This window comes from Akebia trifoliata, chromosome 13 (genome assembly GCF_017979445.1).
Source record: "Akebia trifoliata isolate Shusen 1 chromosome 13, ASM1797944v1, whole genome shotgun sequence".
NCBI classification, from domain to species: Eukaryota; Viridiplantae; Streptophyta; class Magnoliopsida; order Ranunculales; family Lardizabalaceae; genus Akebia; species Akebia trifoliata.
The window spans coordinates 15,207,870-15,279,958 of NC_141387.1; the positions used below are offsets into that span (position 1 = coordinate 15,207,870).

Consider the following 72,089-nt stretch of genomic DNA (forward strand, 5'->3'; position numbering starts at 1 on the left):
ATAAAAAAAAATTGTATTGGGGCACACCACTCTAAAAATTACCAACAGTGGGTTGCTATTAATAGAACCTCAAAATCCTTTTTTTTTTAATTTTTTTTTCTTTCCTCTTTGCTGCCCATAGGCAGCACGACTTGCCTAAAAAAAAAAAATTCTTTTTTTATTTTTTTTTAAAAGGAGAAAAAATAACTAATCACACACTTTTTTTTTTTTAAATCTTAAAAAATTAAGAAAAGAAAATGTTATCTAAGGATCCATTGCACACACTCCTAAAAAAAACAAAATAAAATAGATCTACACCCGTAAAAAAAAAACGTCACGGTCCAACAATCATTATCTTCGATAAAACCAATCATCCTGAAACCCTGCATTATTTAGGATCAACTTAGATGATCTCTTGATTGAATCACAAGAATAATATGTCAAAGCCAAATATTCAACGTCAAAACACATGCTCAATAATCGAACCAAAGATAACAAAGATAAAGATAAAATAATAAATAAACAAATAAACAAACAAAATGAATAAAAAACATTCTAGATTATTTTAGCAATGCTCCTATACTTGGGTTTTTCAAGTTTGATCCTCAATGATCCCCAGTGGAGTCGCCACTGAAAGCGCCCTCGATCCGCGGGGTGCGCAGATCCGCTTTTGACCCTTGAGGTTTGGGAGTCGCCACCTAGTTATTGTGGTCTAGGAACCAAACTGACTCTAAAATGGATAAAAAGGAACTAATCTACTATAGAAATCTGAATCCGGAGATCATGTTACGGGGTTGGAAGGTGTTAGGCACCAACCCCGCCCGGCCAATGCCGGTCTCTACTTATTCCAAATATAACTACATCGCTAATGATAAAATCTAGATTAAAAAATAATAAAAAACCTTACCTTCGATCTGTAAAAGTACTATTCCCTCAGATCTGAAAAACAGTTCTTTGTACCGTACTCCTTGCTTCGTTTTGTCTCCGGATCTGATTTCTGATCTCCGAGATAAGGTGTCTCCTTCTTGGATCTGGATGCTTTGAATTTGTGATGGATTTTTGGGGTGTTTTTGAAAGGTTTCTAGGTGTTTTTTAGGCTAAAATTGGAGTAGGGGTGTTAGGGAAGGAGTTGGGACTCCAAAATTAGGGTTTTGGGGAGGTTGTGGAGGCTTCTTCACCTACTTTTCCTAGGGTTTTTTCTTTGATACGAAAATAGGGTGTGGAGGCTCTTATTTATAAAGTTTTTAGAAGCATTTAGGATTTGATTAGGATTTCTTTTTAGGGTTTCAATTAGGGTTTTGACTTAGTCTTTAGGGTTTTAGGGTTTTGACTTTAGTCTTATGAGATTGACTTGATTAGTTTTAGATTAGGGTTTGGATTTAGGGTTTTGACCTTAGTCTTATGAGATTGACTTGATTAGTTTAGATTAGGGTTTTGATTTAGGGTTTTGACCTTAGTCTTATGAGATTGACTCGATTAGTACCTTGACTTCAGTCTTGCTTGATTGACTTTAATTTTGACTTCAGTCTCACTTGATTGACTTTAATACCTTGACTTCAGTCTTGCTTGATTTACTTTTAATTTTTGGAGAACCCCCTTCTATTATATCTTTAATTCTTTGAACCCCAAATGGAGGGGTCCTTAAAGAAATATCCCACGAACCCTCAACAATTTTGCCTGAGAGTCCAATTAATCGATTTTTTAGGTTCAACTTTTTAAATTAATTTCATTAATGTTTCACTTTAATTATTTAATGTTTTATTTATTAATTTCGAATTTTTTAATTATGAAAATTGTGAAATTACCGTTTTGCCCTCGGAGAGGATTTTTTACGTTTTAAGTCGTTTTTCAATGTTCCAGGATGTTTTGGAATCAGTTTTTCGTAAGGAATTCAATGGGAATGTTGGTTTTTGTCATTTATGAAGTTTTTATATGAAATGATCGTGAACTTTATGAGGGGTATTTTCGTAATTTTGTCAAATTTTGTGAAAATTGGCGAAGTGGTTTACTTGGTTTCGATTTATTGTTTTATGTGTTTGAGTGGGTTTTCCTAAGCGTAATGCAGGCTCTAGAGTTGTTTTGATGTTAGGGGTATTTTGGTAATTTAGTGATTTTTATCGTGAAGCTTCTTTTTTATTTGCAAGATGATGATTTCTATGTTTCTGGGGTCGTATTTTCCTAGCGTAGCGTGGTTTCTAAGTTTTGTCAGTTCGAGATACCTCATCCGGATTTCTGAAACATATCTGGTAACAAAATCAAGCATTGGAATAGACATCCATCATTGGGAACCTTTGCGATTGGGTCGACGACTTGATTAATCAGGCGGATGCAAAAATGGGGTGTCTACAATTCCTTTCTATCTTTACCAGTAAACTTGTATTGTAAAGGTGGTTATGAATAAAATTGTTTGTTTTGGGAATCACATGCAAGCCTGATAGGCATAGATAAAGATGATTGGTTAGTGATCACTAACCATCTAGTAGTAGTCAAACGTTTTGACACATTGAAAAAAGACCCATCGCTTACGGTCATGTCAAACTATCAGCCTAAGCCGGATAAATGGTATCGCAAGTGCGGTAAACAGCAACCAACAACAAAATCAAGAAATAATACTATATTTTAGAATATCATGTCCCGACTAGAAGCAATCCAGTCGTGAATCCCATCTCTCTAATTCTACTACTCCACCATTGTGTATTATGTAGCTGTTGTTTTATTTTACAATATAAATTGAAAAGCATGCCTGTCATTTCAATATTGTCAATTATATTTGTATAAAAATGAAAATACATAGTGAGTACTGATGAGTGATGTTGTGTAACATTGTAAACTATTTAGTTGATCATCCTTGGCTATATGTACCAGTTGATTGTATTTTATGTTGTACATTTTTACATATATTAAAATATTTAGTATGCTTACTCGATCACATTTAGGAAAGATTATTAGTAAGAAGTGGTTGTGGACTTACTAGGTAACCATTATTACTCACTCTTTCCTTCCTATGTTTTTTAGTTTCAGAACTTGTAGTTATCGAGGCAGGCACAGAGTTCCTACTTAGTCAGATCGACGACCAGAGTCCGTTACATAGTAAGCACTAGGGCTACACCCTTCAATGTTGTTAATTTCGTCCAAGATGTATCTAGATTTTGGGGTCGAGTGTTAGGATCATGTTAGAGTAAGAGTATTTTTGTAATCTTGTATATTATTAAACTTCCGCACTTTGATCTACTTACATGTTCGATGTATTTAGTCTTCCGTTGTTATTTCATGTTTGTATTTTTTTTATACAGGATTTGTTGTATATTGGATATTCAGGTTTTCGAGTTTCGTAGAACGCTAACATAAACAAAAGGAGCCATGTCCAATTTTCAAGGTGCCACCTAGTACCTTGATATTTGACCTTGGGATTAGTGTTAATACTTGCTCAACTTAGTAGGACCAATACAAACATGAAATATGATTTCTTTTACTTGTGTGAAGTATTGAATATTGGTTTTAATGCAAAATGTTCATATTCCTTCTCGTTTTCATTGAACTAATGTATTGAAGAGTTCTTCTTTCAACAACATTTCTACTCATTTTGATTTTTCTTGATTGATTCTTAACATTATGTCCTTTGCACTAATCTTCTGGTACTTGAACTTTTTCACATTCTGTTTGTAGATATTTCAAAGGTCCAAAGCTTTTTGTTGATTTGCAAGACTATGATTACTCTTTAGACTTGTGGAGCCTTGGTTGTATGTTTGTTGCCATGGTGAGTCTTTTGTATGCCCATATTCATTGTGAAAGTTGTATTTCATATTATGGCACAGTATGAAAATTAAAACTTCCCCCAGACCAATCCACTGTCTCATATGGTGCATACGCAAGCATCTTTATGCCCTCCAATCTGTGGTACTGTTCTTGGATTAACTTTAACCTAATAATCAACCCGATCAAATGATCATTACCTACCCATATGTGGATTTTCTTTTTTCTTTTTATTTTTTATGTAATGGTCCAAGATGAACTTGTAGAGTTCAGGTTATCCAATGAAGATGTTTTCTCGAGAAAGATTTCTAATTAATGGAGGGATTTCATATAAAAGTAGATTATGAGAGCAAGGTCCTATTTCAATAAGGCTAGCCATTGGATGGTATTTTCATTCACTGCCTAGCTAACACAATTTGAGATGTATTAGTATGCATCCATTCCTTGAAACTGTAAATTTTACATGTATACATTTACTTTCATATATTTGCAAGAAAATATGGGCATATGTGTTTGTACTTGGTCCATGTGTTGGATGCATTTTGGATAGATGTGTACTCATGGCTTGATGAGTCTACTTTAACTCTTTATTTGATTTGAATATGTGTTTCTCTATTGAAAATTACTACTTTAGTAGGAATCGATTTACATTGCAACCTTACGCTCACATATCATATCTTTTACATGATTTTTATGGTATTTGTTTAGATGTTGATTATGTTCCTATGAATTTTTACTGATTGCAGGTAATGCATTATGGTGTTCGTATTTAAGTATGGGAGGACAACAATGTCGAAGGATCACATTTGCGTAGCTGATTTTTTATTTCTTAATTTTATTTTCTTTGTTTACAATGTTAGTGTTTCAATTAGTACTTGGTTTGTCACTATAAGAAATAACCCTTGTATGTTTTGTAATGTAAATGATGTGTTTTTATTCTAATTATGGTGTGATAATTAATTGAATTATAATAAGTAAAATGTGGGGTGCCAATAGCATTTCTTAAGAAATTGAAGTGTGATCAATGAAATCTGAGGTACTAATAACAACTCTTTTTCTTTATATAATTGCAGGTTTCATTTTGAAATGAAAATTTTAATAATTTTTATACAACATTAAAGGCGGTTTTGAACTGTCTAAAATAATATTTATTTTAAAAAAAATTTGTTATTAGGGGCGATTTTCAAACTGCCTGTAAAAATTTAACAACCGCCCATAAATAACATTAGTTAAAGGTGGTTTTAAAATTGCCCTTAAATTGTTATTATTAAAGGTGATTTTCAAATAGTCTCTAAAAATATAAAAACCGCCCTTAAATCATATTATTTAGAGATAGTTTTACATCCACACTTAATGTACTATTATTAGAGGCAGTTTTCAAACAGGCTCTAAAAATTTAAAATTTGCCTTTAAATCACGTTATTTAGAGGTGGTTTTAAAATCCCCTTTAAATTATTATTATTAGATGTGGTTTTCAAACAACCTCTAAAAATATAAAAACCACCCTTAAATCACATATTTATAGGCAGTTTTAAAATCGTCCTTACTTGGCCGTTAAAAGTAATTGGCAACACCAATATAATGGGTGTTTGACTAAATCGCCCTTATATATATTGGAGGCAATTTCCATGAAATTAATGGTAGTTTAAAACTGCTTAAAAAAAACTTTAGATTTTGTAATGATTAATCATTAATAAGCACGCTTCGATCCCTACAACACGATAAAAATTATAACATTATAATACATTCAACCAATTATATTTTTTCTAAAAAAAAAAAAAAATCTAAATCAGTCAATATTTTCAAGAAATTTACCTTTCAATAAAAAAAATAAGAGATCTCCAAGAATATAATAATCGAAAATTTTCACAGATCGATTGAATACCCTAGGTTTGACAGAGATAGGTCATGAGTATAAGGAAGAAAAAATTTTACATTTATACATAATATCATAGAAATAAAAAATCAATAAAATTAACAATCACATAAACATGATAATTTTATAAAATTACAAAAAAAAAAAAAAAAATTCTTTAATACCTACACCATCCCTAAATATTTAAATTCTTTATTATTCATGTGGATTTCCACATGCCACTCAAATCACTAGAATTTTCATAGTTTATGGAACTTTTTCCACTAATCTTATTAAAAATTCTTTTAATACCTTCATTATCCCTAAATATTTATAAATCCTATTTATGTTTAAGAGAGAATTCTTGTTTATATTGGTCTATCTTACGGATTGTAACCTCTATTTCTTCTCTTACATGCTTTGACATCTCATTTCCCATCTCTCAACATTGTGTCCCTCCTGCAATATGCGTATCAAGTATGAAATGTAGAAAAAATGCTGTCATTAAATTTCTGACATATCTTTACTTGTAAAAGATAAACAACAATAAATTTGGAAAATAACTGGTTTTAGGATGACAATTATACCCTCATGTATGGGTAAAATAATTGGATCATTCAATGTGTCATAGTGTGATTTGTTTAATGTAAATTTCAAAATTGTGGACAAAAATGCAACCAATGACTTGTAGACAAATACAGACCCAAATATTTTTAAAATACAGTGAATGAAGTTAAGTTACAAAGCACAATAAAGTGGCATCGCTAAATCTCTATGATCCTTTTCAAGAATTGAATCAAATATTCAAATCTCATAAGAGATCGAAATCATAAATCTCTAAAATTAATAGAGAGAGAGAGAGAATGATACATTGAAAAACTAGGGTTTGAGAGAAGGAGAACGATATAAAATTGTCTATGAAACTCGATCTTGTTTTCTTTTGACTCAGACCTAATTTTTTGTTTAATGAGGTCAAGTTAGTAATAAACAAATTAAGAAACTTTCATCGGTTGAGTTGTAAATATCTTACCTGTTTCACCAATCAAATTCAAGAGATGTATAATTTCGATTTTTATTAAAATCATCGTTATAATTAAAAGCATAATTACAGAAAAAAAAATACCATCAAATTATATGACGTCGATTTTATTGAAAACCAATGTTATAATTTAAAACAAATATTTCTATATAACGTCGGTTTTACTAAATATCAACATTATAATTAAAAATAAAATATTACAAAAATACTATCAACTATATAACGTCGATTCTATTCAAAATCGAAGTTACTTATTTAAAAATTAAATGTTATAATTAAAAATATAATATTACGAAAATGCCTTCAACTTTATAATGCCGTTTTGCTTAAAATAGACATTATAATTAAAGATACAATATTACGAAAATGCCATCAACTTTATAATATCGATTTTGCTAAAATAGATGTTATAATTAAAGATACAATATTACAAAAATGCCATCAACTTTATAACGTCGGTTTTTCATAAAATTAACTTTATAATTAATATAAAAAATAATGAAAACGCCATCACTTATAAAATTGCGAAATATACAGTTTATAACGTCGATTTTATGAAAAATTGGCATTATAAATCATATATATATAACGTGATCTAACAGATTAGATTGAATCTTGCAGTGATTTAACGTTTTAATTATAATTTATCGATATTTACAGCACCATCCGTATATTTCTTAATATTTAGTGCTACATCCCTTCTCTTTAAACCAAAACAAAACAAAGTAGAACTCTCTCTCTCTCTCTCTCTCTGAAACCCTCCGTTTCTCGTTCTCTCTCGCTCTCGCTGCACCCTCCCTTCCTCTCGACCCTCTCTCTTACTCTCTCATTCTCTCTTACTCTCGCTGACCACCATGTTCGAACGGCTTTGTAACGACGCCGCTGCAATTATATCCCTCTCAACCTAGCTACAGCTACAAAAGCCTCTCCATCCCTTGCTACAACTCTTGTGATCATGTGCTGCAACTCCCTCTCGACAAAGACAGGTACTCTCTTTCTCTCTCTCTCTCTCTCCTCTCTCTCTCTCTATCCTTTCATCATTCCTTTATATTAATTTGATTTCGAATTTCATTTTTTTGGATTAATTTGATTTCCGAATTGATGAAGACAAAAAATCTGTAATTATTTAGGATTTTTTTATATTCTGATTTGACGATATTTCATCTATATTTTCGAGGGGTATCTTTTTATGAGTTATTTCTTCTCTTAAGTTTTCTCCTTTTGGTTTGGAAAATCTCATTTCCTACTATGGTGGCATTCTTTTTGTAGATAACAACTTCAGCCCAGATTCCTATGGTTGATCAATGGTTTATTGAAAAATTAGGACCCTCGATGTGTGTGTTCCATGTGCAGGGGTGACTGAATCTGCCTTTACTTCTAATCTAATTTCTAATGGAGGAATTACAAGGATATTTAGACATAGATAGATGACCTACTATATCCACTTCAAGAGTATATTTATGCATTTTCTTATAATCATGGTTTAATTTCTTCTTTTCTTGAGGGAAATTTCAATATAGGTTATCACTATATATCCTGTTCACTAATTTTGTAACATTTTTAGGTCATCGTTTACGTATATGGTTTTTTTTTTTTGGCTATTGAGGTATGGAGGGACTTTTCTTATTCTTTACTTTATAGGATCAGTTGGATTATTCCGAGTAGTGTGCTCAATCTAGTATAAGGGTGGCATATGAATGCTTTCTCTTCTAGGGGAAGAACTTGGTAGTGAATTATGTATTTCATGACTTACTCTTACATTCTGATTCTGGAGTGAGAGTAACTATATATATTTGGTGGGCTTATTTAGCAAGGTTTCCTTTTTTTTAATTTTTAGGTGGGAGAGAGTTACCATCCCCTTTAGTTGTAAGCTTTGTAAGAAACATCCTAGGCCAAGTGAGACTTATCATATCTTCTCATTCTTTTTGTACTTGTCTTATCATTTAGGTTAATTCTAATTTTTTGAATATCTGCCATACTTTTGTTTGCTTTGATTCTTCCAGAAAACAATTCAAGTTTGACCATGTATTCGGGTGTTTTTGGCTCTTTCTCTAAAAATCCATCCGTAAAATTTGCATCTATAAACTAAGTTTCATTTTAAGCCTTACTATGTTTATGATCATCGGATATATCGGTATTTGTTGTTCTTTAGTGCAAAAAAGTAATCGAAGCGAGGAAAGGTAAGTCTTCTTTTTCTTTCCTTTCAACCCATGGTTAACAATTCAAACATAATGGTTATTGATGTTCTTTAGTGCATGGTGGTTTATATGTAAATGAATATTCCCTTTCAATGTACTAATGCAAACTTTTACACATCGAGCATATTTTTATGGTCTGGGAGATTCATGTATGCTTGATTAATAGGATATTATATGTGTCTGTGTGGGTATGCTTTGTCTGTTTTTATTTGTGGATAATGAGGTCTTGATTCCGAGTTTTGGGTTGAAAGTTATGTGTCTATAACATTTTTTCGTCAGATGTTATGTTACCCAAAAATCAGTGTTGAATGGATCTATTACACTAAAAGCTATGACGTTGTTCTTGACATGCCTAAAAGAATTTGTTGATTTTGCAAATTCTAATGATCATTAGAAAAATGTTTCAATCTCCCCTATAAGTAAGTTTGCTCTATTTTATTGAGACAATCATTCAATACTATCTGAATTTTATAGTGGTGCAAATTTGTTTGGGTTGAGTGACAAGTAACATAGATATAGAAATTGTTTTGGTTTGAGAAATGGAGATTTGAAACCATCTTTGAACTATTTCTGTTGTATATGTTTCTGATCATCAAGCGCTAATCTCGTAGGATTGAGAATGATAGAGTGGAAAACTATACCTTCACCCAGAGCATCAACAAGCAAGAGAATTGGACCAAGGCTCTTAAGTATACTCTTTGCAATCTCAAATGGGTTCTCTTCTGGTTCGTTGGGAACACAAACTTTTAGCCCCTCAATGCTATTGTTTCTTCTCATGCCGAAGTTCCAGCCATAAGCTCTTTGTACACAAAACACACAACAAGCTCTAAGTCTGAGTTTCGATCAAACCCATGACACAATAACAAGGTGTGTGCACTGAATGTATATAGATTATCCAAACATTGTTCACTTTGTTTTATGATTTGAATGAATTCTCAAGGCATGTTAAGGTGACTGAAATTTGCTAAAGCTCCCCCCCTCCCCACGCCTCAAACTTGTGAAAATGCATTTCAAATAGAAATTTTATTTTTTTATTTTTTATTGACTTAACAACATTGGGTTTGTGCATGACGTGTCTTGAGTGAATCCTCATATCTCCAATTTAACATGCATTCAATGTTTTGAGTCTGGATAACCCTGGTATGAAAGAGCTTTGGGGTACTTCTGTATGGTTTTGCTGAGCAAACAAATTGTTCTACAATAAGTAAATTGGTGTTTGAGTTTGCCAAGCATGAATTGGATTACACTGTTAGTCCTAACTGTAAATTTCTATCAGATCCTTAATCAATTCCATTTCTTAAGTTAAGAGCAGATTCTTTTCTTTTAAAGCTTTGTAATGTTAGATTTTAGAAGGCATTCACCTAGAGTATATATATATATAACATACATATGACTGAATGATGGCATTCAATTTTAGTTTCATGTTAATTCGGAAGTGTGTAATTATACTACATTGTGAATTTCCAGATCTCCATACAAAAATGTGACAAGGATGAAGATAACAGGCTTCGAGTATCTTACTCGGCATGCCAATCATACATTGCAGCATTTGGAGCATGCCTTGACCGCTCAGACTAGACTATTTTTAGCAGTGAGGGGGAAGGTGAAGAACAGTGAACGGGCTTTGGCGAGATGCAGCCTTGGTGGCTGCGTCGCTTCTGGAGTTTCTAATTGTGATCAGAAAGGGGGAACATGTTCCCTTGCACCCTTCTTCCCCAAAAACATTAGTGAAGAATTTGGTGGTGTATTGTTGAGTTGGACTCTCAAAAGATGAAAGTCCAAAGTAGAGTAAAGAATGAAAGGAAGAAAAAAGAAAAGAAAAACAAGTATGGTTTTAGACAGCATCAAGGCTCAGTAATATGAAAGGCCTTGATACTTTTTCCAGTTCTCAATTTAAATCCCATTTCTTTCTTGTCTATTTTTGGTTCTCAATTTAAATCCCATTTTTTTTCTGAAACTAATTGTAAATTGTGATGAACTAGGTTCTAGCATTCTCTTGCTTAGTGGGATGTATGGTCTGCCATTTTCATCCATATGGCATCCTTCCATCAACAATGATGTGGTTAGATATGGATGGGACTTTGCATAAGCATCTCTTGCTTTCCCATAGCATTTATGAGAATGGGAAAAAGAGATAAATCAACTCCACTAGGCAATATAGTAGCCTCTACTAAAAGAATTGCAGCTGACATGCAGCCAAAAATTAGAATATGTTGGTTATTTAGATTAATGAGCCTCTGCTTAATTAGATTTGCTGAATCATGCAAACCCCAAAATTAAATTTTCCATTTTGCTGAATTTTTTTTTTCTAAACTCCTATATGGGCCTTACACTACTAGGAAAAAAAACAAACAAGCATTCAAATCAGGTAGGCTCTCATATGAATGTATCAACTTATATTATATTGGATCTAAAATGATCAACCGTGGAAACGATGATTACACAAGGAGAGGATTCAAAAACTATTATTTTAGAAGGACCGAGTTCTTGATGATCCTCATTAGTGAACAACAAATCACATTGAGAACTCGAAATCCAACTATTTATTACAAACAACACGGTAGACTTGCAATGCAACAGTCCATCTTCTCTGGTAATACAAAGCATTTTAAAGCGTGGGATATCTTTTACTTTGGGGCCAGTCTGATTGGATAGATGGAAAATGTAATACATCGAACTGTATGAAGTAAGGCCCTCGCATTTCATGAATCCACCACAAAACTTTTGGAAGGACACGAGGAATATCTTCCTTGAGAAAAACATCCAGCCACTTTCCAGCAACAGTAGTGTTTAAAACAATCAAATCAGTTTTAAGAGCTATATCTATAGCTTCTTGGCCCTTTGCAAAAAAGACATAATAATGTCAGAAAACCTGTAATTAGAAGGGTATATAGCATATTGACAAAGCAAAAACCATTTAAACTTACGGGATGAGAGACTAAATTTGAAAAATAAAATTGAAATAAAATTAAAAAAACAAACTCATCATGAAAAAGCTAATTAATGTCTACTACATTAGATTAATGGAATTTTTTTATATATATGTTCACTCAATTGGTCTCTTTATACAAGAGTGTTTGTAAATGAATTGTGAGAGAAACCTACCTCACCATACAAGACATTAGGTTGAGGATGAGTTTTAATGAGGTAATCAGTCCCCCATTTAACAACTTCCATGGCATTACTAAGGTCACCACTTGCAGCCATTTGTTTTCCATACTCAACTATGCTTCGTGACATCATGGTTATAGTGAAGGCCAAGGGTAGTCCAAACTTCACATTGTCCCCCTGCATCATGGTATCCTCCCACTAGATCCACCTAAATCACAAACAATCAAAATAATTCAAATCCCCTTAAGGAGCAAATTTAAATTAAAATTTTCAAAATGGGTTGAATAAAAAGTTAAATGCTAACAACTACAACACCACACAGTAGCAAGAACTCAGTTGTGAGATCAGTAATGAATATTAGTGTACTACATTCATTCAACACTGATTTTTGGGTAACATAACATTTGACGAAAGTAAAAGCAACTAGTATATGGTTGAATAAAAAGTTAAATGCTAACAACTACAACACCACACACTAGCAAGAACTCAGTTGTGAGATCAATAATGAATATTAGTGTAATTGATCCATTCAACACTGATTTTTGGGTAACATAACATCTGACGAAAAAATGCTACAGACACATCACTTTCGACTCAAAACTAGGAATCAAGACCTCATTATCCACAAATAAAAACAGACAAAGCATACCCACACAGACACATTTTATATCCTATTAATCAAGCATACATGAATCTCCCCGACCATAAAAATATGCCCAATGTGGCAAAGTTTGCACCAGTAAATTGAAAGGGAATATTCAATTACACATAAACCCCCATGTACTAAAGAACAACAATAACCATTATATTTGAATTGTTAACCATGGGTTGAAAGGAAAGAAAAAGAAGACTTACCTTTCCTCGCTTCCATTACTTTTCTGCACTAAAGAACAACAAATATTGATATATTCGATGATCATAAACATAGTAAGACTTAAAATGAAATTTAGTTTATAGATGCAAATTTTACGGATGGATTTTTAGAGAAAGAGCCAAAAACACCCGAATACATGGTCAGACTTGAATTATTTTCTGGAAGAATCAAAGCAAACAAAAGTATGGCAGATATTCAAAAAATTAGAATTAACCTAAATGATAAGACAAGTACAAAAAGAATGAGAAGATATGACAAGTCTCACTTGGCCTAGGATGTTTCTTACAAAGCTTACAACTAAAGGGGATGGTAACTCTCTCCCACCCAAAAATTAAAAAGGGAAACCTTGCTAAATAAGCCCACCAAATATATATAGTTACTTTCACTCCAGAATCAGAATGTAAAAGTAAGTCGTGAAATACATAATTCACTACCAAGTTCTTCCCCTAAAAGAGAAAGCATTCATATGCCACCCTTATACTAGATTGAGCACACTACTTGGAATAATCCAACTGATCCTATAAAGTAAAGAATAAGAAAAGTCCTTCCACACCTCAATAGCCAAAAAAAAAAAAAAAAATCATATACGTAAATGATGACCTAAATGTTACAAAATTAGTGAACATGATATATAGTGATGACCTATATTGAAATTTCCCTCAAGAAAAGAAGAAATTAAACCATGAATATGAGAAAATGCATAAATATACTCTTGAAGTGGATATAGTAGGGCATCTATCTATGTCTAAATATCCTTGTAATTCCTCAATTAGAAATTAGATTAGAAGTAAAGGCAGATTCAGTCACCCCTGCACATGGAACACACACATCGGGGGTCTTCATTTTTCAATAAACCATTGATCAACCATAAGAATCTGGGCTAAAGTTGTTGTCTACAAAAAGAATGCCACCATAGTAGGAAGGGTAGCGTTCAATGGCAAACTTTTTGGCAAAACATTTTTCAAAACATGAGTTAGAAGTTTTGGAATGGGTTGATTTTTGGTGAGGATGAGGATGATCTCTACGGTGAGGAGGTCATCCTCACCAAAAATCAACCCATTCCAAAACTTCTAACCCATGTTTACAAGCTGAAAAATATTGGACCGTCCATTTTTTGTAAACTATTTTTGATGGGGTTAGAAGTTTTGGAATGGGCTGATTTTTGGTGATGATGATCTCCTCACCGTAGAGATCATCCTCACCAAAAATCAGCCCATTCCAAAACCTCTAACTCATGTTTTGAAAAATGTTTTGCCAAAAAGTTTGCCATTGAACGCTCCCCTAGTAGGAAATGGGATTTTCCAAATCAAAGGGAGAAAACTTAAGAGTAGAAATAACTCAAAAAAAAGATACCCCTAAAAAATATAGATGAAATATCCTCAAATCGGAATATAAAAAAAACCCTAAATAATTACGGATTTTTTGTTTTCATCAATTTGGAAATCAAATTAATCCAAAAAAATGATATCGAAAATCAAATTAATATAAACGAATGATGAAAGGAAAGAGATAGAAAGAGAGAGAGAGAGAGTACCTGTCTTTGTCGAGAGGGAGTTGCAGCACACGATTACGAGAGTTGTAGCGAGAGATGGAGAGGATTTTGTAGCTGTAGCTAGGTTGAGAGGGATGTAATTGCAGCGAGGTCATTGCAAAGCTGTTCGAACAAGGTGGTCAGCGAGAGCGAGAGAGAATGAGATAGTAAGAGAGAGGGTCGAGAAGAAGGGAGGGTGCAGCAAGAACGAGAGAGAACGAGAGAGAGAGAGAGAGAGAGAGAGAGAGAGAGAAAGAGTTCTACTCTGTTTTGTTTTGGTTTAAAGAGAAAGGATGTAGCACTAAATATTAAGAAATATATGAATGGCGCTGTAAATATCGATAAATTATAATTGAAACGTTAAATCACTGCGAGATTCAATCTTGTCCGTCAGATCACGTTATATCTAACGATCCACAAAAGTTTACTAAAGCGTTGGGCAAACCGTGAGGCAGCGAACAGCGAACGGGACCCATATATATATATATTGCTTTTTAACTACAATATATTATTCCAGAAATTGAACTTCAACAACTAGCACCTATTGACTATTTCTGTCATGTTGCTTTCCTTCCTTTTTCAACTTATCAAATTAAAGTTTACTTCCACAATTTCCTAAACCCTTCCTTACCAATACAGTCTTAATGAAATTAAAATTTATTTTCTTTTCATCATGGTCTTCAATATGAAAATGATTTAAGGTTAGATTCAAAGCATAGAAAAATAAATTGAGACAGGAAAGAAAGCTAAAAATATATAATATTAATGTTTTTATAACATTGGTTTGAGGAAAAACCATCATTATAAACTTTTCTAGAATTCGTGCGAAAAATCATGAAAATAAAAAAAATTTTAACGTCTACTTTTGTAAAAATTGACGTTATAAACATCTTTATAATTTTTTAGTAAAGTTTATAACGTTGATTTTATGAAAAATTGACATTATATACCTTTACAAAATTTTCGCCCAACTTTTCGCAAAAATTAAACCTTTATAATGTCATTTTACTTCAAAGTCGACATTAAAGATTAAAATACAAGTGCCTCCTATTTCGCTTGGTGTAATAATAGATATAATGTGTGAAAGCGACTTGACACCTTTTTACTAAATAATAAAAAGGCGTCTCATGATAAATGGGAAATTTTTAGGGAATGGGGAGTTGTCATCTAGTTTAGGTCTAGGAACCAAAATAACTCCAAACGGATCCAGATCGATCCACGAGTAAAAGAAATGGGTAAGGGTTACGGGTTTCGAAAGATATTAGACTCTGAACCCGCCTAATCGAGGAGATTGATCTCTACTATGATCAAAGAAAATCTTAAGGTCAAAAATAGAATACTAGGGCCAAGCTAAGGTCCAATCATCATTACTTCAAGCCATGTTAACCAATTAAATTTGTATGACTATGACTTCATCAAAATCCATACACAAGGAAACAATGAGTAAATTGAAAATACTTCACATTACGTGCAATGCTCTAAGGCTCACGTGACAAGTTTTACAAAAATGAAATTAAATTAAATTGTCACATGTATCAATACTTTTCAAATTGGTCAGATATTACCATGTGCACAAACAAATGCCAAAATAGTCAAATGTCATTATTTGCACGAATAATTACCAAAAAAGTCAAATATGCACAAATCTCTTCCAAACTAGGTGAAATTCCATGTGCATTAATAATTATCAAAATGGTCAAAGATTCAAACGAATTTAATCTTAACACATGCATATATAATTTTTCAAATTGCTTAAATATTCATGCATTCATAATTTCCAAATTGATACAAATCCTCTAATGCATAATAAATCCATAGCTGATAGAAATGTCATATATAATAATTTCTTAATCAGGTATATATTATCACATATACAATTAATTTTTGAAATAATAAAGTCATCATACGTATAAAATTTTTCTGAATTAGTAAATGTTATCACATGCACAATTAAGTCTCAAATTGGTAAATGGTATCACATGTACAATTAATTTTCTAATGGGTAAAAATTGTAGTATGCACTATTAATTTTCCAAAAGGGTAAGATATCACCATGGACATGAATATCACTAAATTAACCAGATCATCATATGAATATGAATAATATCAAATCGACCAAATTATCATAGGTATGAATATCACCGAATTGATCATCATAAGTTTGAATATTACCAAGTTGATCATAACGATGTACAATATCACTATGGGCATGAATAACGCCAAATTGATCAAATACCATTATACACATGGATATCATCAAATTAATCGGAACATCATGAATGAAAATATTATCAAACAAGGAATAACATCATTGAACCAATGAAATCGTCATTCACATGAATATTACCATATCATATAAATACGAATATTGTTGAATCAACAATAAGAAGGGCAAAAAAAATTATGAATAAATAATATGAATGTGGGGATCATTCAACAATAAGATCACCACATTTGCATAAAAGCATGAACAAGAAGATAGAATAAAACATGTAATAATAGGGACCCATTGGCAAATATGAAAAGAAAATGATCGAAAACTTACCTTGAACGAACAACGTAGATGGGGTTGTTGTGGAAGTGCTCCTTCAGACCTACTTGACTATTTTTTATAGAACATCGATAGTATTGTAATCGAACTAGAATGAAATAGAAAAATGGAAGGGAGACATCATAGTGGCTACTATAAGTCATGCATGGTTGGGGTCGTACTTAGCTACTGAACCAAAAAAAAAAATAGGTCGAAAATATAAGGCGGAGGATGGTTGGTGCTATGGGATGTAAACAGAAGGAGATGAAGATGGTACTATGGGCAGAAGAGGCCAAAAGGATTGTGAGTGTGGTTAAACTAAAGAGAGATTGAAGGATGGCTACTTGGGATGGTTCAAATCGAGAGGAATAAAAAAGAAGAGAGTAGGGGAGGCTACGATTGCTAGTATGGTAATTTAGTAAAAGATAAAATATAGAGGAGGCATTTTTAGGTCCTAGAGAAGTGGAGAGGAAGGTGGTTTGGCTATGATAGTGATGGAGGTGAAGAAAAGGACGGATGAAAATAATGTTAATGACGTCAATGGGGAAGAACCATGACTGAGATATTGAGGAGGAAAAAGAGAAAAAAATGGTTGAAACGAAAGTTTTACTAGTGACCAATGAAGAAGAATATGGAAGAGGAAGGTCACAGTATTCGTTGTGATGATGATGATGATGAAGGGGTTGTTGAGGAAGAGGATGGTAGAATAGTGGCGTAACTGAAGGTGTTACAACTGACTAAAGAAGACGATGGATAGAGGTCAATCTTATTTTCTTTTTTCCTCTTTTCCTTTTTTTATTTCCTACTGCTGAGTAGTGTCTCCCTTTGCTGTCATGTGTGAGAGAATAGTAAAGAGGTCATCTTCTTTAATGCTGTGTATCTCCATCATACCTTAGAGAAGAAGTTGTGAGGTTCTTTTATAAAACCCTTTTTCTATTTCCATTTTTTATATCTTTCTATTTTTTTTCCTTCCTTAATTAGTTTTACTGGCCAACTCATTAAAGAAGGTTGTAGTATTATGAATGTTAGGAGTGATTCCATGCTTTTCATGTTGCTCATGTTATTTTGATTAACTTAATTTGAGATTGATTACATATTTTAAGTGATTTCAGTTGATCGAGATTTAATTGATTGCGGTTAATTTGATTGATTTTAAAATTAAGGTTTTATTTAATTTCCTTGCTTTGTATTTTAAAGTTAGTCAAGGACAAATTTTAATGATTGGAGACTTTGAGGTTTGATTGGATGAGTTAGGTTTTGATTGAATGTTTGATTAGTTGGATGGATTTTTTATTCGTGATTGATTCGATTCATGTTAATTGGTTTGATCAACTTTAATTTTGCATCGACGGGTTGATTAATTTGAGTTTTAAGTTAATGTGTGATTACGATTCTACAATTTGAGGTTAATGAATCCCCACATTTGATTTAGAGAAATACCATTGACATTCCGCCATTAGTTTCATGTTTCCTTGAATTGGGGTGTGATAAGTAAAAAACTTACAACATGATTGATAGGGGTTTGACAATCAATTTTGTATTTTAAATTTTAAAGTTTAAAATTAATGTTTTAATTTTTTCTAATTTATGATTAATTTTAAAAATTTTAATTTTGAATCAGAGTTTAAAGTTTCTGACTATGACTTAGATTATGTCATTTCACGTGGCTATACATGTCATTCTACGAGTGGAAATCGTCATTTTATGTGAAATTCATCATTTTATATGAGAAAATTTGTCTTCTGAAGTGCGAGATCTCTAGGTTTACTCGATATGTGTGGATATTATTTGAAGTTTATTTTTAGTCATGTTTTCCCAGAAATCAAGGTTTCTAAATAAAAGGAAAATGTCAAGGGGTATTTTGTTATTTTTACAATTTTTTTATAAACTTTTCTATTTTCATCGATTTTAATCTCGTTAAACTAAAAATCACATTCTAAGCAATAACAATGATACTTTCAAGACATTTCAGAGGTGTGGGACCCATGAGGGGTATTTTCATCATTTTGTTAAATTTTTAAAATTTTAGTGAGCAACTTATTTCAGTTTCAATGTTGATTATTTCTAAGTCTTGAGGTCATATTTTCCTTACGTTGCAAAATCTCTAGGTTATTGAAATGCATGACGAACCTAAACATACGTAATTGCTGAATCAAGTATATGGTGTAGCGATTATAAGTATGCATAATTTTTAAGTCAAACGTATCAAGTAATAAATGTTGGAATCATGAAGATTTGAAAAAAATATAGAAAGAATTGGAAGATGGATCTCATAAGCTTTCAACTTTTTTTACATATTTTGCACTCATCATTAGGAATCCACAACAACCGGATGATGAATTGTCAAATTAGACAGATGCAAAAAATGGGGTGTCTAAAATGTGTGAAGGGAAAAAACATATAAAAAAAGACATGAGAAAAACCATGAGAAATAAAGTCTATAACATAGATACATTCCATAATTCCAAAAAAGAAAATGAATGACCTCTTCTTTAAGCTCTAACAAAGGTCGCAGTCTAACATGGGAAAGGGCGGGGGGCAACAGTAGGCAGAAGATTGTTTAGTGTAAGGAGTAGTACCTTGAGAGTGAGAGTCCCTTAGGGCGCTGAGGCAAGACATGAAAAAGAAATACAAAAATAAAATAAAATAGAAGAACAATAAAAATAAAAACTCCCAAACTCAAAGCTTTATAATGGAATGAGATAAAGCAAAAAAATGAAAAATGGTGGAGGGTTAAGTTTAAATAGAGAAAATGAAGTGATGAAGTGGATGATAAGGTGACTAATGGATAGATGAGAAGTAATGGTGATGTGGAATGGTGTGATCTCCAAGTGGTAAAAAAGAATCTCACAATTTTGGTGCAAATTAGTGAGAGAAGTTGAAAGAGATGGTAGAAAAAAACTCAATAAAAAAGGCGTATGTTCTTGGTGAATATGTGCTTGACATAAGGATTTGAGAACCAATAAAAGAAGGTATGGAATGGGAAGGGGGTAGTTGGGATGTGCATACATGTTTAAGGCAAGAATTGTCTTCATTTTATTATTTTTGACTCATTTTGAATGTCCCAAATGTGATGAGATGTTGCCATGTGGAAGTTCCAAGATCATTGGTGCAGATGCATTGATAAGAGGGATGAAATCAAAAAACATTTAAGGGCTCTTTGTGACTTTTGAAAGAGAGTGGGCCTAATATTTAAAAAAGGTCTCTTAAATAGACTTGGGTAGTCTACTAGCACAATGGTCTATATCTATTTAGATGTTGGCAAAGTACCGAAGGCCTCCACAAGTTCATTTAAAAAAGCTGTTAGATATGGGCCCTATCTCTCTCTTAGAATCCTATAAATCATAGATAATCCTCGAGATCTCTCCATACCATCATCTAGACTCTCAAATTAAATTCTATTGTGCTCATACTCTCCAATATTAAACTCTATGATTGAGATTATCCTTCAATTAAGAAAATTATCGCATAATGAACTTAAACAAAGAATATTTTAATCATTAACATAACAATGCTTATATTAATTATGTAAAAATAAGTAAAATTTAAGCATCATCATTAGAGCACCTCATCTATGTCAACATAAACATGTTAACATTGAGGGAGGCACGTTGACATGCCTCCAATTTTTTTTTTTTTTGGCCTATTTCAACATATGTTCATGTTGACGTTCCTTAGTTAATGTTGATACGAACATGTTCACAAAAAAAAGGGTGTTGAAATATATTGAGGTGCTCAAATCAAACAAATAAGTTTGTGGGTGCCCTTACGCAGAACTGGGGTGCCTTTAACACGGCCAAACGATTTTAAACAAGTAATGTATACTTGCTTAATAGAAGTGGAACTCAGACACAAGTAGTTTGGGATGCTCCATGTCCAACTCAAGACCAACCCAATCATCGGTTAAACTTTGAAAGGATCCAGTTCGAGTTCGACCCGAGGTCCGGTTAACCCGTTCTAGTTGGACCCGACATCCAATAAATTCGAAAATACCCAAATTTTACGGCACAAGCGCTGGATGGTAGAAGGGTCTCTCATTTTCTTGGTCGTTTTCGGTGGAAATTTCTTTCTAGGGTTAGGGTTTTGCAGTGCGTGTCGCGTTCGTCTCCATTACTACAGGTTTGATTCTTTCTTGAGCTTCGAATTTCTACTTCTTGTGTTGTTCATCTCTTTCTTCTGAGCATGCTTTCGACGTTTGTTCATCTTTATTTTCTTCTTTCCCCCAAATAACTTGTAAACGATTCACTTTTCTTGAAAGTTTAGATTTTTTTCAGCTCTCGAGGATTTAAAACCCTAGTTTGGTTGTTTCATCTTAAATGGCATAAATTAATTCTCGTATTTTCTTATTAATGTTTCTAGAAATCATTGTTTCTGTTCAAATAGTAGGTAAGTAGAAATATATGGTGGAATATAAGGGTTAGTGGTGCTGGGAAAGTAGGAGGATGGTACTCCTGAATCGATCCGGTGGACCACTTCTTGGATTGGTGTGTCATAACTATAGGTCACAGTGATTGATCAATCTTAAACAGACTGGATGGCTGAAATACGAGTATTTGATTGATTAGTTGGTTACCCCATAACATGTTTCAAAACTTGGTTTGGCGTCTCGTCTATGGGTGAGACCGATTTGTTTCGGATGAGTCGATGAGATATATATATATACCGATTTGTTTCGGACGAGTCGATGAGTATATATATTATTTTTTATTTTATTTTATTTTATTCAATTTATTTATTTATTTATATAATAGATATTTAAATTTTAAAAGAATAATTATTTTAATCAAAATATACAAAATCTCAGTTGACTTGGCTTAATTTTACTGACTTGGATGATATCTTGTCAGAGTCATCTCGTTTATCTCATGAGATTTGGCACAATTGAGATGCCATGTCTATCTGTCTCATTCATGGATGATACTGAGATGACTTGGGAGAGTCATCTCTTTCTCGGATGAGATTTCAAACCATGCTCCATAAAGCTTTTTCATTTTATTTTTATTCTTTTATGCAATTTTTCGTAAGGATATTTTCTATAATTCATTCACATTCGATATCTGTTATTCTTAATGTATTCTTAGATTGGTGATACAATGTCTTGGGTTAGTTTCTTTTTTATTTCTTTAGTTTAATCATATTTCGAATCTCAGACATTACAGGTTGTTTAAACTTGTATTGTACTGTGATTTTGTTCATTCAGGTTGAAGTGCTTATCATCACTGATTAGCTAAGATGGGTGAGACTGGCAAACGATCCCGTCTCCAAAAGGATAACGACAGAGATGGAAAGTACCAGAAGAGACGGTTTAGCAACCAAGAGGACTCAGGTGATGACGAGTTGGTCGTCTATCGAATACTCTGCCCGGATGGTGTTATTGGAAGTGTAATTGGTAAGAGTGGTAAAGTTATCAATTCAATAAGACAGGAGACTCGGTCAAAGATCAAGGTTGTTGATCCCTTTCCCGGTGCAAAAGAGAGGGTTATAACAATTTATTGCTATGTCAAGGACAAGAAGAATGTTGAGATTGACGACAATGATGATGATGATGACATGGAGCCTCTATGTCCTGCACAAGATGCTCTTCTTAAAGTCCATGGTGCCATAGTTAATGCATTGTCCGCTGTTGGTGATTCTTCTGACAAAAAACGAAAAGACAAAGAGGAGGCCCACATTCTTGTTCCAACTAGCCAAGCGGCAACTATCATTGGTAAGAATGGTGCAACTATCAAGAATATGAGAAACAGGACGAGGGCAAATATCAAAGTTTCTCCAAAGGACACGAATGATCCCACACATGCCTGTGCGATGGGTTTCGACAACTTTGTTCTGGTAATAAATACTCTTAAAAGTGAATGGATCATATATTTATTTGATATATCCGTTTAATCGAAGCTAAAGTCAGAATATCGATGATAAGAATTCGTAAAAGATTGTGATGGATTTTAGACACTTACTTTTATCCAGAAGTTGGCATTCGTTCATGTCATCAGTGTTGTCACTTTTGACTTTCTTAATATGCATTGGTCACGTTGGTATATTTGATCTGGGGAGCAATCTTTAGCTAAACTTTGATGCAATACTTTGCAATTTCTATGTGGTTTTTAAGTTGTAATGGAATTTTACCTTGGACTTATAATGTGCTTTAATTCTCCTATCTTAAAAATATCCTATGCTCATATTGGTTATATCTGAGTTGTATTTGTCAAAAAAAACTCACCTTGAATATCAAGCTTCTTTTGCTAGTGTTCCGCCTTGTAAAATGAAAATCTTATGCACATACTCGTTAAAAGCAAATAACAGTAAAAATCATATGCAAATCAGTTTCAAGAACTTTGTAAAGGCAAACATTTAATATCTTGAATTCTTGAGATGATTCTTATGGCATGGATAACTTTTATGAAAAAAGAAAGCAACATTAGGTGCAAGAAGAAAATGAGAAGTGAAGAAAAAGGATTGGGTCATTTTTGTTACTACAAACTCAAAATTTTAGTCGTCAAACTGCTCGTATAACTGAGTGCTATTTATGGATGATTTGTAGAAATTTTAGACTAGTAATTATTAGAGTATTTTTCAAAACTTAACTTTTAGACACATGAGTGCTATTGTATGGATGATTTGTAGAGATTCTTAATGTCAATAGATAAATTTATGCCTATCAAAAACTACATATAATATATAAATTTATAGTTATCTGTCTTGTATAATGGGATGGAACCTTCAATTTGATGGGTTCAACCTCGAAGATCTCTTACACAAATATTAATCCAAGAAAATGACTATAAATGTCTGGCTTATATATAAAAATTTATTCTTCAGTATGTTGTATACATCATGTTGCTACCATTGTCATTGGTTGACTTAACAAATCTGGTTCCTCCATTCAATTCTATTTTTAGACAGTCTTTTATTAATTTTAGTATTATATATTTGTTTTGATTACGTCAATGCATGCATGCTTTGGTCTTGCTGTCTCTCTTTTAATAAAATTTATTCTTTAGTACATTGTATACATCATGTCGCTTCCATCGCCAGAGCCTTGTCCCAAAAATCCTTGGTTGACTTAACAAAATCTTGTTCCTCCATTCAATTATATTTAAAGCCACGCTTCTTATTAATTCAAGCACCCTCAATCTGCTTTGATTACATCAATGCATGTTTGCTTTGGTCTTCTTCTTACTCTTTTATAATTTTCAACTTGCACTTTCCTTCTAAGTAGGGTTCGTATTGGTCTTTTTGCTCATTAACAAATGATAGAATCATTTTTTTTGCTAGTATTTTATCACCTATTGGGTTACTTTTACATTTTAATGAATGTTCTCATTTTAATTTTAGCTTTCCTAGTTTTTTCCATTCATCCATCTCAACATCCTTATACCAACTCGGCTCAATATGTAAACGTGTTTCTTGATTGCTTGGCATATAACTTCAGAAATCTTATGTGATTTTACTGTCGTCGTATAAATTTCTCTTTTGGTTGATTGGGATGCCTAAATTGTGTAACATAGTAGAAGCACACCTCCAATTTAACTGTCACAAGTTAATTCTATGAGAAACATTGTCCCCAATTTTTCCGTCTTTATGATAATTGAGACCTGTCGTAGAAAGAAGGATCTTGGTAGGTCATTAATGTTACTGCTGAGAATCACTGAATCATTGGTCTCGATGCCTTTCAGTTCCCTGTAAACAAGTTTGCCATTTGTTGACTTTGCTTATAGTCTATATGGTTCCACTTTTTGGAGTTTCTTGATGATGATGATGTGATAAAAGCTGCACTCATCTTATCGTGGACATGGTGGAATCTCAAATCTTCAGTGAACTCCTCCAAGCATCTCTATATCAATCAATCATCATCATAATATTTCCCTACCCCAAATATTCGGCATCATCACCATCATCGATGACTTAACCTAAATATTGGGCATAATCATGGACATCTTAATACAAATATTTGGCATTGCCATTATCATTATCATTTGTGTGAACATTAGGATTGCAGTACGGATTGCAAGCTTGGGTTTATTGGTGGGTTGCCTAAGGTTCACTTGCTAATGAGATTCACAAGAAAGATGTCCTTGTTTTCCTGGTCAATGCTGCATTTTTGCGCTGCTTGATAATTTGTTTCTTCTTCTTTAAAATTTGATATTTGTTCCAAGGGTGACTTTCATTCACTTATATTATGTCTATTTTTTTTTTCTGAGCAGATAACTGGTGATGCTGAAGCTGTGAAGAAAGCATTATATTCCGTGTCTGCAATAATGTACAAGTTTTCTCCAAAAGAAGAGATTTCCCTTGGGGCTAGCATGTCGGAAACTCCTACAAGCATCTTTATCCCGTCAGATCTACCTATTTATTCTGCTGGTAGTTTTTATTCGAGTGCAGATCTGACTGTCCCTCCTCCTAGATCTGTTTCCTCATTCATAGGTTCTACACATGTACCTGAGCTTCATGGATACACGGAAATGGGGAGTGGATGGCCTATGTATTCATCTGACCTTCCTATAGTGTCTGATTATGGTAATTCAACTCGATCCGAGGAGCTGATAATAAGATTATTGTGCCCCTTTGAAAATATTGGGCGTGTTATTGGAAAGGGGGGTAGTTCAATCAAAAGTGTCAGGCAGGAGAGCGGTGCTCGTGTCGAGGTTGACGATACTAAGGGAAATCGTGATGAATGCCTCATCACTATCACATCGACAGAGGTTCTCTCTCTCTCTCTCTCATACACACACACACGCACACGCACACGCACACGCGCACACACACACACGCACGCACACACACACACACACACACACACACACACACACAATACTCTAACCAAGGTGGGAGTTTTGTGTCTGCTATTTGCTTGATGACATATCCTTTGAGGCCAAGATCAGGTGAACTTACCCGGTTAATGTATTTTTTTTGTGTTCCAACATGCTAAGACTGATCATTCAATGTATCATTTTTAAGCTTAAATAGATCTCCTTGAAGAGAATTGTTCAATTGTAATACTAATAGTGCTCATGTGTGACTTCTGTTGGTTGGCAGTCCTTGGATGATCTGAAGTCCATGGCAGTTGAAGCTGTTCTACTGTTGCAAGGGAAGATAAATGACAATGAAGATAGTGATTCTGTCAACATTCGCCTTCTTGTCCCATCCAAGGTGATTGGATGTATTATTGGAAAGAATGGTTCAATTATTAATGAAATGAGGAAGAGGACAAAAGCTGATGTTCGTATCTCAAAAAGTGAGAAGCCCAAGTGTGCACAAGACAAGGATGAGCTTATTGAGGTTTGCCACTTATCCTTGGTTCTTTTTCCGTATGTGCCCCTAATTTTTTCTTATTTATTCACGATTTCTGTTACTGCTTAGGTGATTGGAGAGGTTGGTAGTGTACGGGACGCACTGATTCAGATTGTTTTGAGGCTTCGAGATTATGCTTTAAAAGATAAAGAAGGTGGTCGCAACCCTCCTCCCTCTGCTGATTCTAAGTACTCAGGTGGTGGTGGTCTGTCAGTGCCTTCGAGTGTTCCCCCTGCTGCTCCTATTGGTTATGATCAAAGGTTTGAAGCTGGAAGTGGCTTGGGCACACTCTCCTCTAGTAGCCTCTATGGTTATGAATCAGTACCGGTATGTTGCATACAAGTTACCTCCACAACCGCAAATCTTCTTCTGGATATCCCACATCCTTTTTGGGCTATGGACTAATCCCTACGGTTTTAATTTTTCTTTTCTTGGTATTCTATTTATTCTTTTAGAGGAATGTAGAAATCAAAATGACATCATTTGAGCTTAGACTCATAGTTCAGATGGTTTGACACATTGCAAGGCAACTTTGATGTCATGGGTTCAAGCCCAGCTTTACCCAATCTTTAATCCCCCATAAAGACTTATTTTGGCAACTTTCAACTTTAGTGCTTTTTCTCTTATCTTATTTCCTAGAATACCCCTCAACTTTATTGCCTTTTGTCTTTTATCCCCCCTTCCAAAAATAGCCCTTTCAATTTTATATATTACCTTTCCTCTTCTCACATTTTCCAATAATACCTCTTCAACTTTATTGTCTTTCCTCTTTTATGCCCTTAACCCAATAAAGATGCTTGTGCTTTTGTGTGTGTGTATATGCATGTGTGCACACACATACAAACCAGAGTTTGCCATATATATATAGGCACACACACATATATGTAGGGCCATGCAATGGGTCCCTCCAAGGAAAAACTAGGAAAAACTACTTCTTGTGGCCACAATATTAAATTTTAACATATTTCCACAAGATAGATCAAAATCTTTCATTCCTACAAGGTTCGACAAAGTCAAACTGACAATTTTTATTTATTTATTTATTTATTTATATTTCAGTGGAAATCGTCATTAATGTTTTTGCGAACAATCGATTTAGATTGAAATATTAACATTATAGGTATAAATCAAGATTTTGTTGTTTAAAGATTATTCTAAAAACATTGATAAGATTAAAAAAAAAACAAATTTCTTGTAAAAAAATCACTTAATATTCAATTGTTAGTCAAATGTATCATAATAATCGTCAAAGCCTTTGGGATTGGCTAAAGAAATTTTGTTACTCCATCCAATTCTATCTAAAGCCACTGTTTAATTGCAAGTATGTTCATAACCATTTTTAATATCTCAATTCATGTTCTTTCAAGTATTCTTTTCACGTTGTTAGCACTTTCAACATCATGGTTTTTTTTAACTAGGTCCGTAATTGACTTTTGTTGAATATTTTCGAATCATCTTAATTGACTTTCTTCTAATTTATCATCTAGTGGAGCTATTCCCACATTTTCTTATATCCATTCATATCTAATTTTATCTTTCCTAGTGTTTCCTCACATCCATCTTAACATCCTCATCTTTGTATCTTTACCTATTAACATGATGTTTCTTGACTACAGCGCATTAAGTTCCATAACATTTAACTTGTCTTACTGTCGTCGTATATGCTTTTTCTTCTAGTTTGATTGATGTGTGTCGGTCATAGAAGTACACTCTTTAACTATCCAGCTCTGATTCTACTGTCTACACCGTCTCCAATCTTTTCATCCTTGTGCATAATAGATCTGAGACAATGAAAATGGTCGCATTGGGGTATTTTTCCAACGATTAATGTGGGACATTGTTGATTTTTATTTATGCATTGCATGTTGTTGATTATTGTATTCTAATAACTTATGGGTATGTTATTGTTTGTTTTATCATTTCTTTCAATTTCAAAGTTTCCTCAATATTTTTGTCATTTTCACAACATTTCTGTCATTTCCATACAAATTGAATTAGTTTTCACTACTGCCTGTCATTTCCATGCCAACCGAAATCAAAATTTAATACTTGCTTGTGGGATTGTTTATCTTCATCCTTTTTCTATCCAGATGATATTGACATCTCTTTCTTGATTTTGCTGTAATCAACAGAACTCTTGATTCATATTTTAGACATATAACACTATGGGTCTCGGCTGTACATACCTCTAGATTTACCCCAACATCTACTATAGTTAAAGTTTGTATATTTCTGCCCAAACCATGGTTCAGATCCCAGGATCCCAACCACTTGAAACTATAGCCTAGGGGTTGCCTAGCCAATGATCTGGCTACAAGGTTTGATAGCTAGGATCTTAAAAGCAGGCCGATTTTCCGTACGTGAAGCAGGCCCATTTATTTAGTGGTCCAAATTAATAGAAATATATGTAGCACTTTTGTGATAGAGAGTGTAGTATTTTACTTGTACCCTCTCATGTTTCCTTTTTTATCAATATGAAATTGTTACATTACTAATCAAAGTTGTTCACTTGAAATACTAAACTGAATTTTGATCTTTTTTATAACCTGTGTTATGTCTTGGGTCTATCTCCTTTTAAGGTTGGAGAGAATGGCTATGGATCCATTTCGTCATATTCTTCCAAGTCATATTCAGGGTTTGTGATTTGCACTTTAGTTCTTAAATTTTATTTCTTGTTTCTTTATTTCATTTATTTTACTGTCCTTTGTACCTACCTTTTCTTTGTGTAGATTGCCACCTTCAACTCTGGAGATGTTGATTCCTGCAAATGCAGTCGGTAAAGTGATGGGCAAAGGTGGAGCAAACATAAGTAACATTCGACAGGTGGGTTTTGTTGCCTTCTTTATTCCCAATAAACATATTAGACGGAGTTCTTTATGTGAGGAATTTACTAAATGCCCTTCATTTTTTCTTGATCTTATGATATATTTGGTAATGAATTCAACTTACCTGCTATAACTTGATATAAACATTGAGAAGTGTTGAGTGTATGTTTTCCTTCACTGTCGGGTGTGTTATACCAAGTTAAGCCCCGCGACCCTCTTATATTCATAGTTCTCCCTTTCTCCAACAGATTGTTATTTTGGAGTAGTTGGTTGGTTAACATGGTATCATAGTGCTAGGTTTGTATGGGTCACGGGTGTTGAGTGTATATTTTCCTCCACTATCGGGTGTCTCATACCCCAGTTATTCCCCATGACACTCTTTTATTTATAGTCCCGTCCCCCCCCCCCCCCCCCCTCTTTTTCTCTCTCCAACAGATCGGTCTTTTCGAGTAGTTGGTTGGTTAACAAGAAGGAATTCCTTGGTTTCATGGGTTGATTAGAATTGGATTTCTTTGAAAGGGTGTTCAATGTGCCCCCTTACGTTTAATTGCCCATGTAAATTGGCCCCCAACATAAATTTTTATATAAAATTGCACTTTACTATCTGTGTGTGATTCATTTTTCTAGATCCTTAGCCAGGTTTCTTACTGAATTTTGGTTTCCCCTTGCCATGTGCACAACATGCACAATTAGTCCTTATGTACACTGCTATTACTGGCTACTAGATGGGTAATTTCTCTTGTAGATATGTGTATATATTTTTCTTCCTATGCTATGTATTTGATCTATTATTACAAAAGCATTTACTTTACCTGCTCACATCATATAATTTTTGGATATCTTGTATTCAAATTGGCTTATAGCAATCAAAATTAAAAATAAATAAATAAAAAAGAATCAATCACTGCTCACCATGTTCCCATGTGCATGTTATTCCCTGATGTCTCCGTATATTTATAATTAGCTTTTAATCTCTAATATTTGTTCTGTTCTCTTCCTGTTTTAGCTGATTCTATAGAAATTGAGTACTAGTTCATCAGGTTTCATTGTAATATCTTGCTTGTTTATGGGTCAGATCTCCGGAGCAATGATAGAGGTTCTTGATTCAAAATCATTCCGTGGCGATCGTGTGGCTCAGATCTCTGGCACGCCAGAGCAGAAGCGTGCAGCTGAGAACTTGATTCAGGCATTCATAATGGCAACTTGAGTTTTCAGAATGCTTTCCCCTGGTAAATGAAGATGGTCTTTATCTTAAAATCGGAGCATTTTTCTCTGGAGGATTCCTCTCATATTTCCTTTCAGTTTCGTCCCTAATTCCTCCTTCAGATGAGCCAATTTGAGTTCGTATTGGCCTGTTCAACTGGTTTACTTTCTGGGTTAGAGTAGGTTTCTTTCTATGTAGCTGACTGTTCTTCATCTGCGGTTTCTTAGAACCTTATAGGTTCTTTCTTTCCTTTGTTGGGTGTTTTATCTTTCCATATGTTTGACTTGAATGGATCCGGTCATATTTAGGCTGTTACGCACTCTTCAAACGATGTTCGTGCTGGAAAGCATACACTCATTTATGATCTCAACTTGTTAACTGCTTCTCCTAATATATGTTTTTATTTGTTATGTCATTCAATCCTCACCCTTGGCTTTTTTCTAGTAGGATCTTGTCTATCAAAAAGATATATTGTGGTTGCTATTTTCTTAGTATTCTTTTTAATTTGGTTGACTCACTTTAGATTTGTCTCAGAACGAGAACGTGATTAAACCATAAGTTAGGCCTACATTATAAAACACTTAGTTTCTGCTCTGCCTCTCCACATCCTGGATCTATCTTACTCTTGCTATGCAAACAAATGTTTATGGAAATTAGTTAGTAGAACCCGAGCTGCCCTCAAAACTTCTTCCATTTTCATTTGATACCTTTATTTTCTTCCTTTCATTTGATACCATTTCCACTTATTGAACTTGCTCTTGCTATGCAAACAAATGTTTATGGAAGTCAGTTAGTAGTACCCGAGCTGCCCTCAAAACTTCTTCCATTTTCATTTGATACCTTTATTTTCTTCCTTTCATTCGATACCAACTTGCTCTTGCCATGCAAACAAATGTTTATGGCAGTCAGTTAGTAGAACCCGAGCTGCCCTCAAAACTTCTTCACTTTTCATTGGATACCTTTATTTTCTTCCTTCATTCAATACCATTTCCACTTACTGAACTATTATCATCTTTCAAATCTCGAGACCTATTTTGTGTAAGATGTTGGCCTTCTTCCAACCGTATCTTACCTTTCTATCTCTCAACTATGGCAGTTGAGGAACAGCTGATTTTGTTTCAGCTGTTTCCAGAAATGTGTTCAGAGCAGTAATTTTCACTTACTCTTGCAGTAGTTAAAAAAGAAGATTATGGAGCCACCTATCCCTTCTGTAGAACTGATTTATGTGTATTCATACTTCTCTCTAGTTTGGGAAGTTTGGTGCATATCCATTGAAAGATTGACTTGTGTCTTGATGATTAGATTGGCATGGAAATGTCTCCTTTCCTGTTTGTAGATTTAAGTAAACGTGGATGGGTATGTAAGAATACAGGCAGCTGTGGTTTTGCTTTAGGTGGTTTTAAGGAAATATCTTAGCTGGTGGGGTCATCAATGGGGGTGGCTATCTTTAGGTAATAGGGTTGTATACCAATGGTTGTGGACCATTTCTTCAGCATAACTTCCTCAAATGGATCCGACACTGAACTTGATTGATTCAGAAATTTATTCTGGGTTGCATCCGCATCACTGATTTTAATCAATTTCTTTTTCGGAATCAAGTGTCATCAGATCAAAATTCTATTTCCATCTCTGGCAACATTTTTTTTTTCTTAAGTCCTGTGTCATTAGATCTATTCTACTCCATCTCTTACGAAGAACTCTTGCTACATGTACTGAGTTACTTAGAATACATTTTCAGGGAAGAACAATCTAGTTCTGTATTTGTGCCGCATTTAACCCTTTAATAATCAATGTAAATTCTCAAATAATACACATACTGAATGAATGTTTTCTATCCATCCATTTGATGCAACAATTTGCCAAAATTCACAAAGTAATGAGCCCTAACAAAATACTTAATGTTGCTGTCGTTCACTCGGTAATCACACGTTAGATCGTTTCTAAATAATTGAATCATTTTGTGTCGTTCATTGCCCCCTCCATTCTCCCCACATTGCTACAGGTTTGGCTTTCTCCTGTATACAAGAAATATTTGAGTGGGTTATTTATGCATGGATATTCCAATTATTTAGTTGATGTTCTAAATGTGAATCCTAATTCTTCTTGGGACTTCAATTTTTTACTATTCCATTATTGAATTTTCAATTGGATTCGTAAATGTTGAATCCAAATTATAGTCGGCACTATTCCTGTCAAATTATCGCTGTTACTCATATGCTGATACTTAACCCCATAGCAGAAATCTCCTCTTTAGGGTGCTGCTCCGGAATTCTGTTTCCAATGTTTCTGCTGATTTAGGCCATTAAATGGTTTAAGTTCTAGTTTTGTTGTTTGTGATGCCCCTACTTCTCAAGAGAGTTTCTCTCTCATCTTTTGCGAGTTGAAGCTTATATGTGAAAGTGTTAATGAGTTGGAATTTTTCACATGGGAAGAGAGAGAGGAAATTCTCTCGTCCTAGAGAAATGGAAACCCATCTTGTGCAGTAAAGAGATTTGAAGCAGGCATTGCAGGGAACTTGTACCTATGGATGGGTAAGATATGAAGTGGCAAAGCCGTTTGATGACCAGTTTTCACTTGGGGTGATTCCTCTGTAACCCAAACAACTGGTGTTTTATCATATGTTTTGCAGTTGAGATATACGTTGGTACTAGGTTTCTCCATAATTTTTTGTACCACTAATTATTAACACCACGTATTTATTTCATTTTCATGAGCAGTGGTTTGGGATCAAAAATTTGTAATTGGTCGTAAACTGTTTTCAATTTGGTTGCAAAAATTTGTAATGGGTTGGGTCTAGGTTTAATTTGGTTGGACTGATTTACATTTAAACAAATTGAAAATATAATATACTTTTACGCAGGCTACTAGCTGTCTTTTGTTTTTCAAAAAATAAAAAGAAAAAAGAAAAATGGATAATAAATAGAGAGACGTATCCGTAGCAATCTGAATCGGTTTCAATTATAAGTAGCTGTTTGGTTACATCTCATGTATTGGCCTAAACTAACCACCTAACCAACAAATAATGCAAATTAAAGACTTTGTGGTGTCATACATCTCGTTGATCAACTCTTTGACCAACCAAAAATGATAACAATGCCCTCAATAACATTTGATCAATTTAGATTATGATCAACATCTCATAAGCAAAATAATTCATTTCTTTATTTATCTCTCTATTAAATGTGAAACGTATATAAAAACACTTTTCCAAGTTAAATTTCCAACAAAAATGTAAATAAATTAGGGGTTTTATGCAGGAGTGGAGCCAAGATTTTCTTGTACTGGGGGGAAATTATATTTGCCCGATAAGGTTGAAGAAAAATCAAGATTGAATGGTTTTTGAGGCCAAAGCTCATGGGTTTTTTTTTTTTGTTAGAAGTTGTTGAAAATAGTATGTATGAAAGAAGACCTTAGACAAGGGACAACGACATCGTTGGGGGTTGGGACAACCACCAAATATTAGATCAAATACAATGGTTTTAAGAAATCCAAGAACTCCAATGCCCCAATTGTATTTCCACACCTGGTTTTACGAAGAAGATGAAGGCATGTTTGTCCATCTCCTTCGAAATACCAATAAGTCAAGACGTCAATTTGACAAGTTGGGTTGTCAATAATTTTTACCATACCCCAAAGGGACACCTCAAATTACCCTTGAACTTATATGCTGATCTAAGAAAACTAAAATTCTATCATCTTCATGCCAATCTTAGTAAAGTACAGAAGTAGCAAGATTTGATTCTTGTCCACTTTAGTTCTTAATGAAAATTAGGGTTTGCTGCCTGTGCCGTTGAGTAGAAAAGTAAAAACTTTGAAGTTTGTCCAGTAATCTTGGATTTAGGAGAAGTTCTCCTTGAAATTCATGAAAAAAACTAAGGAAAAGCAGTAGAGCTGTGTAAGGGAATTAATAAATAATAATAATCAAACTAGGTTTATAACAGCAGATATATCCGCTGCTATAGAACATGAAATACGCCTTTGAAAGTTTGATGCCATCATTATTTTCACACTTTCTCATAAATGGAAATGCATCAAAACACTCCTTAAATTACAAGAACATAAACAATGATAAGGTTTCACCTTTCAACCATCTTTTAGTAAAATAAAATTTATTATGAATCAAATCTAATTATAAATGTTGTAATTAGTACAATAAATCTATTAATGTTACCATGTAGATATGGTCATGCACTCATGAGAGGCTTATTGAATCAAATTGAGAATCACAAACTACAACTAAATACAATCATTATCTTATAATTTTATTTAGAAATAGCTCAACTATTTTTTTAAGGAAATAGTTGTAGAACGTAAGCAAACCTTCAACACTCTATTATAAGAAAGACTCGAGATATTAATCTATATGAGAGTATACAAACTTTATGCCTAATCATATACAAGTACGTTGGTCTTAAATTCTTTCTATCCTAATTCTGTGTTGTTGATTGTTTAAATCAGTAATCTTTGCACCAAAAAAAAGATTAATTGAATGAATTTCTTCTATCATCTTGTACCTTACACGCTCATTTGATAAGAAGACTATTGCCTACTTTAAGGTGCACATTATTAAAAGATTAAGAAATTGTAAAAATGCAATTCTTAATGGACCTTGAACTATAAATGCCACCAATCAAACCCTAGACGTTAAAGTCTACAATGCAACAAAAAGAGTAACTACGGCATAACATGTAGTATAATTCAACAAAGATAACTTGAGCAGGAGTTTCAAGGCCAAACCTCAAGGATTGGGTTAGTGCTCCTAAACCAGAGTTACTACAAAATAAATAAGAGAAAAAAGAAGAAGGGAAAGATCAAATTCTCAAGTGTGTGACGAAATGTGGGAAGCAAATGCTATAAAATATAAGTAAGTTTGCTAGAGAAAAATGTAAAAGAGAAAAAACATTGGAGGGCTAAGGCATTAAGATTTGTATCATCCCTTCATCTTGATTCCTTAAGGATGTAAATCACTAGAAGGGAGAGATTCAACTAATAAGTTGATTTCCCCACCAAAAATATAACAATGAAATTCAATAAACTTTTGAAGTTAAGATTTTTCTACAAGAGATATTTTTAAATATTTAAAATTTAACTTAGAGCTATTTTGTGCAATAAGAGCGTGAAACAAGTGAGAGTCCTAAGTATTAACAATGTACGACTTAGAAAATCAAAGAAAAACTACACTTGATCTCAATAAACAATAAAATGAAATACCTCAATTTCTCATTAAAATCATGAACTTCAACTATATGGTATACATGACATAAAATATGGACAAAATACAAGAAAATAATAAGAATATGTAAAAACCATCTAAACATGAAGCTCCAATGGTGATAAGAAACCCGTAAGTCCTAATGAGAAGTGGGATGGTCCTCCTCTCTAAGCTCTGGCAAGGAGCCTAAACAAATATATTTGAACTAGTTATGAAATATAAGAAAAATGGAAAAGATGAAGAAGGTGGAGGAGATGGAGAAGGAAAAGCTCTAGGGGTTTCTAATAAAAATGTGTCCTCTCAAAGTGTTATAGAATTCTCTTCTAGAGATGAAAGAAAATAGCCAAATATAAAAGGAAGAGAGATTCAAAATGAAAGTCAAAAAATGAAAATTTCAAAATGATGCAATGTAGAGAAGAAAGCCAAAAAGAAGAAACATGTGAAAGTTAAAAATGACTAGTGGCTTTGGGAAGAAAAGGCTAATGAGAATAGAGGAGAAATGGATAGGTAGAATGGTGGGCTCTTATTAAAATTTTGAAATGGTTTTGGGGATTGTGTTGACCTCCCAAGGTCATGTCATTCTAACTTATGGGAGGGAGGGATCTTAAGTGGAGAAGGAATATTCCATAACTCAAATAATATGTTTAATGGAAGATTGTGATACTTTCACCAAGTTCCATGATTGATCAAATGGTTACGATGAGTCCAACAAGGAGAGATGGTGGAGTGATATGGTCATCATCAAAATATGATATCATTCACCTTCCATGTGTGACACATGTCTCCAAAAATACCTAAGGTGATGATATCTAAGGAGAGGGGGCCCATGGTCAAAAGGGTAGATCCAAGTTGGGCTAGGGAGGTTCATCTAGCACTCATGCCCATCTCTACCGGGCGGTGGCAAGGTACTAGAGGGCATCCACAAGACCGACTTGGGGTGAACTTTTGATTTGAGTCTATCCTTAACCCTATTGGTTGATACCTTCGGAGTGGTCTCTAAGGAATCGTCTTGCTCATGGTTCATGCGCTCCTAGTTACCTTCAATTGTGATCTGTGTCTTTTAATTATCCTTAACTCCTACCATTATAAAAAATACGTGTAATAAGATTTTTGACCACTATGACTTAATAATTGTGTTTTCATGTAAATCGAGAGTTTTATGTGATCAAAATCCAATAATGTGCTAAAAAGATATAAGAGAAAGTACCAAAATTGCACATTATCAAACACTATCTTTAAAAGAGAGAGGATATAAATATGTACATTACTCACGTGTTGTATGACTTATATAAACACCATGTCACATTACATGATAATCACAACCCTCCTGCATATTATGGTTTGGTAGATGTAAATACAACCAAATTTAAAGCAATAAAAAATGGTATAGAAAATAAAAATTGTATAAAATGAGGCCCTATATATAGTGTACTCTTAAAATAGACTTGATAAAGAGGAAGTGTGTTTCAACATCAATAAGAAAAAAAAACTTTGAGAAAAATTCAATTAATTTATAAAAAAATTGATTTTATAAATGTCTTCATCTTAGATACATGTGAATATTTCTTAAAGATAGTTGGAGCCTCCTTCCAATTCAAGTTGCATAAAGAATTAATATATGAAATCCAATATCAATTGAAATATGATTCAAACTAATTCAATTTTTATTGTTTTGAGTGGTAGAGAAGGCTCATTAACCCAAACTGACTTAATTAACTCGAAGAAAGGATTGAGAAGACATCACAAATTGGATTGGAAGCATCAAAGGTATATTTATATAATCAAGTCAAAGACTATAATGCCTACATTTGTATGAAAGGTTATGAACTTAATGTCTTCGAGGTGCGAAACATTATTAGAGGTTTCTATTTATATTAAAAAGTCGATAATCTCAATTTATAATTTAGAACAAAATTAAAATATTTAGTAGTAAATCATAATTCTAGGAAGGCATTTTCCATCGAATTTGAGAGTTGCAAGGACAGCCAATTGATAGATACATTGACCAATGATATTCCTGAACAATTTTCTTAGTTATAAAATTCACACCCCTAACTCGATATCTTTTACGTTGTGTTTGGATTGAGGGAAGGGGAGGGAAGGGAAGGGAAACTCATAAAGGGAAGGGGAGGGAAGGGAAGGGAAACTCATAAAGGGAAGGGAAGGCTAGTTTCTCTTCATCCTGTTTGGATTGAAAGGGAAGAGAAGAGAAAAAATCAAGTTTCTTTTGTTTGGATAGGATTCATAAGAGAAGAGAAGAGAAATTATTCTTGTCAAATGACTATTATACCCTTCATAGTCCAAAATATCAAAAGAAGGTTTCAATAAAGAAGAAAGTTAAAACCTTAAGATTTTTTAGAGGAAAACTTCAAATTTTTTCCCAACTTAAAGATAAAAATGTATTTTAAATTGAATGAGATAGGATTTATTGTCTCGCAAGCTATCTAATCAACTTTATTGCTTTATATTTGCAAGGGAAATGAGCATAAAAATAAGAAAATTTGTGAAGATGGATTTTTATTTTCACATGGATGGCTGATGTGGAAAATCTGGACCGTTTATCTAATAAAGTACCATTCGATTTGACTCACCTTGATGGCACCCTTGCCGTGCATAGCATGCTTGTCCAAGCATTATCGTTTCTTTTAGAGCCTTCAATTTATACATTCTTTCTGATGGGAATTATTATTGGTTTTCGTTGTACATGATCAAACCATTTCTATGTTTTCATGGTTGGGTTCGTTATTAATTGAGTCGTGAGCTACAGTGACCTCAAGATTGTACCTCATTTCGTGCATCTTAGCGTGAAAGCATTGCCTACAACTTTATTAGAGACGATGAAAGCACATATAAACTTCCTCTCTAGAATCAACGATTTGGCTTCGGACCACCACGACCAATAAGCTACACACAACACGTGATAGTAAGGCTGAAGTTCTCGAGCCAGTCAAATACTACTCCGCTCCAAGAAAATCCTATGCCACTTCAGAAGTGGTGTGGACAAAAAGTACCTGATGAGCAATTTCTAGCTGGATTTTAGCATTTTACATAATGGGCACTCGAATAGGTAATAAAGAATTATTTCAAACCCATTATCAAAATGCAATCCAATGTCTGAAAAATACTGAAATTCAATGTCTACAAATAAACAAAGATTTTTCAGTATCGACTATCGACAGATGCAGTTTTCTTATATATATTATTTTAGCACTACTGACCTCCTAATTTTTACTTATTACACACCACTTCCAATAAAATTAGACTTTTAGATGTTACTTTTTACAAAAGATAGAAAAAATGATGTCTGCATAAAAAACGAGGGTGTTGTCTAAAGCTTGTTTTTTTTTTTAAATACCAATAGCATTGATATAGTGTATCTCATGGACATTATCATAATGCATACATCTTATCTTTTTCAAGGTAATAGGTACCACACTATTCGTGCAAAATGAATTAGAAACACCAGCTAATCAACTCATAGGTGTTCCATCGTCAATAAAAAACGATTACCGTTTCCAATTTGAAACAACTTTAAGCCGTTTTAAGTAGCCATTCCTGTTTGCCAATTTTAACAAAGGAAATTTTTACCTAGAATTCTGCAAAGAGTTCTTAATCACTAGTTTAATCAAGTAGTTGTATTACATGTAAATTACTTAGGAAATCAGTGGAACAGCAAAATCAAGGCTATACACGATGGAATGGAATATTGCAAATACAATTAATAAAACAAATCAACTATCTTATTAAGTGTAATGGGAAACTCTATCCCTCCCTTGTTTCAAACACCTCTTATTACTCCATTAATGCAATCATAAATGGATGCATTCAAGTTAATTTGAAATTTAAATATAAATGTGATGTTATACATAACTTTTTTTTACAATTTTTTTTTTTTTTGAAGGTAAGCGGACAACCGGGTTGGGATTTGCTTTTGTCAATTGACCTAACCTAAGAACCAATCTGTTGCTGTGCAAGCCCGACATGGCCTGGCCTAGGCTAGCTCAGCCCAATTGAATTCCTATCTAGGCCTGTAGGGTTGAAACCATGCACGACACCTCGTATTCTCAATCATTTGGTGGGTCTCAAATCTCAATCATTTATGAAAATATTCCTTTGAGATCGTCTGTTTGGAATTTGTTATCGAAGCCTTTATCAGTCCAACTCAACCAGTGTTAATATAGTATAGGGTGGAGCCCTCATCATGTGGTGTTAAAGTGCCCCAGACTCCACAAAGACTCAAAAAACTAATTCTTTTTATCCAATTGGAACAAACCATGAATCACTAAACATGTTATTTTTGAACATGAGATCCCAACCCAAAGAACGTTTAAGATCTTAAGCTCATGAACACATGAGTTGGTTCCAAATCTTCTACAATTGGATGTTGTTTCCCTGAGTCTTTTTCAAGTCCTCTTAGATTAGCTTCATGAGCATATGAGTTGGTTCCAAATCTTCTACAATTGGATGTTGTTTCCCTGAGTCTTTCTCAAGTCCTCTTAGATTAGCTTCATGAGCATATGAGTTGGTTCCAAATCTTCTACGACGAATTGGATGTTGTTGCCTTGAGTCTTTCTCAAGTCTCTTAGATTATTGCTTTCAGTCTTGGCCCAACCTTCCTCTCCCTTAATTCCATCTAAGTGTAACTACGTAGATTCTTCAGGACTTAAGCCCAAGGGGACTAGAGTGACTTGACAGAGCAGAACCATATGGGCCATAATGGGTTCCTCCTTCCTTTGTCTCCATTTCCTCTTCTTTTCACTCTTTTTGTGTCACTCTTGCTGTTTGAACAAAGCCTACACCTACGGTGGTGGACGAGTGCGAGGGCAAGGGACAACAAAGAACCATCATGTTATTGAAGTCAAATCCCTATTATCAGCAAATGTATGCTCTGATTCCTTCACCAAAGGTAATATAAAACCATGATGCACCTGATGCTCAAGACATTGTCTCTTTATTTTTTATTTATTTTTAGATTTATAGATTAATGTACCTTTTTTCAATAACAGGATTTTTTTCTTAAATTGAATAATAGAAAATTTATTAAAAGGATAAATGAAAGTGTGAATTATTACCAAAACTAGAGATGAAATCATCTTATTTACATGGATAGCTAGTGCATATTCCAAAAATATTTTGCCGAGCGTGGAACTGGTGTGAGTGCGAATATAGGAGGGGGAAACCGAAGCATTATGAATTATGACCATCTTACTAAGGTAGAAAGACCAAACTCACCCCAAGATTATTCCCATTGTTTTCGAAATAATGAAGGAAGGGTGTTGTTCAATGGTAGACTCCACCACAGGTAATGTTCAAAAATATTTAAAATGAAAAATGTTCAAAGTGATATTTTATTTTTGGAATATTAAATAACAGATAATTGTACATAATTTTGGATTATCTTTTCTAGTTTGAGTCTAGAAAAAGACCTTGGTTTGGCCCTAGGCTATCTGTCCTGCCTGAACTTGCTTGATCCTTCAGTGGCTCACACTATGGAATGACCAAACTTTGTCCCATTGTGCCACCACCTTCATTCATATTTAACATAATCTTTTATTTGACATTTCAGGTCCAAGACGATCACTCGCAGCACTACGAATGGCTCACATAGATGGGCCTTGTGCACCAATGAGCCACAGAAACAACACAACTCTCAATCCCATCCAAAACCTCCTCCAAGACAAAACCCGGGTACGCTTCCTCTGCTCCAAAGCTCCAGTCTGTTTGGACACTAACAATTACGTAGTTACCATTGGATTTGGTATGCCCAAGCTAGATCTTTCGCTGGCATTTGACACTGGCAGTGACTTTACTTGGATTCAATGCCAACCATGTGTTGTCAGTTGCTATCCACAAGAAGACCCAATATTCGACCCCTCCAAGTCATCATCATATTCTAATATCTCTTGCAGTTCTAAGGAGTGCTCCCAAATAAAGGGGAGTTGCTCTGCCACCTCCACCTGCATCTATGGCATCCAATACAGCGTCGAGTTCTATTCAATTGGATTCTTTGCACGTGAAACAATAACGCTAACATCTTCAAATGTATTCCCCAATTTCATGTTTGGTTGTGGTCAAAACAACCACAGACCATCTGGAAAAATAGAGGGGTTACTCGGCCTCGGACGCAACAATATATCACTTGTATCTCAGACTAGTCAAATGTTTGGAAAAATATTTTCTTATTGTATCCCACCAATAGCAAGCTCTACTGGATACCTAGCTTTTGGAGCCCCCACCAAGACTGGTCTCAAATACACGCCTCTATTGACAAACCCGCGCCGTCCATCATTGTATGTCCTAAACCTATCAGGGATAAGTGTGGCAGATAAAAAATTAGCAATCTCACCATCGGTATTTACCTCTTCGGGTACCATCTTAGACTCTGTCGTTGTAATCACTTATTTTCCACAAACAGCTTATTCAGAACTCAGGTCAGCGTTCGAAATTTGATGTCAAGTACCCACCAGCTCAACCATATTCATTTTTGGACACATGTTATGACCTTTCTGGGTTCGACACGGCCACAATGGTGAAGACATCAGCAATTCCGAATAAGATATATTGAGGAAGTAACCACCACACACTCATAGGAACTGTCGCTTCCGGAATGTCGACCAACCCAAATCTCTAAAGCAATTTTAAGTCTTTTCTTCTCCATTAGAGCTGCCACCACCATGGAGATCACAGATATAAAGATTCCACAGCCAATTCTCTGAAGCATTGTTATCCCTGAGGACTTCCCTGTGATGACTCTAGCAATAGGAACAAAGAAACGATCATATATGGGAAGAAGTAGAACAATAGACAGTCCGGTAAAGGATTGGAGTGAGGCAGCTGGTATTTGGAAGCTTGATCCTATTAATCTGTCCATGGTACCTCCTTGCTTAGTGAAGAATGTCGAGATTTGTGCAAATGCAATCCCATATATCAAACATGTAACCCATATTGGAACCAATCACAGTACAGACTTTGCTTCTTCCACTTGACTAATGCTACATACTCTCCAATCTTTCCTTGAATCATTTGAAAAGTTTGATTCATCAATCAATGCTTTGTTGAGAAACCTGCCATAAAGAAGAAGGTCTTGTTGTATGTTCAATTAGAATATTGTAAAGTAACTCAAAAGCTCTCTTAGTATTATCATCATATGCATGATTTCAAGTATTGGGTCGATAATATAAATCCTACTCACCATTTAACTTGATCATAAACCTGAGTGCAAATATGGGTTTGAAGAAGAAAAACTGATTGTGGCTGATGAATGGATGAGTTTCCTAAAGTGCGAACTCCATTTTATACCATACGTAAAAAAAAGTACTCATTTTTCATTGTTTCAAAATAAGCAAAAAGAAATTCATTTCTCTTACTTGAATTGGTGAGCACCAACATTGGAGGACGTTTGCCTTGCTTCCTCTAGCATGGCAGTGGATGAAGGGGTGGTTCTCCAATTCCTTGCTGCTGCTACAAACACTTGAGCGATTCTAACAAATGGGTTGCTCCTCCTCTTTGAAACTATAACGATAAGTCCTAGTTCCGAGCAAGAAAACAATAAGTGCTGCTGCCATTGAAACATTTGGAATACCAAATCCAAGACCCCAATTCAAGTTGTCTTGGATGTAGCTCATGATAAAGATTGTAACACAGGAACCCACACATAAACCAAAATACCACCAGTTGAAGAATGAACTCTTGGACTTGCTCTCCTCTGGGTCTCGCCCATCAAAGTGATTGGCTCCAAAAGCCTGTACGCATGGCTTATGTCCAGCTTGTGCAATTGCTACTAAATACAAAGAGATGAAGAAGAAGACGACTTGGAGAGTAGAAGGAGAAGAGCAAAAGATATTGTTCTCAGTGTTTTGACAGTCAGGTGAGTATAGGGAAGTAAGAACAGCTGATAGAGTTAACAATCCGAGCCCCTGTAATTCCATCCAACTTGAAGATGATGTTTATTGATGAAAAATACCAAATATTTACTTATGATGATGATATAGAGAAAAAATGCTCATGATTTTTCTCACCAATGGTGAAAAATGCTCAAATTAATGGCTCTAAAAGTAAGAAAAATTGATTTTCCACAACCAAGATGAAAAATGAATAAATTCAATGGCCAGAAATAAAAAACAGAAAAAAATTTCAATTCATAAGTCCACCAAAAGAGAGGATGAAACACTTGAAAGGCTAGTGGATACCAACGAGTGCCTCGAGCAAACCTTTAGTGGCTCACTGGTAGTGGTCTTATATTGGGCATGTTTACATCCATTCTAGTGGCCTTATTGAGGATTATAAATACCTCTGTTCTGTTTAGAGTTGAACAGAATAACAAACAAAGAGTAGTTTATGGAGTAGGAAAGCATTCGGTTTCCACTGAAGTTCTGTGAATTCAACACTAGGAAAGCATTTGGCTCTTGAACCCAACCCTATATATAATGATAATGATTAAGTCAATAACCATACAATAAACCATATTTCCACCATTGTCGTCAAGTTGCTGAAAAAGACTATTAATACTAGCAGGGGCCACACCTCTTTGCCATATTCAATTTGGTTACATGTTTAGATCAGTCATCAGTGTACTTATCATATCCTTAGCAAACGAAACCCAATGACTTGTTAACTCACAAATGTGGGGGTTACTTATAACTCTCTAATTATCAAGAAGGATACACACATCGTCTAATCTATCCTTGTTGGACTACTTTTGTATCCATTTGGATTATACCATCCTTAGAAAGGAAAAAAATAAAAGATAAAATCAAATTGGGCAAAATACTAGCTCCACCCTTGGATAGAAGATGATAATATGAAAAAGAGGATTACCAAATTCAGCATGGACAGATGGCTGTTCTGAAAACTCACATATAGAAGTAATGGAAAGTGCATAACAAAGCATATCTCATTTGCATTAGCAGTAAACGTGTAGACATGCTGTTTGCTCAAATGATATTCAACAAAAGATAACCTAATTTTACAGAATACCTTTAAAGACCTGCAATTGTGCTGATTTCTCCTTGCAAAATTTCTCATAAATTGCTTGGAACTTGGCAAACTCATCACATTCACACTGCAACTCGTTCAAGTAGACAATCAATTAAAACCAAAACTTCAAACAGTACAGTTGAAACTAATATTTAGGAATCTAGGTTGAGCATTACACACCTCCTTGGAGCAATGGCAATCGGCCCCTAGTCATTAAGCTTTCTGCAGACATACTTGAGAACTCCAAAAAACATACAGAAACAGATTCATGTTTCACCCAATGAACACTAAGTACTAATTTGGGAAACAAGATTAAAAAACTCAGAATATTCTGCACATATACTAGAAAACAGACTCTTTAACATAATAAACATGATCCAATGAATGAAAGCAGATAATAAAAATAAATACACACACTTGCCATCCACCAAGGTTGAGGTTCATCAAAGGAAATGACATTCCATTTGCATCTGATACTCAACTAACAAGTGCATTTACCTATAAAAAAACTAAAGTAGAAGCAAATATATATATATAACCATACATACCCTCCCTCCTTTCTCCCCCAATCCAACCAAAGTTTACATGACACTTGACACAAAAAACAAACCGAATAAAAAAGACTCGCCACAAACGCACAAAAAACAAACTCAAAAGCACTTCTTGTGGACGATAGATGGACTTGATTTGTCGTACTCAACCTTTGAGATCCACATCTGCAAATTCAATAAAAATAAGTAAAGATTCAAGTAAGAACCAACCAAACTAAGTTCATATAAAGGAATCTTTTGGAACATTGCAAAACAAAACTCACCTGTTGAAATGTGCTGAATCAAGAATCTCCAGCACTATTCAACATTGTCATCAAGTATCGCAAACGCCTATCAGCCGGGTTACCAAAAAACGCCCTCATTCTTTCAGGTTTTTCGATGAGGAAAGAGTAGGCACGATCAAGTAAGTCTGAATCAATTCCTAATCGTACCAACTCATCAAAAACATCCTCCTCCGAGTAAACGCGTGCTCTAGTCCTTTGAAGAATCTCATTTCCGCCTCTAAGAATATCATTTCCTTTTCTAAGAATATCATGTCCTTGTTTAAGAATTTCATTTCCTTCTTTGATTGCAAATGCAATCTCTCTCATTGAATCCTCAAATCCAGAATTATCTATTGAAGATGATGCCTTTCTCTTCTTGGATTGTGAGGAAGTTGCAGACTTGTTAGAAACTGATTCATAAGGAGTTGTTGGTCGAGTATCTTCATGCATATCATACGAACCTTCAAAGCCCTCCAAATGGATATCATCATTTATCACCATATGATCAATATCATCAATAAGTGTTTTACCACGTCCACCAGCTTCCATCCCCCCACCTGTCTGCATCTCATTATTCCACCGTTTCACTTTTTCGAATGCAGTTTCAGCACTTTGTCCTGTTGCTCTATCCTTTCCAAAGAGTTTTGTTAATTTTTCATAATGAGGTAAAGGTGTATTCATCCACTTCTTTGCTTCGGGTTTTGCCTACAACAATAAAGAAAAAACAAATTAAAACATTATTGCATATTAATAAGTAAATTAAAGTGACATAGTTTAAATTAGTAAAAAAATTTAACCTCAATCAATGCCTTCCAAACTTCAGGCTCAGCATCCATCATCTTTGTCCCTTGATTCCAAGCAAAACCACTCAAGCCACCCTTGAAAATATCGTAACACTCAGTGAAGTTCTTTTTAATTGTTTTCATGCGGTTCTTCACGAGTTGTTTATTAAATTCATACCCAAGTCTTTCATTCAATTCAAGCACAATTTGGTCATATGCAGAGGTTGTGAAAGTCCCATTAACTCTGTTTCCATTGTCGTTCTGGTGAACAAATGCGTCAATGAGAACCGTATCCATTTGCTCATTCCATTTCCAAGCTTGTTCTTTTTCTGTTTTGTAAGACCTACTCATCTATAATATATACAGAAATAAAGAATTATCTTAATTAAGCCATAATTTGTAACATAGTAAGTTATTATGCAAACAAGATAATAATTTAAAACGTATATCTAATATCAAATAAGTTCCCAGTGAAAATTTAAACCAATAATTGAACATAGTCTTACAATACAATCATCCAGCTACAATTTTGCATGTAAATAAAAAAATCAAAAGTCACACATGATTCAGCACATAATCACTCCACATGGTAGCTGCTATGTTATCCCTTAAAATTGCTCCTAGTCTAGAGTCTTCATCATCATTCTCTCGAAAATGAACATCTTCTTGAGATTCAGGCTCATTCATGATCTCTCTATCTACTTCAGCAATAAGACGCTCATCAGGATCAACGCCCATTAAGAAATTGTGGAGAATAGAACATGCTAAAATTATCTCTGATTGCGTGTCAATTGAGTAAGTGGGCTCTGTCGTGCTTTTTATAATAGGAAATCTTTTCTTCAATACTCCAAAACATCTTTCAATTGCATTGCGCAAGGATGCATGTCGATGATTAAATAACTCTCGAGGATTTTGTGGCGCATGTGTAGAATATTCTTTCAAGTGGTAACGCACACCTCTGTAAGGTGCCATAAGTCCACTCCTAAGCATATATCCAGCATCAACAAGGTAATATTTACCTATTAAGATTGAAAGTCATTACTATAATGATATTTTTAATTAAATAAAAGAAATATATATTAATAGTTAAATAGATTACCGTTAGAAAATTTTAAATTATCTTCTCTTGTCAATGCATTTTTAATTATCCTTGAATCCGATGCTGTCCCTTCCCATCCAGGTAAAACGTATGTGAATTTCAAATCAAAAGTACATGCTACCAATACATTTTGTGTTTGATATTCCTTCCTTCCACGATATCTTGGTGCATCTGTATTAGAAACTTTCACACGGATATGTGTTCCATCAAGTGCACCTATGCAATCCTGATATTGATGTAATATATCAAATTTTATTACAAAAATAATATTTTACTATTTAAATGAATTTTATATAAAAAGAAGTAACATAATATGTTTACCTTGAAGTATGGGTAGAATCTATTATTGTTGAATATTTCTGGAGAAACTTCTGATCCATCAGGTTGTTTAAGATAGAGTTCAGCTAATGATATTATGGCTCGTAGAACACGATGAAAATGACGACTTATAGTCTCACCAGAACGACGGAAAAAAAAATGAAATGGTGCGGTTCCTTACATTTTGTGACAATATGTGAAGAAATTTGGCAACTTGCTCTTCAACTGTAGCTCGTCGAGTGTGAGTAAGTCGACCCGAAGTTTGAAGTAGATTGCATAAATTTTCAAAAGCTTCAGGCCCCATTCGTATAATATCACGACATTTTTCATTAGTCCTAAGTTCGTTCATCAATTCTTGTCTCACACACTCTCTTTCTAAATTGTTTGGCATTATAGAGCGATCCACATAATTTCTATACTCAGACTGCTTAACCAAATAGGCAGCCACAAGACAAACCACGTGTGTAGCCATACGACGCCTTCGATCCCATTCCACAACAATGTTTTTCCAAATTCGAAGACGACGAAAATAATGTTCACGAAACGACTTATACAATTCTTCATCTCTATCCATCTACAAACTACAACAATTACAATAGTAATTATAACAACTATGTAGTAATTAACCGTACACATATATGTTTACATTATAACACGAGGAATTTTTTAATCCATATAGGTGAGGTGAACGGGTACAATCTATATGTTTATGCCCCTCTTTTAATGAAAATTAAAACATAATATACAATCAAAGAGAACCCAAAGAAAAAAATATCTATAAAAAAACAACACCATCACAAAGGAGATCCCTTACACCAAATTCACAAAGGAGATCCCTTACACCAAAGGTCGTCAAATTCGATAATGCAAAGCATTAGACTATTGGATGGATTTAGTTTGTTATGGTAAAACTGATAAACTGAAAGGAGAAGAGATTTTATATTTACCAATAACATCTGAAATAATGCTAAACTTTAAACCATGCCATGAGTACAAAATATTCATAATCAATAGTACAAAAGAGGAACATGGATGAAGATTTGGCAATTGCAACTCACTGGAAATCAAAACAATAAAAAAAGAACTTCAATTTTTTTTTTTTTTTGACAAACAATAAAGAATTGTTGACATAAAAACGAGAGGAAAAAAAAAAACTCCTATAATTAAAAAAAACTAATAAAAGTACAACAGTTCAGATGTTGATGTGTATACATTTTAAAAAACTTTTCCAGTACTTATTAATAAACTTTCAAAAATTTGTGTGTATACATATTAAATTTTCATAGTACTTATATCCAAATATTTAGAGAACTCTCCAATCTTTTTAAGATTTATTATTTTTACATCTCATCTTTCAAAATCACCATTACTAGTACCCTTCATCTACTCGTATCCAAATATTTAGAGAACTCTCCTATCTTTTTAAAACCATCCTTATGTAACTTAAGAATTACTAACTAACTCTGACAGACTTCAACAATCATTAGGGCTTGGACCTATATTCAGTTGGTTGACATATATTTCAAACCAACTATGAGGTTGTGGGGATCAATTCTTACTTAACCACCACACATGATAGTTATATGTTTTTTTTTCTGATTTCTCCATCAATGGTCTGATCTACAAAGAAAAATTATGGAAAATAAGTATATGTACCCTAAGCTCAAGGTTTCAACTTTGGTACTTCACACTAAAAAGATAAACTATTTTTCATGTCCATACAGAGGAATCCTCGTTCATTTATGTCCTCAATTAAAATTAATATCATGGAGCATAATTAAAAGCAATCAATCCATCACCATGTGGTTCAAGAAAATAAATGAATCTTCATAAATTTTGAAATTATAAAGGAAAAAAAAAACATCCATCTTGTTTTTGTTTTCTAGTTGGCAAGCCCGGATTGAATCCAGAGCACATAAACCAACTGAACAATAATCTCGATCCCAATAAACGTTTATTATAATCAACCAACTACCATGTTCAGAAATGTTCAAGATTGAAATCAATTAACCCCAAAAAACCAAATCAAAAATACGAGAATGGTGACAATTAGAAATAAGAAATCCATCTAAAAAAACTTATTTTCCTTTTTTGTGGTATTTCTAAGTTTCCAAGATTATTGAAGACACTTATTAAGCAAAACCCAAAGCTCCGATACCAAATCAGTAATCTATTTTATAAAGTAAAACCCAAATATCTAAATTACAAATTCTCAAATCAGCAATCTATTTTATTAAACAAAACACAAATCTTTGATACCAAACCAACAATCTATTTTATTAAACAAAACCCAAATCTTTGATACCAAACCAACAATCTTTGATACCAAATCAGTAAACTCTCAACTCAAATTCCCAACCACCAAACACTCATAAACCTCTAAAATCTATAGAAAAGAAATTCTAACCCAAATCAACAAACACATTTTTAAGCACAACCTAAATTACCAAACACAATTTTGGAAAAAACCTAGATCACATCAACTGATACAGAAACACACAAATCTAAATAAAATGACTAAATTTCAAAACTTTCAAGAGCAAATGCAGCAAACCCAGACCATCAAAATGGGGAGAGAGAGAAAAAAACCATAATATTTGTTAATAATATTGGTTTTTTGAAAAAAATCAGAGAATGAGAAAGAGAGAGAGTATACCTTAGTTCGTCTCCTAGTCGAGCTCGTCTCTAGTCGAGTTCTTCTCCAAGTAGAGGTCGCCGCCTTCATCCCTTCTCTAGGATTTCTTCTTCGTCTTCTCTAGGTTTCTTCTTCGTCTTCTTCGTCCCTTCTCTAGGGTTTCATCGTATCTTATAACTTGGGGTGTAACTACTAATAGTTGGCCTGCCAATATCAAATTTTTTTGGAAATTTTGAGAATGTAGAGGACAAATTTGGAATCAAAATTTTGTTCCCTTCCCTTCCCTCCTCGTCACTCCGATTTTGGGGGGAACAAAATTCTACCAATTTTCCCTTCCCTTCCCTCCATTTTTCTTCTCTTCCCTCCTCACTTAACAATCCAAACAGGAGAAAAGAAGAGAAAATTGCAAATTTTCCCTTCCCTTCCCTCAATCCAAACACAGCGTTAATCATTTGGTTTTTAGGGAAAGACATGAACTATTTATTTATTTATTTAAACTCGAATCAAACTCAGACTACGAAAGACAGCCTAACTTAAAAGAGGTCTAACAAAAAGGGAAAGAATACAAAATATTTCTGGTTTGCAATATAACCCTTATCGAGTTCAAATTCAATATTACATCTCATATAACAATGGTTGCCAACTAATTTGAATGTGTATTAAATATGCTAAATCTAGGATGTGAAACTCCTCAGTCATGAATGTTATTTTCAACTTTTTCTTTACAAGCTTAGCAAAGGGTTTATAAAATTTAAGCAAAAGCTCCAATAATAAGCTATTTACGATAAATATTTAAACTCATCTAAAAAGTAGGAATCATTGCATTTTGAAACAAATCTTTATGTAAAGGATCTATATAACAATAATCATTGAGTTCAAATTTAGCCCTTACTGAGAGAAAACCCTGGCTCCACCCTTGTATGGAACCGTAAATGCTTTTCATTGAAATATGGTCAAAGCATCTATGGTTATGTGCGCTCCTATATGATAGCAAAGTCTGAATCAATGTTATAGGCACCTCATTTTAGTCTAGGTCGAGTTCAAGAGCATTAAGAACCTTCCAAGAATAGACATGACCTAAGGTATTTTTCAAGATGGATGTGATTCTGCAAGAGGTTAAAGACCATCAAGGTAAAATTAAAATGTAGAATTGATGTTTTTCATAAAGGTTTTAATGACGTTATTGGGAATTGAAGATTTAGGATCAATTTATCCCCCAAGGGTTTCCCAGACCCTTATAAATAGGACTCTCACCAAAAGAAAAAGGGAGAAAGAGCTTAAGTGATCTAATATTCTATCATTTTCTCTTCTCAAAACCTTTTAACCTACTTGAACTCTGGTCAAATCCTTTCTCAAACACCCAAGAAACTCTAACCAAGAAGAAGAAGAAAAAAGAAAGAAAAAAGAAGAGACCAAGGTGGGGAAAATATTTATTTTTTCAGTTTTTCATTATGTAATCCTCATCTTACTCTTTCACTTCTATCTAATCCCTTTATTTTATTTGTATGAAGTTTTATTTTATGTTCTTCTACTTTCATATAATGTAGATCTATAATTCCTTAGGAGAGAAAGTAATTCCTGTTTGAGAGGTAATCTCTCCCTATAAACCCTTAATACGCTCCTTGTGAGCTTTTTCATTTTTATCAAGAATAGTTCTACTTATTTTAGTTCCATGCACTTTAAATTCCTAGTGATAGTGGGTTCTTTGCTTTCAATGGCTTAAGAGCTAAAGAGTGATCCCTCGTTTTGATGTTTTGTCCCTCAATATTTGGGCTTGAAATGGACTTTTGCTATAGTACTCCAATAAATTGTAACCATATATCACTTTGAAAAAAATACCTCAAATTTTGAATTCTTTCAAAAAATTTGGAGGAAATAAAAAAACCACTACAATAGCGACACTCAATTACCGTCGCCTTAAAATGATAATTTTGAGATTTCCTCCTTTTTATGATGAAAATTAGATATATATCTTGCTATGCTTTAAAACTAATTATAGTCCCCTTGACTTTTATATTGCATAACAAAGATGCATAAAATGACCACTACAACAATGGCAACCACCACCTTAAAAGGATAACTTCGAGATATCCTCCTTATGGTGAAAATTAGGTATATGTACTTATGTTTTCAAACTAATGACATTTCCCTTGACTTTGACATTGCATAACAAACTAGCCTAAAATGACCTAAACACCCTCATCTACAATTTCATTACAAAAGTCTTTTAGTTTCTTTCCAAAAGCACATTATCTTTTATCTTGAGACGATTTTTTTAGAACTTATTGACCCTTTTGAAGCTTCTCTTTAACCCATTATCTTCAACCTCCTGATAAAATTAATTGATTTTTTCTTTCCAAAAATCTATCATCTTCAATTTAGCAAAATTGAAGATCAGAGCATTTCAGCAATTTACACATCTCTTGAAGAAGGCCCAAGTGAAGGGGTATGACATCAGTTTAAAACCAAAGCGGGCATCTCGATTTTCCCCATAACCATTATTCAAAATTACTTAACCACAAATAAATGGTGTGATCATATAACTTTTATAAATAATAATTGTACATATGGTGCAATTGTGTAGCAAAGATAATGTGTATCATTGTTTCGAAAATCGTCAGAGATTGAAATGACTCAACATCTCAACTTGAGATGACTTGGACTAAGATCGAGAAGACTTGATCTTGGTGTGAGTCATCTCATCAGATCGATACATCATGATCCAGATCACCTTTTCCTTTCTCTTTTTTCTTCTTATTCTCCTCTTATTAATTTTCTCATTCATAGTATTGCAAAAAACAAAACAACAAAAAAAAACAAAAATACAAATACAAATAAAAATAAAATGAGATAATTACTCAACCTAGAAACCGTTATTAAAAACCATGACTTTTACTATAAGTTTGTTGTATAAAATATAATAATGGTGTGGTGATACAAAATAAAATACCCTTATTATAAAGAGTCGTGATGAATGCACGCGGTCTTGGTACCCAGCTGACGTGGTAAGAGCACAGAACCATAGATCATTTTCATCGGGATACACAGGGAAAAGATGTGCGGTTTTGTGCCCTTGCCATGTCATCCACATACGCAACCGTGTGCATTCATCATTATTCTATTATAAAACATATACTTATGATAGACTCTACTCAAACCCCAACTTCTTCTTAAGCTGCAAAAGGAATTCATAGATCTTTAATGGGTCAGGAAGTGACTTGGAAACGCTCTCTTTCTCCATGCACCTTTTGGCCCAAGCTACTAGCTTTGGACACTCGGCCTCTATACTGAAATTCCCAAAGGTCTCATAAGAGTAGAACCGGCTGTAGAAAGGAACGAGGACTACATCAACCAAACCCATAGCTTCACCCCCAAAGTAAGGCTTCTCTCCAAGCTCACCTTCCAACAGCTTCAAGCATTCTATCAACTCCTTCTTTGCAGCCTCTTTGTCTTCTCCTTTACTCATGCATATTCTCTTCCCACAACCGTATATCTGCATTTGTTTTTCAATTTTAAAAGATAATTAAGAGATGAACCCCAACAAGAACAAAAATGTAGAAACCAAAACAAAAAAAAAAAAAAAAAAAACCGGAAAATTAGAAAAAATAAAAAGGAGTTTTGCAAAGTATTGGAAACTAAGGCTTGTTTGGCCTATGTGGATCACCACGTTGGGAATCCGAAACCCTCTAAAGTTCATGAAAAAACTTAAAAGAAAAAAATCATTTTTGGGCTTGACCAAGGTTTTGGAAATTGACAGTCACTGAGTTCCCAATTTAAGCTTCAATCGTGAAAAATAGGGATGGAGCCAAGATTTTCTTCAAAGGGGTGCAAACTATAAGATAATATGATGCATCATACTATGATACATAAGATACATTGTATCATAGCAATGTATCTCATCTCACAAGGAAGGTAGTGTTGGAGAATAATATATGTAACAATATCAATTAGGATATTCTAAATTAGGAAGTTCTAATAAATTAGAATATTTATATTAGGCTAGTTTCCTAATTTTGGTTAATGTAATCCCTATAAATATCCTATCAGGGTTCATGTAATATTCATCTAAGAATTATCAATAAAAAACAGATTTCTACACATACTATAGTTAATGATAGGGTTGAGGAAATTGAAAATGACTGATTTTGAAGAGAATTCTAAGTGTTTTTTGTTAGTGGTTAAAGAAAAGGGCATTCAAGTCATTTTTTGTTAGTCTATGATAGAAGACTGAAGTCCAAGCGAATAACATCATTAGTCTAACAACATGGAGTATTTCCAACCGGATTAGGATCTCTTGACTCCTAAGAATGTCTCATGAAAAAAACATATGATCCAAATCCTTTAAATACAAAATCCAATAGTTGAGATTTATCCTTAGGATAAGTATATTCAAGATTTGTGTTATTAAGATACTCATAAATCTCAATCATTGGATTTTGTGTTTAAAGGGTTGGGATTATGTGTTTTTTTTCATGAGTCGTTCTTAAGAGTCAACGAATCCCAACCCTTTCCAATATTCACCAAAACTTACGTGCCCTCTTGACCTGAGGCCTTTTCTAATAGACTAGTGTAAAATGACCTAATTACCCTTATCTTCAACTTGAAATATAAACAAAAGCTTTGATTTGTCTTCTCAAAACCGTTCAACTCTAATATTTAAAAAAAATAAAGATAAAAATTAACCTAATCTTCAACCTTAAGAATAATGTAATTTAACTTTTAAATCTAAAGCACAATATAAGACTTTTGAAGTGGAAGACGAGATTTATTTATTTATTTATTTATAAAAAGGTTGTCTAGACTTTTTATATGGAGGTGAAAAAACAAGTATCATGAAGAAAAAATTCAGTGTTTTTGGTTACGAGTTGAAAATGAAAGTATTTAAATTATTCTCAATAAATAAAAAACAAGGTCGCCCACATGTCATTAGCTTGAAAACGCTAGTATCTATAATATCCTCAAATTTGGTAGAAGGATGTCTCAATTATCAAAAGATGGAAGAGGAGGGGAAAGGGGCATTTCATCAGTTTGAAAACATCAGGGCATGGAAAATATTTACCAAATCGTAAAAGGGTGCATAAAATAACCCCAAAACATTAGGGAGAGGGGAGGGGGGCAAAAGATGAATGTGGGGAGGAGAGCCACTTGGAGCTTCTCATCAGTTTCAAAATACAGGGACATCTCAAATGATGATGAAATGTTTTGGGAAGTGGACTTGAGAGGGGAAACTTGCCCGGGTCCTTTCCTAGCTAGTTCAATCCCGAATGAGAAGTAATATATATATATATATATATTTTTTTTTCTAAGTTCTTAGAATTTTGTCATTTACGTCGCCATGAAAAGGGAGAGGAAATTTTCCTTACTTAGTAGTAGGGCTGGCAACGGATCAGTTCGGTCTTAAATCAGTACCACTCCAATATCAATCCAATTTGTTTTTTAATATGCACCTGATCTAATCCAATCCAATCAGATTAATGAATATGTGAATCGAATCCGATCTATTTCATTTCATCGTTAATCCAAAACCAATTCGAGCCCCCAACACATGACTTATTTTTAAATTATCAATGTTTACAAAATTAAAAAAATATGAAATCATATACATTAAAAGAAAAAATCCACTTTTCAACTTCAAATATAAAGGAAAATAAAAAAGACTAAAATGTTTTATCCATATGTATTTATATGAAATTAAGAATAATAAAAAAATTATTAAAATATGTTTGGATTCAGATTTTTCAGAAAGGATTGTAGTACATCTGAATATGATTTAAAATTGTATCGGATCTAAGATTTCAATCCGAATCCAATCTGAAAAACAGATTTTTCATATTTTTCGAATCGGATCGGACATCGAGTATATTTCAGATCATTGCCGGCTCTACTTAGTAGGGAAATTGTTTTTTAATTTCGAAGGAGAGGAGTGATGTTTTGCTCAAAGCTCAACAACCGTTTGACATATTGTGCAAATGACATCAGCAATGAGAGAGAAAGTTTCTCGCTCCTGGCCATAGTGAAAAAATGAAAATTTTCTGATCTGATCATCTTTTGACATTCAAAAACATGATTCGATGCAATGGGGTTGTAGAGGACAAAATTATATGAACTCTAAAAAATAAAAGAAATTAAAAAAAAAATAGTTATTTTTCACAATTAAATTATATTTTAAAATTTGGGTGCTCAATAGCTATTCATTTTCAACAATTTGGATGAAGCTAAAAAAAAATAATGATTTAATATATATATATTTTTTAACATGAATATTTTCATGAAATCTAAAAGGGTCTGTTGTTGGATTGTCAATGTGATAATCATTGTTGGCCCAATGACCCTTTCAAATATTTGAAATGCAAGGTAAGAGAGAGAAACCTTCTTTCTATTAGAGTGATTGTTTGCTCACAACCCAACACCTATTTGACATGTGGCGTTTATGTCGTAAGTAATAAGAGAGAATTTTCTTTCCTGCCCACACATTCATTGCCCAGAGAAATCTTAAAAAGTATTGTGGAATCCACATGGATTATCATATTGACAATGGAACCCCAATCTTCTAAATTTCATGAGAAATCTCATAGTAAGAGAAATATGACAAAAAAAAAAAAAAAAACTTTTCGAACTTGATCAATGGTGTTGAAAATGTATAGTTACTAAGCACTCAAATTTAAAATTAAAATACAAAAGTAAAAAATAATTTTTTTTAAAATTGCATAGAATTTCATCCTCTACAACGCTATTGTATTGGATCATATTTTTGAATGCCACAAGTGATCTTATGAGGAAATTTCTGTTTTTTTCTAAGTATGGGAAAAAGAGAAAAATTATCTTATTATTGTTTATGTCATCAGCATCACATGTCAGAAAGGTGTATGTCTTATGAGCAAATTTGCTCACTTCAGCAAACAATCACTCTGCTATTGCTGATGTCATTCGCACCATATGTCAAACAGCTGTTGGGCAGTAGCTCACAGCATTGTGAGCAAAAAGAAATCAGCCGAAGGAGGGACTCTAGGGAAAGATTAAAGAAAGGGAGAAAATACCCATTTGAAAATGAGAGAGAAAAACAATATTATTGAGAAAGAGAGAGAGGGGGAGAGAGAGAGAGAGAGATTGTATAACGAACCTTCTTATCGATGTAATCTGCCCAAAACCTAGTTTGGGATCTCTGGTAAGGATCGTTAGGCAATAATGGAGATATTTCATTCCAAACCTCGTCAATGTATTCAACCACTGTGAGGGATTCACAAATGGGCTTCCCATTATGGATCAAAACAGGAACTTTCTTGTGGATTGGGTTCATCTTCAAAAGCAGAGGGCTCTTGTCCCAGAGATCTTCTTCTTTGTATTCGTATTTGATCTCCTTCTCTGCCAAGGCGATTCTTACCCTTGCCCCAAAAGGGCTAAACCAGGTACTCAACAGTACTAATTCATCCGCCATTGTTGTAAAATTGAACAAAAGAAGAGAATCTTTTTGGGCCTTTGTGGTTCTGTATTTTATTTATAGTGACATTTATGAGCTTGGTTTGACAAATTTGATGAGAGATTCCTTTATAGAAATGTCATTGCTTGCGTCAGAATTCAAATTTGATGAGAGATTCATTTATAGGAGATGTCATTGCTTGCGTCAGAATTCAAATTCTAGTTCCTTCTCTTGTTCATTAGTCGTAGGGTAATTATAAAAGAACCCCACACAATTAATAAGGGTAATCCACACATAACTGAATTATTTTGTCTTGTATGATTTAAAAGATTTCTGAATGGGCAATCCACACATAACTGAATTATTTTATCTTATATGAATTAAAAGGATTCTAAATGAGCTGATTTTTAATTAAGATGATTTATATGACAAGGATATCATCCTCACCAAAAATCAGTCCATTCTAAAACATCTAACCTCATCAAAATTGATTTACAAAAATAATAGATAATTTAAGATTCTTGCATTTGTTTTGATGGGATTAGAAATTTCAGAATGGGCTAGTTTCTGGTGAGGATGCTCTCCTCATCATAGCAATGGTTCTCACCAAAAATTAGTTCATTCTGAAACTTTTAACCCACGTAAAACAAAACAATTCAGCTACAGTGTGGGTTGCCCTTATTAATTCGTAAAGTGCTTTTATAATTACCCTTAGTCGTATAGAGTGTTTTCCTACTCCAACAAAAGTACAGGAAAATTCAATGTTTGGAAAATGATCTTCTCATTATACCCTCAAACAATATGTTGTGGCTAGATCCCAAGCCACACACGGAAACTTGATTATTGAAATTAAACTCTTCTAACAACTAAACAATTTATTCCAACAACCAAATCTCAAGAAAGTGTTGCAAAGTAAATGCAACCAATAATAAAGAAAATAGCGAAATGAAAACATCTACAATAAGATATACATGGTTAATCCACAATGAATTATATCCATAGGCAAATCGACAAGTAGAAATTCACTATTCAAGGAAGAAATTCCAAATATAGAATTTATATTTACCTCAAACTCTCTAGTGAAACCCACAAAATCTCTACACCCAACTCTATTAACTTTTAAGAATTCTTTTTATTTTTCATAAACTAATGAAATGACATTACCCAAAATACTCTTAGACAAAACACATTAACCTTAAAAAAAAAAAAAATAATGGTGATTTTATATCAACCAAACCTAACACAATAAAAGGAAATTATTTTAATTTGAATGCGAAAGGTCTGGAATGAAGCAAAAGTAGAGAATAAAGCAAGCACTACAAATCTAGGGTATTTTTTAGTTTTTACCGTACCACAGAAATATATACTTTATAACATTAGAATAATTTAAAATATTTAAGACTAAATTAGTTAAAAAGGATTAATTTCTTAATTAATTATTAAAAAAAGATTAATTTTTAAGGAATTACTAATAACAATTTAACCCGCTACACTGTCCAACATTTTTTAAAGAATAATGATATTGAACACCCCTGACACACTCCCCATACGCCCCGTAATGTGGCATGTGTTAGAATCGTATCTTATTTCATTCGGATACACAATTGCACATTTATGGGGATGTACAATTGTGTATCTTGAGGGGAAAAATCTATGGCTCTATCATGACGTGGAACATCTGGGGCATGTGTCAGAGAGAGCATTAGGAAATCATGACTATTTTCAAATCGCTGGGAAAGCCAGCTTTTAGGCTTTTTTTCTTCACATTTGATTATTCAAAAGAGTAAGGTTAGCCTAACTAAGTTAGTAAGATTTGAAATCTTACTAAAGGTTCTTGAGTTCACCATTTGGCACCTAAAAACATGATCCATGCCATACGAATGTCGAGAAAAAAAATTCTATAAACTTTAAAAGAGTAATTAAAAGAAATTTTTTTTGCCATTAAATTTTAATTTAAATCTAAGATTTTAATAGCCATCCATTTTCTAAACCTTGGATCAAGCCAAAACAAAAATCGTTTTTGTGAATGTTTTTTTGGATGTGAGTTTTTCCATGAAATCTAATGGAATGTGGTGTGACGACCCATCTGAGTCACCTCAACTATCGAGGAAATTTTTTGACGAGACACATGAGATCAATGGCTTTAGAATAATAATTTGGAAGAGCACTTCAAACACTAGAGAATTTTCAATGAGGTATGTTGGGAACTTTGATTTAAAATGAAATTAAGAACAAGAACACAACAAACTGGATTGAATGACTCAGTTTTATTAACAATAACTTTGGCTTAAATAGCTATTCAGTACAGATCTTAACAAAAACGAGAAAGCAGCCCACTTAACGGAAATAAAACCAAGTGGTAATAGAAACTTGGAACAATTCAAATACAAGTAGATATCCCTAAAGACTAGGACTTTCCCTGTAGACCAGAACATTATTCTAACAAAAATAATTGCAGTAAACTCCTTCATTCCTTCCCTTAAACTAAATGTTGTGAAGCAATTAATTTATATCAGAAATTTTACATACTCTCAACAGCTTTCGAAGCTTCTGAAGAACTTCAAGCTTCAATGGTTTGGTCATTATGTACGCCACCTATTCCTGACTCCCACAATGAACTAATTCAATTGTACCCTCCTTAGTAAGATTCCTTAAGAAATGAAACCTCACATCAATATGTTTGCTGCCACCATGCATAACTAGATTTTTAGACAGCTTGATGGTTGAACTGTTTTCACACATCACAATAGTATAGCCTCCATCAGAATGTCCCAGCTCCTTTAAAATTCTCTTCATCCAGACTCCTTGACAAGCACAAACTGCAGCTGCCACAAACTTAGCTTCTGTGGTTGATAAAGTCACAATAAGCTGCTTTTTTAAATACCATGAAACAACACTTGAACTCATTAAAAACACGTAACCAGATGTACTCTTCCTGTCTTCCATATCTCCGGCATAGTCACTATCCGTAAACGCAAACAACTCACCATCTCTTTCTTTCTTATAATGAATTCCATAGTTCACAGTCTCTTTTAAGTATCGAAGTGCTCTCTTAGCCACCTATAGATGAATCTCTATTGGTTTTGCCATATATCTACTTATGAGAAAAGTAACGAATATCATGTCAGGTCTTGTGGCGGTGAGATACATTAAACTACCCACCAGCTGCTTGTAGTACGTCTCATCAATAAAGTCTCAATTTCCGTCTCTGCTCATTTTGAAACCTGGAACTATTGGACTGCCCACCGAATTACTTTCCATCATACCAAACCTTCTCAAAACCTCCAATGCATATTTCCTTTGGCATATATAAGTACCATCAGACTTTTGTAGCACCTCGATCCCAAGAAAAAAATCTCATCTTCCCCAAGTCAGACATATCAAACTCTATTAACATAGAACTTTTAAATTCAGACATCACAATTTCATCATTACCAGTAAAAATTAAATAATCAACATAAACACTTATAATGATAGTTTTTCCTTCTCTGCTTCTCTTTGTGAATAATGTATGTTCGTTATCGCACCTCTGAAACCCTTCACCAATAAAATGTGCTTCGATTCGACTAAACCAAGCTCGTGGAGCTTGTTTTAATCCATACAAGGCTTTGTGTAACTTGTAAACTAGATGCTCACTGCCCTTTTTTCATATCCTCTTGGCTACTCCACATAAACATCTTTACTCAACTCACCATGGAGAAAAGCCGACTTGACATCCAGTTGAAAAATCCTCCAATTCTTTTGTGCAGCTAAAGCAATAATCATCCTTACTGTATCCATCCTTGCCATTGGTGCAAAACTTATGTATAGTCCACTCCATGCTTCTAAGAGCACCCTTTTGCAACCAAACGAGCTTTGTACTTATCAATCTTTTCATGCTCATTGTATTTGATTTTATAAATCCACTTAACTCCTATTCTTTTGGCCCCAGCTGGCGGCTCAGTGAGTGTCCATGTTTGGTTCTTTTCAATGAATTTGATTTCACGGTTCATGGCCAATCTCCAATTTGCATTCTTCACAACTTCCTCAAAATACAATGGATCAGTTGACACCACTAATGCCATATGAACTTCATCCTCAAAGAGACCTTCTCCACTAACATAATCACCCATCCACATAGGAGGTTGCCTTTCACAAGATTGTCTCAACTCCCTCACTATCTCTTCACCCTTACTAGAACCATCTTCATCTTCTCTAACTCCCATATCATGAGTTTCTCCTACCTCTCCATCAGTATTTTCTCCATTCCCATTTTCACTCACCCCTTCTTCATTCTCACCATCACCATCACCCCATTCTAAGTCTATTACTATTTGTTTTTCATAACTCACATCCCAATCCCATTGTTTTTCTTCTTCAAAAATTACATCTCTACTCACAACAACTCTCTTAGCAACATGATCGAATAGCCTGTAACCTTTTGATTCCTCACTAACTCCAATAGCACACAAGTAATGCTTCTATTATCAAGTTTAGTATTCCTTTCTTCTGGAACATGAACATGTGCTATGCAACCAAAGACCCGAAAATGATCTACTGAGGGTTTTACTCCACTCCAAGCCTCCTCTGGTGTAACATCATTGACTGCCAATGTAGGACACCTGTTTAGAACATATATAGTCCAGTTCACTTCTTCTGGCAAAAAATTCTTGGGAATGTTCTTGTCATAAACCATGGAACGAACCATGTTCATCATGGTTCTATTTTTCCTTTCAGTTACACCATTCTGTTGTGGAAGTATAAGCGGTGGTCAACTACCTCTTGATCCCACTTTGTTTGCAAAAATCATTGAACTCATTTGAATTGAATCCTTCTCCTCTATCAGTGCGAAAACACTTAGCAAATAACCTTGTTTCTTTTTCAACCAAAGTCTTAAAGCATTTAAAAGAATTTAAAGCCTTTGACTTCTCTACCAAGAAATTTACCCATGCTTTTCTACTATAATCATCAATGAATAACAAAATGTACCTCTTATTGCTATTAGATGTAGGAGTGATTGGACCACAAATATCTGCATGAATAAGTTCCAACATCTGAGTTGCTCTCCAAATACTCTTCTTTGGAACGGTGTTGCTTCCCGTTGATGCAATCAGTGCATGTCACACTTGAAGCAGAGAGTTGAGGAAGTCCACGTACCATGTTCTTGTACATCAAGGTTCTCAAACCCTTTTAACTCAAATGCCCATACCTCTGATGCCAAAAATGAAATAAGTTTTGAGTTCTTGTGTGAAACCACTGATCAGATTGTACTTGAGAGGGAGCTTGAGACTGAGGTAGAAAGATAAACATTCGATTGGCACTTATGTTGGTTTGAATTATCAAACCCTTCTCTAGATGAATTATCTTGCACATCCCCCCCTTGATCAAAATAGCCAAGCCTTTTTCTTGCAACTGACCTATGCTCAAGAGCTTATTTCTCAACTCTGGAATATAGTATACCTCAACAACAACATGATTGACTCTATTCAGCAGCAGCAGCTTCACACTTCCCTTCCCATCACATCCATCTTAGTGTTGTTCCCCAATTTTATTGAATGTCTAAATTTTTCATCGAGTTCATTGAACATAGTTCGATCACCGCACATGTGATTAGAACACCCTGAGTTAAGGAACCATGCATATTCTCTTTTGGCTTCATAGAACTCCACATAAGACATCAAAAACATTTCTTCTTCCTCATCAAGCTCTGCATAATGTGCTTCTTTGTTCCCAAAAGGACATTCATACCGAAAATGTCCAAGTTGATGGCATCAGTAACACTCTACAGTTGCCTTGTTGAAGTCTGCTCGACCTTTCCCTCTTCCTCTTCCTCTGTAAGTATCACGACCATGACCTCTTCCTCCTTCAAAAGTCACTTTCAAAGCCTGTTCCTCACCATTACGTCTTTGAAACTTCTGTTCATGCACTATTAATGAGCTTTGTAACTCATCAACAATAAGAGCATCAATGTCCTTTGACTCCTCAATAAAACTTACAACATAGTTGAACTTCTCAATTAAAAAGTGTAGAATTTTCTCTACCATTTTAACATCCTGCATATCTTCTCTATAAATTCACATCTTGTTGGCCACCGTCATGACCCTAGAGAAGCACTCTATCACTTCTTCACCGGACCTCATCTCAAGAGTTTCAAATTCTCTGCGGAAAACCTGAAGATGAGACCTCTTGACCCTTGCATTTCCTTCGAATTTTTTCTTCATGGCGTCCCATATATCTTTGGCAGTATCCTTCTTAAGGGTGTCAAGAACGGTTCGATCGATCGCCTGGAAGAGATAGTTATTCACTTTTAAGTCCTTCAACTTCATCTCATCATTCTTCTTTCGATGCGCATCTGTCCGCACCGATTCACTTGCTGGTTCAATATAGCCAGGCTCCACTAGCCCCAAAATTCCTTAGATCGTAGAAAATTTTCCATCAACATGCTCCAATGGTCATAGTGACCATTAAAGCGAGGAATAGCTGGATGTATAAAACTCCCTTCTGTAGTCATCTTATGTGCTGCTGCAAGAACTTCAAAGACTGCTACTTTGATTTGTCAGGCTTAGTGGGGGCTCTGATACCAGATTGTTGGGAACTTTGCTCTAAACTGAAATTAAGAACAAGAACACAACAAGCTGAATTGAATGACTCAGTTTTATTAACAATAACTTTGGCTTAAATAGTCATTCAATACAGATCTTAACAGAAACGAGAAAGCAACCCACTTAACGGAAATAAAGCCAAGTGGTAACGGAAATACAAATACAATTCAAATACAAGTAGATATCCCTAAAGACTAGGACTTTCTCTGTAGACCAGCACATTATTCTAACAAAAATAACTGCAGTAAATTCCTTCAAGGTACACTTGGAAAATTAACATAAAAACAATGATGAGTGAGAATACATCAAAATGATAGGATTATAAGGAAATAAATACCATCAGATAGATCTAAGAAAATTTTCTGAAATGGTATATCCGCACGTCAAAATCGGAGACGAAATAAGCCTGGTAAAGGGTCCCAGACTTACATTTCCCAAAGAAAGCCACATGGGTCAATCAAGTTTGACCAAAGTCAGAAGTTTTAAGTAGAGGTGTATTTCACATAGGGTGGACCCCACAACCCACTTAACTAACTGATTAACCTATAACTATAATTAAGTAATAAAATCAATTAAGTAATGTTGGTCAAATAACGGTCAAGATGACTCACTAGTCAATTGACACCTAACTATTGAGGTGTCTCAAGCATATGCTCCCTAGAGACACATGTTGGCCCCACCACAACCCATGCAATGTGTTCCAAACCAAACCATGGTCTCTTTTGCTCAGAATTTTCAGCCAACTCCGATGCCCTTGTGCATCAAACCATTTAGAGACGCTACTTTCCCAAAAGGCTCTCAAAGATTTCCACCTTTTGGTCTTGAAGCTCTTTTACCCTTCATCTTCTAAGTAACTCCAGGTGGAATATGCAGTAATAATATGAATTGCTTGATAAACGGAAGCTCAAAGATTTTAGGTGGAGCACAAGTCATTAAAGGTATAATTCTCATCATCTTTCAGTATATTCGAAATCACATGATTTGATTGTAGATTAATTTCTTTAGATCAAAATATTATATGCTAATCAGTTCATTGAAAATATTTACTAAACAAAAATGTTTGTAAGATCATGTTCATGAATTTACGTTTTTTTTTTGGTAGTTGTAATTTTTCAAAAATAATAATGTGTGGGTATTTTTACCATGGTATTCTTGGTTTAAACAACGAAGAATGCAAGAGTGAAGTGTGGCATGAACCCAATGAGAACCACAAAATCATAAAATAGAACTATTTGCTAGGCAATTTGTGACTGTGTAGTGGGATCCATGGTGGGAAGCTTGGTGGCATCACCACCCATCGAAAAATTCAACCCACTACTATCGCAGGAGGCACATAGGGACAAAAATGACATTTTCTGTGGAACACTACAAGGGACCTGTATGGATCCCTTGATCGCAAAAAATATTTAAAATCATTTTTTATAGCATAGTTGTGATCTAGATACGTGTTTTATAAATTTATTCTGTGAAAATATCACATCATATCACACGAGACCTTTTAGGGCCCACGAACATCTACCCATCCAAGTCACTCACAATCGGGCCCACGAACAATCTAAGTCACTCGAGAACACTCTCGAGGGGTCCTTTGGACCCCGATCTCTCCCTTTACCCTTTACTAGATTCACAAACACTCATCAGGCATATGAAGGCCCTAATGGTCGATATCACTCTGTAGAAGCTTGTAGAGGCCCGAATCATTCACATACACAATTAAGATAATGCGATAAATAATGAGAAATGAAAAACATGAATATATACAAAATTTCAAATGTCTACATAGTGCTGTCTAAAACTAATACAAAGCAATGTATATACTAGGTACTTTAAAAGTCAAATTAGGGGGGTTCGGTCTCATCCCCAGCGCTCTGCGTCTTCGGGATCGCTTCTGAGGAAGAGCCAGCTGCTGCACTAAAACTAGAAACCCCGGAGGAAGGTAAACCATGCATTCGTAGTCATCCCTCAACATCCGTGAAAAAAATCTTGGCATCTAGGGCAGCATTCCACTCAGTCGTCCTCACAAAGAACTTAGTGTTTGAAGCAGATGGTCCAAAAGAAGGAGAGGCTTGAAAAGAAAAACAAAAAAATTTAAACATAAGCTGAATAAATATATGTATTTAGAATATGGAACTGAATGACTATAGTAAATGTCTTAGTCGAGGAGGTGTTGGATGATGGGCAAAGGTGTTCGCACCGTCCTGACATCGATAATAGTAATGAAAAAGTCATAAGAAGAACAAATCAAAATAGGAGATAAATAAGTTATGATCTACACAAAGGTAGGGGAAAGAAATGTACAATCTTAGCCTACAGGCGAGACTCTTCGAGCTACCTGTTCCCTGATGCTGGCTACCTGCTCCTTAATCTGGGCAGCCTACATTTCCACCTTAGCTTGGGACGCCTTCCATTGTTTTCCATCTACACGGACCTAGAAGCCTGTGCATTGATAATGTCATAACCCTCTCATAGGTGACAAAGATTATCGGCTTGAGATCGAAAACACAAATAATAAGAACAACAAAGACAGGGAATCGTGAAGAAAATATATATGGAGTAAAATTTGTAACATGACAGCATACTCCTGGATCAGAACCCCCATAATCTCAATAACCCTGGCTCAAACGGTGATAATAGGCATAATGCATCCAATGGACGCCTCCTTGAGCCAATTCCAAAAGTCACCGTCCCTTACCAGACCAGCAACATCCACGCTTCTTTCTTGGGCTAGATACTCATCCACCGTCATAACCCTATAAATGGGTTTAGGTAGCGCAACAAGAATGCGAAAGTTCCCGTCGTATTGGAAGAATAAACGCTCCCCCTAGATAAAATGTATACCACTACTCATCAATGAAGTAGGGGTAACTGTAGACACCCCATTTTTGCACTCGCCTGATTAATCAACTCGTCAACCCGATTACAACGGTTCCCAATGATGGATGATTATTTCAATGCTTTATTTTGTTACCAGATATGTTTCAGAAATCTGGATGAGGTATCTCAAATTAACAAAACTGTAGAAACCACGCTACGCTAGAAAAATATAACCCCAAAAGCTTAGAAATCATCATTTTTCAAACAAAAAAAAGCTTCACGATAAAAATCACTAAAAAATGACCAAATTATCAAAATACCCCAATCTTAAAATATCCCTAGAGCTTACGTTATGCTTAGGAAAACCCTTTCGAACACATAAAATAACAAATCGAAACCATATAAATCATTTCGCCAATTTTAACAGAATTTGACAAAATTATGAAAATGCCCTTCATAAAGTTCATGACCATTTCACACAAAAAAATTTCATAAATGACACAAACCAATATTTCCATTGAATTCTTCACAAAAAATTGATTCTAAACATCCTAGAACATAAAAAACGACTTCAAACGCGAAAAGTCATCTTCGGGGGCAAAACGGTAATTTCACAATTTTTATAATTAAAATTTTTGAAATTAATAAATAAAATATTAAATAATTAAAGTGAAACATTAGAAAAATTAATTTAAAATTTTAAACTAAAAAAATCGATCAATCAGACTCTCAGGCAAAATTGTTGAGGGTTGCCATGATATTTATTCAAGGACCCCTTCCATTTGGGGGTCCAAAGAATTAAAGATATAATAGAGGGGGGTTATCCAAAAAATTAAAGTCAATCAAGCAAGACTAAATTCAAGGTATTAAAGTCAATCAAGTAAGACTAAAGTCAAAATTAAAGTTAATTAATTAAGACTAAAGTCAAAATCTTAAAGTCAATCAATCAAGACTAAAGTCAAAATCTTAAAGTCAATCAAATAAGACCAAAAGTCAAAATCTAATAGAGTTCTAATTAAATAATAACTCTATTTAATAGAGTTTTAACTAAAATATAACTCTACCTAAAACAATTCTAATTAAAATACAACTCTACCTAAAATAATTTTAACTAAAATATAACTCTAACTAAAAGAATTCTAATTAAACACTAATTCTATCTAAACAAACCCTTAAAAAAAATCTATAAATAGGGATCCTCACACCCTATTTTCGTATCAAAGAAAAATTCTTAAAAAAAGTAGGTCAAGAAGCCTCCACAACCTTCCCAAAATCTTAATTTTGAAGCCCCAACTCCTTACCTAACACCCATACTTCGATTTTAGCCTGAAAAATACCTAGAAGCCCTTCAAAAACACCCCAAAATCGATAACAAAATTCGAAGAATCCAGATCTAAGGAAGAGATACCTTGCCTCGGAGATTCGAAATCAGATCTGGAGACAGAATGAAGTAAGGAGTACGGTACCAGGAGCAGTTTTATCAAATTGAGGGAATAGAACGTTACTTTCGAAGGTAAAATCTCTTTTATTTTTCTATCTAGGTTTTGTTAGCAATGTAGTCTTATTTGGGATAAGTAGAGACTGGCATTGGCCGGACGGGATTGGTGCCTAACACCTTCCAACCCCGTAATGTGATCTCCGAGTTCAGTTTTTCTTTAGTAGATTAGTTTCTTTATCCGTTTAGAGTTAGTATTCGGTTCCTAGACCGTAATAACTAGGTGGCGACTCCCAAACCTCAAGGGTCAAAAGCGGATCCGCGCACCCCGCGGATCGAGGGCGCTTTCAGTAACGTTGTCGCCTAGTGTTATGCCAATAGGCGTTCCTCACCTCCTGCCTCTCGCTAACCATATGGGGAAGATCGCGAAGCATGGCGGAAAATATTTACAAAAGAAAAATATTAGACCACAAACATAGAGAACTTCAAGTTGAAATGACGAGGATAAATTTTAGATCGCTCACATATTAAAGATGACATTGATCAATGTGGATGCGAGCACTCCGAGGGTTGCTCTTGATTAACTTAGCGTCCTGGGTGGCCCAAAAGGCTCCCAAGGGATAACCCTCATCAGGGTAATGCCTAGTCGACAAGTAAAGAGGGAAGTAAACATGAATGAATATCTAAAGAAGGGATAACAGGTAAGAAGATCGGTACAAAATGAGAGGAAAAAATGATGCATAATTACCTCAATGAATTGCTAGAAGAAACAAGTTGCGATCCCGGCACTGCAAGGTGCAGTGATCTCCTTGGTTACTCGATCTAGGCCTACAAGAATAGTGCCATAGATTAAACTCCTCTAGTCGAAGTCACCAATGCGGTCGATGTCCCACATCATAGAGAGTAGGGCAATAGAGACCGAGGAGTCGTCCTTAAGGAAGAAGAAACTATCGATCAAGAATAGGAAATAGATGCAGAAAACAATGTCAAAGTCATCATCGCTGAAACGTGCAACTCTCTACCAATAAGTGTGAGAAGCCTTGTCTTCACCCTCCACAAAAAAAAAAAAAAAACTATTAGAACCTCAGTGCTAACCCAACCCATCTTCCCCACCATAGAGGTGGGGACCCTATAGATGCCCAACAGTTTGCCTACCTCCGGAACAGTTAGCAAGGGCTTTACGTCCATACCAATGCTAGTGATAATCACAAAGTCTAAAGGCTTGATGCCTATCTTCACCACCGACATATGAAACAAATATGCTTTCAGGAACCATCTCTCGACCAGGGCCAAGAAAAGTGGATGATCAACTCAGATAAAAGGGATCTATAAGAAGGTGCCAAAATAAATCGTCTAAAATTGTGTCCTAATCTCGTATAAAAATATGACAGTTATAAACAAGAATGCACTCCACTAACCTCGAAAGTTGGCTAACGGATATGGGATGGGGATGTCCAACTGCACCAACATCGATAAGTGTCTCCCCAGTCCACATAAAAGGGAGGTGTCAGGAACCCACTCACTTTCCTCAATAGGAATCTCAACCCTAGGGGCGTCCTATCAGACTTTGTCTTTACCAAAGTCACTATTAGTCTGGCCCTAGCCACTGGCAGCTCTGTTATTCCTTCCACTATTAGCTTGACCACTCTGACTAACAGCCTAGCCCTCAGCGAGACCATTCTATGAAATGCTAGCATTGTCCGTCCTACTCCTCAAAGACGAATTGGTAAACGAAGAAGAATTGAGCTTCTATAAAGGTCGGGCTGGCTTGGCTTGCCTCAATCATTATGCAGACCCCAAGGCAAAGTGATCCCTAGTTGCAGATCTAGCCTCATCTTTCTCATCAGAAAAATGTCGCGCCACCCAGGTCCTCCACTCTCTTCCCATCTGTAAGTAGCAGAGTTATCGAAAAATATCAAGAACCTATCCCTAATCAAATCGAGGTGGCCCATTTTACCAAACTTGGGAGAACTTATTCCAAACTCAATTGTAAAGCCCTCCTATCCCAGCCTACCTTAACTTACCCAACCACTTGTTCCTACTAATTAAAAGCCAATCCTACACCAATCTATCTATTTAAATGGATTAGCTCCAGTCTCAATTCCTTTTTCCACCCATTTAAACCTGTTTAACTCTGTCCACAACCTAACCCATCTTAAATCCAACACTAAAACACATCCATCCTAACTTATTCCTATTAAACCTAAAACCAAGAACCAGTTCAACCTACCTCAAAGTTGTTTTGTTTCATACACCCCCTCAACCAACCTACGATGATTCATCTACCTAACCCCTAGTTTCCCCACATAAGTCAAACTAAAAGTTTTCGATAACCCAATCAAACCCATCGAAAGGCCACAATGGGAATAAGAAGCATGAATAAATCTCAAATAAAAATATGATCAATGATATTGCAAAATAAAAAAAACATGCTACAAGGAAAAGGAAGAAAAAAAATAAGAATCCAAGATCACCTTAAATCCCTCACCAAGACAACCCAAACCTTTCCACTAAAACAGTCCCCAACCCTAGTGAAATCCTCCCTCCAAACATCTAACCCAAATCTTCACTTTATGAATTCAATTTATCATTGAGCCCCCAAAAAAACACCCTGTTCATGAGAAAAAATTCAACCCATCACCTTCTTCCTATCCTCACTAAACCTATGAACATTACCACCACCTTCGAAACACACCCAAAACTTGCCCTTAAATCCCATTCAAGTCACCCCAAATTCCGTACCAAAACAACCCAAATCTCCCCTCTAAACAGTCCCTCATGCCACTCAAAACGCCCTCAAAATTCTCCCTAAACCTTACTCAAATCATCCCATATAACCCCAACATAGTCCAAACTTATCCCTAGTCGAAAACACCCACAAGATTGCTCTTACCATACTCTAATATTGAGTGCGTCAACCCATCCAAACCCCATCACAAATCCAATTCGAAATACCATTGAAGTACCCTCAACAACCCTATCAATCCATGAAAACATCCCCAATTACAATCCAAGTCGATTAATTCTAAAACCTAATAACACCCTCCTCCCTTCATCAATCCCATGCCTTACAATCCCCTCTCATAAAAAACTTCAAACCCAACCTATTTAATCATCCATCAAAAGGTCCTACCACCCCCCAATTAGACAAACCAAGTCATCATCCACAGTTAAAAGGGAAAATGAGACAAAAATATAATAAAGAAAAAAGGGGGGGAGAGGTTTAAATGACTTACCTCAACCTAAGGTACCTCAATCCACAAACATTTTGACCCACCACCTCCCAAGAAGGGAAGACCCCAATGATCTAAGAATGATAGGAAAAATACCATTAAAATTTGAAGATGAGAAGAAAAGAAAAGAGAAATAAAGGGAAATCAAATGTAAGGAAGAAAACTAACATTCTCACCTCAAAGTCCTTCGAGGTCGTCCCAACCAAAATATCAAGCCCCAAAATGCCTTACCCACCAAAAATCGAAAAGAGCAATAAGGCCAAAGGAATCAAAGAAAATAAGTAAAAATGGCAAGGAAAATGGAAGTCAAGAGAAAAAATCAAAGAAAGTAGAAAAGTGGGAAGGGCACACAGGTTTTGAGCATTTGAAATCCAAACTGGCCCGTGCTACCAACATGGATAAAAGGGAACCAATTTCATCTGTGCTCCATGCACGGTTGGAAATAAATGCAGGTCATCCTTGTTTTAAGTACGGAGAACCAAATCTAAGCTTAATCGATGTACCATGCACATATCAATCAAAAATACAAAAAAAAAGAATTTTTTTACCAAAATTAAAGAAAAATAGATACAAAAAATAAAATAAA

At 34.5% G+C, this 72,089-nt stretch overlaps 3 protein-coding genes, 2 long non-coding RNA genes and 2 pseudogenes across 8 annotated transcripts in view; 4 read left to right on the forward strand and 3 right to left on the reverse strand.

The window, feature by feature from the left end:
• The window catches only part of LOC147387976 (uncharacterized), a 26,586-nt gene extending 21,923 nt beyond the window's left edge, over positions 1 to 4,663 (forward strand). The window contains exons 2-3 of the long non-coding RNA XR_015171269.1: positions 3,273 to 3,355; positions 4,479 to 4,663. This is a non-coding gene — a long non-coding RNA (uncharacterized LOC147387976). The remainder of the gene's footprint in view (positions 1 to 3,272; positions 3,356 to 4,478) is intronic.
• A 4,562-nt stretch (positions 4,664 to 9,225) lies between these two features.
• On the forward strand, positions 9,226 to 10,617 carry LOC147387977 (uncharacterized). The gene is made up of 2 exons (XR_015171441.1): positions 9,226 to 9,691; positions 10,292 to 10,617. It is a non-coding gene; the product is annotated as an uncharacterized LOC147387977 (long non-coding RNA).
• Positions 10,618 to 20,831: 10,214 nt separating this feature from the next.
• On the forward strand, positions 20,832 to 30,602 carry LOC147387978 (KH domain-containing protein At4g18375-like). Of its 2 annotated transcripts, none has more exons than XM_086420065.1 (8): positions 20,832 to 20,989; positions 22,021 to 22,699; positions 25,072 to 25,569; positions 25,904 to 26,146; positions 26,228 to 26,485; positions 28,738 to 28,793; positions 28,888 to 28,981; positions 30,059 to 30,602. In XM_086420065.1, exons 2-8 carry the CDS (start codon positions 22,103 to 22,105, stop codon positions 30,188 to 30,190), a joined length of 1,878 nt encoding a protein of 625 aa, XP_086276191.1. In that variant the 5' UTR covers positions 20,832 to 20,989; positions 22,021 to 22,102; the 3' UTR covers positions 30,191 to 30,602. The 2 variants fall into 2 exon arrangements, with proteins under 2 accessions (XP_086276191.1, XP_086276190.1); XM_086420064.1 differs by having other exon boundaries at positions 20,833 to 20,989; positions 22,071 to 22,699.
• A 10,059-nt stretch (positions 30,603 to 40,661) lies between these two features.
• On the forward strand, positions 40,662 to 41,849 carry LOC147387979 (aspartyl protease family protein At5g10770 pseudogene; annotated as a pseudogene).
• A 15-nt stretch (positions 41,850 to 41,864) lies between these two features.
• On the reverse strand, positions 41,865 to 43,912 carry LOC147387980 (protein NRT1/ PTR FAMILY 5.10-like; annotated as a pseudogene). Its single transcript, XR_015171221.1, has 2 exons — positions 42,767 to 43,912; positions 41,865 to 42,463 (listed from the first exon to the last, which is right to left on the reverse strand). The product of XR_015171221.1 is annotated as a protein NRT1/ PTR FAMILY 5.10-like (transcript).
• A 253-nt stretch (positions 43,913 to 44,165) lies between these two features.
• LOC147387981 (uncharacterized) lies at positions 44,166 to 50,804 on the reverse strand. 2 transcript variants are annotated; one of them, XR_015171222.1, is made up of 5 exons: positions 50,045 to 50,804; positions 45,987 to 46,322; positions 45,190 to 45,894; positions 44,556 to 45,091; positions 44,166 to 44,460 (listed from the first exon to the last, which is right to left on the reverse strand). XR_015171222.1 is itself a non-coding variant. In XM_086420527.1 (4 exons), the coding sequence occupies exons 1-3, from the start codon at positions 50,111 to 50,113 to the stop codon at positions 45,208 to 45,210; spliced, it is 1,092 nt and encodes a 363-aa protein (XP_086276653.1). In that variant the 5' UTR covers positions 50,114 to 50,804; the 3' UTR covers positions 44,166 to 45,091; positions 45,190 to 45,207. The 2 variants fall into 2 exon arrangements, 1 of the variants encoding a protein (XP_086276653.1); XM_086420527.1 differs by having other exon boundaries at positions 44,166 to 45,091.
• Positions 50,805 to 52,856: 2,052 nt separating this feature from the next.
• LOC147387982 (putative glutathione S-transferase) lies at positions 52,857 to 57,563 on the reverse strand. The gene is made up of 2 exons (XM_086420528.1): positions 57,144 to 57,563; positions 52,857 to 53,516 (listed from the first exon to the last, which is right to left on the reverse strand). The coding sequence occupies exons 1-2, from the start codon at positions 57,456 to 57,458 to the stop codon at positions 53,172 to 53,174; spliced, it is 660 nt and encodes a 219-aa protein (XP_086276654.1). The 5' UTR covers positions 57,459 to 57,563; the 3' UTR covers positions 52,857 to 53,171.
• Positions 57,564 to 72,089: the final 14,526 nt, after the last annotated feature.

Excerpts from the sequence above, each read along its gene's own strand:
- LOC147387981 (XM_086420527.1), bottom strand. The coding sequence starts at position 50,113 with ATGAAGGCGGCGACCTCTACTTGGAGAAGAACTCGACTAGAGACGAGC. Across the intron at positions 46,323-50,044 it reads CGACTAGGAGACGAACTAAG|ATGAGTAGGTCTTACAAAAC; the intron begins GTATACTCTCTC and ends TATATATTATAG. Across the intron at positions 45,895-45,986 it reads TTTGGAAGGCATTGATTGAG|GCAAAACCCGAAGCAAAGAA; the intron begins GTTAAATTTTTT and ends TTATTGTTGTAG.
- LOC147387978 (XM_086420065.1), top strand. The coding sequence starts at position 22,103 with ATGGGTGAGACTGGCAAACGATCCCGTCTCCAAAAGGATAACGACAGA. Across the intron at positions 22,700-25,071 it reads GTTTCGACAACTTTGTTCTG|ATAACTGGTGATGCTGAAGC; the intron begins GTAATAAATACT and ends TTTTCTGAGCAG. Across the intron at positions 25,570-25,903 it reads TCACTATCACATCGACAGAG|TCCTTGGATGATCTGAAGTC; the intron begins GTTCTCTCTCTC and ends GTTGGTTGGCAG.
- LOC147387982 (XM_086420528.1), bottom strand. The coding sequence starts at position 57,458 with ATGGCGGATGAATTAGTACTGTTGAGTACCTGGTTTAGCCCTTTTGGG. Across the intron at positions 53,517-57,143 it reads CAGATTACATCGATAAGAAG|ATATACGGTTGTGGGAAGAG; the intron begins GTTCGTTATACA and ends AAACAAATGCAG.